This window comes from Homarus americanus, unplaced genomic scaffold (genome assembly GCF_018991925.1).
Source record: "Homarus americanus isolate GMGI-L3 unplaced genomic scaffold, GMGI_Hamer_2.0 scaffold15524, whole genome shotgun sequence".
NCBI classification, from domain to species: Eukaryota; Metazoa; Arthropoda; class Malacostraca; order Decapoda; family Nephropidae; genus Homarus; species Homarus americanus.
This window is the reverse complement of record NW_024718914.1, coordinates 18523-81574: the sequence shown is the minus strand read 5'-3', so window position 1 is coordinate 81574 and position 63052 is coordinate 18523. Positions and strand designations below refer to the sequence as shown.

Sequence of the window (63052 nt, the reverse complement as noted above, 5' to 3'; positions counted from 1 at the left end):
GTGCGTGGTCGCCATGCCTGATCAAACCGTATAAAATTTGTCCCAAAACACAATATCTGAGAGACATAAACAAAATAAAAGTCACCTAATTTCCTCACCGTGCTAAGATGTATATAAATACCAAATATAAAATCCTCGTAGCACTTAGTATTTCAGCTATTACAACACAAATTAGCAGAGCTGCATATTACAGAAACATTCGGCCAGGCAAGAAGATGACGGTGGCAGTGAGTGTGATGGAGGGTGGGGAAGGGTATTTTGAATTGCAATTAAATGCCAGGTAGGCGACGTGTCCTACTAATATTACTTATTAGTAATTATTAGATGTTTTAAATGCCTGTATGTTGGCCTGGCGAGTTATTGCTAGGCATTTATATACATAGGTATAAAGCTAGGCGTCGATTCTGGATTGAACAAAAATTACAGTATCTTTGTATCTTGTATACCTGGACTGTCTATATAAATGCTGAATCAATGTACAGTAAAGAAATGTGACATAATTTAATGAAATATCTATCTATTTATCTATCTATCTATCTAACATAACTCAGCTGCTACTGACAAAGTGATGCTCATAACTATCCAGGTAATGACAATAACATACAGTATTTTAACAACGCACGTAATCAATTCATTACAAATAAAACGTAATAAAATTAATTAAGTTTCTGCATTAAGACATGAAATACTATACTGTTATATATTTCATATGAGTCTTACTTATCATGGAGTGTTCAGCCAGGACCTCTAAAATCTCCGTACACTGTCTGGATAATCGCCAAGTTCTCTCATAGGTTGCAAGCTAAGATTCTGTTCAACCTGTAGTAAAATACCATGTGGTAGTAATAGTTCACTTTGTTATATACAGTACTGTACTGTCTTATTTATTACTCATGAACATTATAGTTAGAAAATATAAAACATTGGATAATGATTGGAAAATGGAATTTTCTCATGTTTAAATATATAGAAAACAAGCACAATATGTTTCCATCAAACATGTTATCTTCCTGCAAAGTTTTACCTGATACAATTCCATGTAACAAATCCTCTTTTCCCAGTAAAATCCATTACATAACTGGTGATGCTATTCTGAGAAACATCTTGCCTTCTTTAAGGAAATACTTTTACGCCCAAAAGTAATACCTGTACATATATACAATCTTACATATTTAATATGTACAGTATTAAAAAAATAGTACAGTACTTGTATAATATATATAGTACTGTATTTACAACATAATGCAGTACACCATTTCATAAATAGAAAATACTGTATACTTTAAAAGACAATGTATGAGATGTGACTGAAATATTGAGACTGATCTAACAAATACATCTGAAATTAAAACACCATAAAAAATATTGATCCCTGCATAATTAGCTGTGTTTATACAGTATGCATGCTTTTCATAAAACCAGCTCCCCAAATTTGTCAAGGCAGGAATATATAACATCTGGCAACTCTACGTGTTTCCCTGACGACTAGAAGTTGGAGAAAATGTACCCACTTGCTTATCGATCAGGGTGCGTTAATTTGCTCACCAAGCTCATAAGTGGAAATTAAGACACGCCCACAATTAGCCCAATTTTTTTTAAAAACCATATTCATGACTCCCAAAAAGATATCTGAGCAAAGAACGGTTGGATCCTTGCCCTGCCAGAGGAAAAGTCACTGTGAGAGAAATTTCAAGGAGAACAGGACGAGGAATGGCAACAATTAAGAGGCTCAAGCGATAGACATGCAACCTTCCCGCCAACATTATTTCACCAAGGAAATTATCACCAGGAAGACCTCCAAATGCACTGATTCACTACTGAGGCTTGAGATAATAAGAGATCCTAATATGAGTGCATCACAACTGAAGAATGCACACCCCATCCTCCTGCTAAACGTATCAGAATGAACACAACATTACCTTCAAAAGGAACTTCATCCGCCTTCCCGCTGTTGCACGAAAAACCACTTCTACAGGGCTGAATGGCTAGCGGCTTGCTTTTGCAAGAAAATACCAGCACTGGGACAAGAACAATGGAATTCTGTGATGTGGTCTGATGAAAGGCCATTTTGCATCCTGACTGCAGGAAACGAACAGTCAGAAAGCCCACCAACACCAGCGGTTTGATCCTCATTACACCATTAAAACCGTGGAAACATCCTGCAAGTGTGACGTGTGGGGAGCCGTTCAGTGGAAAACGGGTCGTGCTGGCCTCCATTTCCTCCCCAAAACACGACAATGAACTCTGATCGGACAAGACTGTCTTGGAAAAACATTTATTGGATTATTATCAACTTCACCGGGTCCACATTCTTCATGCAAGACGGTGCCCCCTATCTGAGTCAAACTGTGTGACAACTTGCTTCATGAAAGAGAGCTATCCCATTCCTGGAGGTTGGGAACTCACCAGATTTAAACCCATCGAGAATGTATGGCACGAGATGAAGCGAGAAGCTGTCAACACATGACACATCAACTGTACATCGGCTACAGGAGAAATCAAGCACATGGGAGTTTGAGATGGATGGAGAGTATTTTCAAATGTTAGCAGAATCCATGCCAAAAAGACTTCAACTGGTAATAAAATAAGGGAAATATGACTAAGTACTATATAGTAGTAGAATAAAACATTTTAGGCTGTAAACGATTATATTCATCCTTGAAACTATTTTTGTATGAACATCATGTGAAAATTTAAAGGATCAATATTTTTTTTTTGTAATGGTATATTATACAGTATATCCAACAGGGTGTTGTTTGCTGCAAATGAGTCACCTTGCAAGACTCTACACGAATTCCAAACAATGATGCCATAACTACTGATACTTCCTTCACTTTGGTAGTACAGCATCTGCCCCACATAACATAAATACAGTACTGTACATTGTACTCTTATACCCTACTCGGTGAAACTTGGTAACAGTGATAATATGACAATGATGATAATGACACCATTTATTAAAGCAACTTTGTATTCTCAAAGATGTCCTTCACTTCAGGGTGTTCACCGCCCTGCAGGAGCTGCAGGAGATTAATGGGTATGCATGTCTCTCTTGATAATTGTGATATCAATCTACTGAAATATTATACTGTACAGTATTCTAGAGATGTTTCTTACTATGACATATCACTGACTACTTACATCATTCTCCAGGAGGTTGTGCATGCCCATCTGTGCCAAGTGCAACGATTCAGCAAACTTGTCCTCTGCCATTTTAATTTCATCATCAGTAACATGAGCCTGCTGGAAGACAAACATCAGGTTCCTGTCAATTCACTTTGTGTGTGCTGCTGACTTCTAAGTCTTAATACCTCATTCAAAATATTTATAAAAGAGGAAAGCCAGAAAGAACATAATAAATTAAAATAAATTATAACTTCCCTTCAATGAATTGTGACAAACATTCTGAAACTTCAAATTATTGTACTATTAATCTGAAAGAAGTTTAAGTAAGTTTAATTTTCCTAACTTAATGCCATACAGAAATTAGAAGAGAAACTTCCCATCAAATAAAAACTTGTACTGTATAAAGCAGATGGTTGCCATCACCACATGAATCAGTACAACACACCTTGCCAGTAGCAGCCAAGAGAGATAATTGTTAAGTTGATGAGAGGAAAATGGACAAAGTTATCATCAATAACTTCAGCATTTCTACATAACTTTTCAATAAACTACAGCAACAAATAAATATTTATCATGAGGCAACAAGCAAAAGTAAATTATATCTACAAAAGCCTTTTCACTGAGCTACTAGAATAAAACAACTCCATTGTTTAGTTGGCTACTTGAGTATCCCCACTCATCCTCAACTCAACACACATAAGTCACAGTCATATCCAAAATAAATCCCCCAAAATAATTATCTTACAAATCAACACTGTAGACCCCAATCCTAATACCCTGTAGTTACATTAGGTTAGGTTAACAAACTCCACCTAATGCACCATGAATCTTTGACTTGTGCCTCACTCTATTCTGAAACATGAAACATCTCAAAAGCAGTTATCTTTCTCACCAGTTCCTACCATTGCCAAGTATCAACATGTGTCACCAGTAACTCCCATTACAAAGTACTGTACAGTAGTATTAAGATGTGCCACTAGTGTCTTGACATAGACTGTACCATAAAACACACATCTGAGTTGCATGTATTACTGAGAGAAATTATCTATTCTCTATGTATCCACAACTGTGCATCATTATTAGCAAGGGTTCAGAGTAACTTTCACAGATTATAGACCAATATGAGTAAAGAGGTTATGAGGTCCAGAGAAGAAGCAGAAAAAAAAATGCAGTTAAAATTAGCAACTTTGCTGCTTGTTTTTTCTTGCCCAGAGTCCCTCATAGAGTCCAATAAAAGAAGAACTATGAGGTAAGATGCTTCAATAAAAGAAATGTGAGGTAAGCCTGATTTAAGCTGCTTCAATGAAAGAAGAAATGTGAGGTAAGCTTGATGTAAGCTACTTCAATAAAAGCATCAATCTTGGCAGAGTGCAATACATTCATCACATGCTTAAATGGCAACTTCGATTCACACATAAAGCACACACTTTGATGCAGGCATCACAAACTGGAAGGAAGATCACCTTTACAAAAGTTGCCATAAATAATGAAATCTTGACTTTGAATATACAGTACATGCAGAGTATGTATCCACATGAAATATATACCAGTGTACAGTAAAGGAGGGTCATATCTGACAGTATAAGGAATACATGCATGATGTTCATATTTTATGTTGATGAAGTAGGAAAAAATTAAAATATTCTGACAAACAGCTGCTATGCTGTACTATAAAAAAAAATATTATTATGGGTCACCACCGATTCGCACCCTTGGTTCCAAAGCCTTGGATTATCCGTTTTGCGGACCAACCGAGGTCAGGTAATAAAAATTCAACAATATACCTCTGACCCACTAATGATACACCTACTGTGTCTGTAAAGCATCATGAACTGCTAGAAACTTAAATTAAACTATGTGATGTTTATACTCAAATTAATCACTATCTTACAAATGATTCCAGCAATGCAATTTATATTCTGCTAAATCTAGTCAGCTACATTTCATAAGATAAAAACTTTTAGCCTAAAACTAGCTTCACCCTGGCTGGGAGGCAGGGAAGGAGGGTTAAGTGCCTTCAATTTGTCCGACTAAAGGAGGTGCGGACCATCAGTTCCGGATAATCGTGGTGTGCCTGATATAAGAATTTCTTTCCTGACTAAATGATGACCACGGCAGGGTAATTCTTAAAGCTTGTTAATGTTACGGTCAAACTCACTTCATGAGTCAATACATCATTAATTTTATATTAATAAATAATATACACAACAGTAATTCTCCAGATATATTCAATCTCCATATATTGAAGAGGTTACTGAGCATATCTTGACAGCTCAGTACTCAGACAAATAATGAGGTTCAGATTAACTTCTACTTTATTTATGTTTAATCCACTTAAATTAACATTTGTGCTGCCAAATCCTTTCTTTGTCATCACCATCTTTGCTCTCTTCTTGTCTCTAATTCATTAATTTTTTTATCAAGTCTGTTTCAGAAACTTTGTCCAAATTCTATATTATCCATGTATGTCTGACATGCTCCTACTGCCTGCTCTTGTACCTCTATAACCTCAGTACCACAACACTAAGGCTTGGGGAACTGCATACAATATTCATATACATTGTACTGCACTGCTCCTCCCATCTCCTCCACTGCAGAAAATTTTGGATCGAGGAATCCGGATTGCACGCCTGAGCCAAGCTCAACCGGCTCAAACCACCATTCTGAATTCGCCTCAGTGTTCTTGAGTTTTCAGGTCATTTGATTCTGAATTTGTTTCTGGGATAAAGGGAATAATTAATTTTCAGTATAGTCTGCATTTACGCGATTTTGTTTACGCCGTATGGTCATTTACGCTGTGCTGCCAGAATGAAAATGTTTAATTACGCGATAAATTTGGTCATTTACGCGGAGAGCAGCTGGAGAGCCAGACCGCCGCGCCATTTTTACCCACGCGTCCATTCTTGACCATACGCGGAAGCGGGCAGTGAGTGGTACGCATTAGGCGCTTTACGTTATCGCTGATGTCATATGACGTTTCGACTGTGATTGCCACGATCCTTACCACCCGCATTCCTCTGCCGCTTACTGTGATTGGTCTAATGCAGGTCACCAAACTACGGCCGCGGGCAGATCCCAAGTCCTTCCCCGCCGTGGTAGCTCCGCCTACTCTCTGGCGTTACCAGAGCTTTCGTTCTGCTTGCAAGTATTGAACAGAATGATTGAATGCCCGCCATTCTTTCTTCAGTTATCCGCCCACTGTGAAAAATGTTTGGTGACCCCTGTCTAATGTAAATACACGGCCCTGCCACCAGAGGGTAGAAGTCGCTGACTACAGCAGGGCCTGTCTCATTGTTCTCAGCCGCAGATAAGTTCTCTCTTGTGCCCGCTATTCCGTCACAACTCACAATGGCTTCAGCAGGACCCCACCACCAGAAAAACATTGAATTACTTAAAGATGATAATGTGAAGGAAATCATCGCTTGGGGAAAACTTAAGCTCATCCTGACAACGACCCAGACAAGCATCGGTATGAAGGCCTAATAACCATCTGACGAAAGTTATGGAGTCGTATATCCAGATCTATCTCGACAACATCAATGCTAGTCGTCAGCGAGTATTGGGCGACTTCGCCTGCAACCCACCACAAACCACAGCCAGCCCAAGTCAGTGATAGTGAGGAGTGAGGATATGGAAGGGTTTGTCTGGGAGGCCCTGCAAACCTCTGGTAGTGAAAGTGATTCACCGGAGGGCAACTAATCTGCCCTCCGCCTCGGAACCAGCCGCCATCCACGTGTGCCGACCCATCTTTTCTACTAACTTAAGTGTTAAAAACCTAATATTATTGATATTTCTCTTAAATATTAATTGTGTGTGCATACCATCATAAAATTAAGATGTTATTTTTACTATACCGCATTTATTGTGCTCTGGAGCGGAGTTTGGGGTTGCCCAGTCTCTATTTCAATTAATCCCATATGTTCTGTTATTTCATTTACGCTTTCGCTTATGCGGTACTCCACGGTTCAATTGACCGCAAATGCAGACTATACTGTATTTGTCATATTCTTTTTTTTGGTGCTAATGAAGATACTATGTCAGCCATGTTATAAATTATCTAAACAAAAATTACCCTTTTTAATTTATTCTGCAAACTTTTTTAATAACAGTGAAGTGAGTGAAATGGAGTTGAGTACAGTATTAAAAGTACAGTAATATACAGTACTTTTAGCACTTGCCAATTTAGATCCAAAACAAGAGATAAATTCACTAGCTGGTATACTTAAAAATAATAAGATTTAATATGTCATTGCACAGTGTACTTACTACTGTGTTACCATTGTATTAGTACTAAAATAAAAGTTCCAATATCCTTTACCATTTTAAATACACAAAGAAGTGAACAAAGATCCCAAGTGTGTAAGGAAACTTGAATACAGCAATACACATTATACTTAATAAAGTTAAAGTATGTAAGGCTCATTATGAATCTGTATACAGTATGCCATTTCTCCTCTTGATGCCAGTCATTGTGTATGTCCTCACTCATATAAAGATGTTACATACTCTTCATAAGTGAGAAACATAACTTCATTTGTTCCAAAAGCTACTTTCATACAGTACAAAATTATCATAAGCAAATTATGCTGTACTGATATGGCCCACATGTATGAACTCAGTAAAGAGGACACGTGTGTAAGTCTACATGTACAGTACGTACTCCCCAGGCCAGGCTGGAGCTGGACTACCACTGGCGTGATGTTATATGCTAGAACAAACAGAAACCAATTAGCTTCTCCCTGGGATATAACACTTATCTGTAATACTGCACCTTCTGTCGGGTAACTAGTGTTAGTAACCATAATGCTGTAATGTACCTGTAATGTACTTATTACCAGGCATACATATTAATTCTAAACAACCATATTATTAGGTAGGGAGTGATTATTTTACAAGGGACTTTTCTTTCTTCAAAATAAAGCATTGATTAAACTTATAAATTCAAGATTTTGATTTTTTTCCATTCCAATGAAATCAATGAAAGCTTATTATGATTACATGAAATACTTGGAGAAAAAAAAGGGAGAAGTGTACTGTACATGTTTAACCAAGAATAATTTAAGAATCATGTTGGCAAAATCCATCACAATGCTAAAGCTGATTTTCACATCAGAATGTGCTTTTAAAATCAAGAGGAGTTTACTTTAATACATGAGTTTAACATAAATTATTTCCTTCTCATCTGGGTTTAAAAAAAATTAAGAAAAATATATTGTGATGATGTATCTTATACTTTTCTACTATAAAATGATACAAAGTAGAGACAGCCCATTCTTCTGCTTGAGTCACAAGACAATGACCAAGACAGAATTGACAACTGATAAGCATAAGTGTCGAATTCTGTTTAGCAAGTGTCTGTTCATGCTGTTGTGATGGGTTTAAATCATAACTGTGAGGTATACAGGTTCACTGAGCACCAGTGAGTGTACTGTACTGTATATATTAACCAAGTGCTGACAAACATGGCTCAGTAAGGCAGCAGTCTGGTGATGATCCCTACTACCTAACTATTGGAAGCTGCACCCAAAACACAGCAAAAATCATGCAAGATTCCAATGGAACAGCCTCTCATGCAACATTCCAAAGGACAGCCTCTCATGCAAGATTCCAAGGAAACACCTCATGCAAGATTCAATGAAACACCTCATGCAAGATTCCAATGAAACACCTCATGCAAGATTCCAATGAAACACCTCATGCAAGATTCCAATGGAACCACTTATCATGCAAGATTTCCCACATTCTTCAATATAGTAAGACACATCATGACGTTTAATAATTTTGTTTTTATTTTGAAATAAAAGGGTTCTAATTAATATAAACAGGAGCGCGTGCAGCAGGAAGACTGTGGGTAAAAGTGCACCAACTTAAATACTGTAATATCCATTATCACTTCTCAACAACAGAGAAAGAGTAAGAAAACAATATATCACAGTTCTAAACAAAATTATTACTGGACAAACAAATATTAATAAGCTGTGTCTCAGTTTTTACATTAAAGTAATGCATCTGAACTGGTCTTATACAGCAGCTCCTCAACAAGAACACTGTATACAGTACAACACTCAGTTCTTCAGCCACCCCACTCACTAAGACAACAGCTGCTCTCATATGACGGGTTAAGGATAACTATGACTGAAAATGAATCTCACTCTCTGTGCATGATCTCAAACTGTTTATAATTTTGGAATTTTTGCTTCTAGTAGTAACAAGATCTGGAATTCCAAATTTAAAAAATATCTAAAATTTGGATGACTTCAGGCCTCGACCTTAAAATCTATAACTCAGAAAACCTACAAACTTTCATGGAATAAATTAAATACTGTACAGTACAGTGCGTACAGTATACACTTTTTTCTTATGTTTGTATTATTTTATTTTTATTTCAGTCTTTCTGCCAGTTATAACATAGTACTGTATATTTATACTGCATACAGGCAGCCTCGAGATATGAACATTCGTGATAAAAAAATTACCTAAACGAATTTCCTAAATTGATATCACTATTTCGATAAACAAAAGTTTCTCCCGCTTATATGAATTTGGGTCTGGGCAAAAATCAAACAGTATGCCCCCGGAGCAGGCTGGGGTGGCCTCATTCCCTAGCACTCTCCCTACCAGGCAGAGGCAGGAATTATGTTTTGGTTATTTCTCAAATCACAATTTTGAGTATACTGTACTGTATAAACATAACTTTCTTCATGTATTTTTAATTCATTTAATGCACACAATAATCCTACATACAGAATGTGCCAAAAATAATAATAACAATAAAATTATCATAAGGTAAAAAATATAAAGGAATAAACATTTGATGTGTGTGGGACTTGTCACAGAGCGAGGTAGACACATAAATTTCTAATGTTTTTTTACTCTACATGCACACATAATCTTTCATACACAATGTGCAAAAAAAAATAAATGAAATGATTATAATAAGGTCAAAAACATAAGGGAATAAATATTTACGTCCCTGGGAATCGTGGGAGGAAGGAGGAATGGAGGGGGTGCAGTGTCTATTCCAGCCTCCCGCCAAGGTACGAGCTGCATTATTGTTATTTTTCAACTCGTATTTTGGGTCTATACAGTGTACAGTATATGTAATTTTCTTCTTTGTTTTACTTTTTACAGCACACACAATCTTCATACAGAATGTGCAAAAATACATTTTTAGCAATACCGTAATTATCATAAGGTCAAAAACATAAAAGGAATTAAACATCTATTATGTGTATGTAGGAGCTAGCACAAGTGAGGAGGAAGGAGGCGAGCTTTGTTCCTCACCCCAGCACAAGTGAGGAGGAAGGGAGGCTTGTTCCCTCACCTCCGAAGTGGGGAGAGGGGGTGTTCCCTCACCCTCACAAGTGGGGAGGAAGGGAGAGCTTTGTTCCCTCACCCTCACAGCACAAGTGAGGGAGGAAGGAGGCGCTGTCTCACCCTCACAGCACAAGTGAGGAGGAAGGAGCTTTGTTCCCTCACCCTCACAGCACAAGTGAGGGAGGAAGGGCGGTGTTCCCTCACCCTCACAGCACAAGTGAGGGAGGAAGGGCGACTTTGTTCCCACCCTCTGGCACAAGTGAGGGAGGAAGGGAGGCTTGTTCCTCACCCTCACAGCACAAGTGAGGGAAGGGAGGCTGTTCTCCGCACAAGGGAGGGCGAGCTTGTTCCCTCACCCTCACAGCACAAGTGAGGGAGGAAGGGCGAGCTTTGTTCCTCACCCTCACAGCACAAGTGAGGGGAGGGAAGCGACTTTGTTCCTCACCCTCAAGCACAAGTGAGGAGGAAGGGAGCGGCGTGTTCCCTCACCCTCACAGCACAAGTGAGGGAGGCGACTTGTTCTCCAGCACAGTGAGGAGGAGGGGGAGGAGGAGGGGAGCTTTGTCCTCACCCTCACAGCACAGTGAGGGAGGAAGGGAGGCCGGCTCCCTCACAGCACAAGTGAGGAGGAGGGGCGAGGCTTTGTTCCTCACCCTCACAGCACAAGTGAGGGAGGAGGCGAGCTTTGTTCCCTCACCCTCAGGCATAGAGTGAGGGGAGGAGGAGCGAGCTTTGTTCCTCACCCTCACAGCACAAGTGAGGGAGAGGAGGCCGAGCTTTGTTCCCTCACCCTCCCAGCACAAGTGAGGGAGGAAGGGAGGCAGAGGTGTTCCTCACCCTCACAGCACAAGTGGGGAGGAAGGGAGCGAGCTTGTTCCTCACCCGCACAAGTGAGGGAGGAAGGGGCGGCTGTTCCTCACCCTCACAGCACAAGTGGGGAGGAGAGGGCGAGCTTTGTTCCTCACCCTCACAGCACAAGTGAGGGAGGAAGGGAGCGAGGCTTGTTCCTCACCCTCACAGCACAAGTGAGGGAGGAAGGGAGGCAGCGTGTTCCTCCCTCACTACAGAGGAGGGTGCTCACCCCAGCACAAGTGAGGAGGAAGGGCGGCGTGTTCCCTCACCCTCACAGCACAAGTGAGGGAGGAAGGAGGCGTGTTCCTCACCTCCAGTGGGGTGTTCCTCACCCTCTGGCAAAGTGAGGGAGGAAGGGAGGCGGCTGTTCCTCACCCTCACAGCACAAGTGAGGGAGGAAGGGAGGCAGCTTTGTTCCCTCACCCTCACAGCACAAGTGAGGGAGGAAGGGCGCTTTGTTCCTCACCCTCCCGAGGGGAGGAGGGAGCGAGCTTTGTTCCCTCACCCTCCAAGCACAAGTGAGGAGGGAAGGGGCGAGCTTTGTTCCTCACCCTCACAGCACAAGTGAGGGAGGAAGGGAGCGGCGGTGTTCCTCACCCTCACAGCACAAGTGGGGAGGAAGGGGCGGCGGTGTTCCCTCACCCTCACAGCACAAGTGAGGGAGGAAGGGAGCGACGGTGTTCCCTCACCCTCACAGCACAAGTGAGGGAGGAAGGGGGAGCTTTGTTCCTCACCCTCACAGCACAAGTGAGGAGGAAGGAAGGCGGCGGTGTTCCCTCACCCTCACAGCACAAGTGAGGGAGAAGGGAGCGGCCTGTGTTCCCTCACCCTCACAGCACAAGTGAGGGAGGAAGGGAGGCGGCTGGTCCCTCACCCTCACAGCACAAGTGAGGGAGGAAGGAGGCGGGCGTGTTCCCTCACCCTCACAGCACAAGTGAGGGAGGAAGGGAGGCGGCTTTGTTCCCTCACCCTCACAGCACAAGTGAGGGAGGAAGGGCGAGCTTTGTTCCTCACCCTCACAGCACAAGTGAGGAGGAAGGGAGCGGCGTGTTCCTCACCCTCACAGCACAAGTGAGGGAGGAAGGGGGCGGCGGTGTTCCCTCACCCTCACAGCACAAGTGAGGAGGAAGGGGGCGGTGTTCCCTCACCCTCACAGCACAAGGTGAGGAGGAAGGGAGGCGAGCTTTGTTCCTCACCCTCACAGCACAAGTGAGGGAGGAAGGGAGACTTCTCACCCTCACAGCACAAGTGAGGGAGAAGGGAGGCGGCTTTGTTCCTCACCCTCACAGCACAAGTGAGGGAGGAAGGGCGGCGATTTCCCTCACCCTCACAGCACAAGTGAGGAGGAAGGGGCGGCGGTGTTCCTCACCCTCACAGCACAAGTGAGGGAGGAAGGGACGGTGTTCCCTCACCCTCCAGCACAGTGAGAGGAAGGGGGGCGGTGTTCCTCACCCTCTGGCCAAGTGAGGGAGAGAGGGGCGGCGGTGTTCCCTCACCCTCACAGCACAAGTGAGGAGGGAGAGGGAGCGGCGGTGTTCCCTCACCCTCCACAGCACAAGTGAGGGAGGAAGGGGCAGCTTGTTCCTCACCCTACAGCACAAGTGAGGGAGGAGGAGCTGAGCTTGTTCCTCACCCTCCCGGCACAAGTGAGGGAGGAGGAGGCGAGCTTTGTTCCTCACCCTCACAGCACAAGTGAGGGAGGAGAGGGGAGGCTTGTTCCCTCACCCTCACGGCACAAGTGAGGGAGGAAGGGGATGAGCTGTTCCCTCACCCTCCTGGCACAAGTGAGGGAGGAAGGGGCGAGCTTGTTCCCTCACCCCTCGCACAAGTGAGGGGAGGAAGGGAGGCGAGCTTTGTTCCTCACCCTCACAGCACAAGTGAGGGAGGAGGGGGCGATGGGTTCCTCACCCTCACAGCACAAGTGAGGGAGGAGGGGCCGGCTTTGTTCCCTCACCCTCACAGCACAAGTGAGAGGAGGAAGGGGAGCGAGCTTTGTTCCTCACCCTCACGCACAAGTGAGGGAGGAAGGGAGGCGGCGGTGTTCCTCACCCTCACAGCACAAGTGAGGAGGAAGGGAGGCGAGCTTGTTCCTCACCCTCAGCACAAGTGAGGAGAGAGGGAGAGCTTTGTTCCCTCACCCTCACAGCCAAGTGGGGAGGAAGGGAGGGGCGGTGCTCACCCACAGTGGGGGGAGGGGCTGTTCTCACCCTCACAGCACAAGTGAGGGAGGAAGGGAGCGAGCTTTGTTCCCTCACCCTCACAGCACAAGTGAGGGAGGAAGGGAGCGAGCTTTGTTCCCTCACCCTCACAGCAAAAGTGAGGGAGGAAGGGAGCGAGCTTTGTTCCCTCACCCTCACAGCACAAGTGAAGGAGGAAGGGAGCGAGCTTTGTTCCCTCACCCTCACAGCACAAGTGAGGGAGGAAGGGAGCGAGCTTTGTTCCCTCACCCTCACAGCACAAGTGAAGGAGGAAGGGAGCGAGCTTTGTTCCCTCACCCTCACAGCACAAGTGAAGGAGGAAGGGAGCGAGCTTTGTTCCCTCACCCTCACAGCACAAGTGAGGGAGGAAGGGAGCGAGCGGTGTTCCCTCACCCTCACAGCACAAGTGAGGGAGGAAGGGAGCGAGCGGTGTTCCCTCACCCTCACAGCACAAGTGAGGGAGGAAGGGAGCGAGCGGTGTTCCCTCACCCTCACATCACAAGTGAGAGAGGCAGGGAGCAGGCAGTGTTCCCTCACCCTCACAGCTCTACTGACAAGATTGCCAAATGGCAATGTAATACAGTATGTTTTTCTTTTCTTTTATTTATTATTACTAATTTTATTCATTCCTCACATTTACTGGTACAGTACTCGTATATATTATTTTATGTACAAAGACTAAGTTCTTTTACACGCAAATCATCCTCTCGGTGATGTGATACATTCAACTGCCTAATCTGGCAGTGACCGAGGATGGGCAGAAACTCCAACACATCCAGAGTGGATTACATGTGTTATGCCCTGCCATAAGGTAATGTACCAAAGTTAAACAGTACGTACTTATATTTTTCTTGCATTAGATAGTAAATGAGAGTAGTTGTGCACCATTTATCATTAGTTAGGTAGGTTTTGTTCTTGTTTGTGAACCGATTTTGTGTTTATCTATTCGTGATAAGTAAATTCACCTAACGAATGGTTTTTGGAAGCTAACCCATTCATATCTCGAGGGATACCTGTACAGTACTTCATTCAATACTATCTTCATTTTTTTGAAGTTGGTATATTTTCAGGTTATATTGTTCTCATACACTCTGTAAACATAATTTCTCTATGTTTATACAGTATTACAATTCAGAAAAATCCACATTTCAGAAAGGGCCCGGTCCTAATTGATCCAAATTTTAGAGGTTCCACTGTACTACTGAACTCTTTGTAGAAGCTTAACAAGGCACATCCAGGCTACAGTATTTATATACTGTACTCTGATCTATACAATCAATCTATTATTCAGCAGTTAAGTTGCAATAAAATTTAGTGCTTATCTGTTTAGACAAGGAGTTCACACAACACACAATAACAACATCCCAGAAACAACACACACAGATATTTACCCTTATCCTTTTTTCTCTTCTTGCAATCGAAGTCTAACCTCCTTCCTTGCAGCTTCTTGCGGTGGTGCTGTGAAAGATACACATAAAATTATATCACGTGCAAAAACATAATAAAATAATAAGTAAGGTATAGGGACAATACTGAAGAGTTCATAGAATGAAGATCATCATACAGTACAATAAGTTCTCGTTTAACGTTAACCCCGATAACGTTGTTTCTTTATAACGTCGCTATTCTTTAGATACAGTATTGTATTACACCACAATTACCAACATCCTTCATGTTGTGTTGGCTAGATGGCTACGAAAGAAATTCTGTAAGTTTTATCTACGTATTAACCCAGCTGGCGCTGGCATCGTAAGGCAACTCGACCAACTCAACTTTAAAAACAAAGCACGGAGTAGACTTGAGGGTAGACTAGAGGGTAGACTCGCATTTTTTCTACATTACACTTTGTTGTCGTGTTTCTTATTATTTGTGAGAGGATTTCCCCATTATTATTTGTTTGTATGTATTTTAATAATAATAATAATAATAATAATAATAATAATAATAATAATAATAATAATAATAATTATTATTATAACAGTTTATTGAAAGAGCATGGCAGCCAGAAGGCTGAAAACATAGTTACATAATTGGGGAATGGGTCACTTGATTGACAAGTAACATAAGTGATTCAAATGATATAGGAAGTCCTCGCTTAAAGTCGTGGTTATGTTCCTGTAAACCACAACGTTAACGGAAATTATTTTCCCCATAAGAAATAGATAAAACACGCTAGTTACGTTCCCCAGCCTCCACATAGCCAGCATCTTCTCCATCACAGAACTTCGAGCACGACCTGTCTTTGTTGCATTCATAGAAGTACCACTTCCAGCACTAGCCTTAATCTTGTCTGTGCTGGTCCTGACAGTACGCGCTGTTGTGGGGGTTAGACCTAGCGCAACACCAATGTCCACCGCACGTTCATCTCTCTCAAAACAGTTTAAAACCTCCATTTTCGTAGCAAGGCTAATGGTCTTGCGTTGCTTCTTCACAACACTAGCATCACTAACACTTGATGGGTGCTTGGTAGCCATTTCAAATGGTTACACTACAGTATTTATAGCAAGAACACTTAAGCACGCACGTATGGTGTGGAAGCTTAACAAAGACTGGGTAGAAAACGCTTGGGGACGCTGTGACGCTCCGTGAGAGAGCGTAGCGGGCCAAGATGAGCGAGGGTGGCGCGCCATACAAAGTAGTCCGTGTTGGGTGACAACGTTATAACGAATCGGTTGGGTCGTAAAACAATGTTGTCGGAATCATGGGTATCTAAAGAGTAGCAACGTTATAATGAAACAACATTATAGAGGGCAATGTTAAGCGAGGACTTATTGTAAATAATAACTAAGTGGGGAGAAGGTTGTAGTACAGGGCATTTCAACATAGTGACAGGGCAAAAAGGTAAGATTGGCTGGAAGTGAATATATACACTGGTTGATTAAGAGTTGTTGATAATTTTTATAATGGTTGGGGCTGGGCTGTTCTTATATTGTGTGTGTGTATGTGTGTGTGTCTAAACACACACATACTGTATACAATACAGGTAAAATAAATAATTGTCCTAAGGGCAAACACACAAAGGGAATATACATTTCTTTGCACACAAGTAAAAATGTACCCCCCCCCCTCCCCCCGGTCAGCAAATGTTATTCGCAGATTTGGCGATTCACGGCCATTTTGTGAACCTAGCCCCCACGAATTTGAAGGTCTTGCTGTACATAGTAGAAAATTTTTCAGTAACATGAGTGTTCAGTCTAAGAAAGATTTATCTGTGTCCACTATGTAACCATTCATCTGGCAACAATACAGGGGCATCAATAACCCTGTTATTGAAATATCCATTGTATATACAGTAAATACTTCACTTTAATGAGTTTCACATTAAAGATTCATCACAATAACATCAGTAATGATATTTGACACCAACACATTAACGATACATTTCAACACAATAACGATCAGTAGCACAAGTTGATAGTCACTCTGGACGGCCACCTTGATGACATCAGTGAGGGGGTGGTTTGTTTTGATCAGAGCGTGTGAACAGGAGTTGTGGTGTAACCTACTCACTTATCTGTGACTGTGTTACGTGAGGGAGATGACAGCACTGTTGATGATAATGTTCAAGATTTACCTGCGTGTGATCAGTTAGATGATTTACCGCTAGACTTCACTGGCTCTGGGACTGAAGGATTAGGTGGTGGTGGTGGGGAAGCAGTGCAGTGTGAGAGTGTGAGGGCAAGGGGGCACCAACACCACTCTCCTGCCCTGTATGACAGCAAACAGTCTCATTAAGCAGTTCAATGAGTGTCTAAAGATTAGTTATTATTAATTATTAACTCTACAAGCAGTATTAATGTGTGTCAATAAGTGGTTGTAATTTTTTGTGGGGGTTATAGGGGTGAAAGTGTCTGAGGGCTGGTACCAATTGACCCATTTAGCATGTAAACTATACTCACCACATAAACAATTTTCGCTTCAATGACCGTTTTCATGGTACCAATTTTATTAGTGGACTAACCAAAATTGTCTCTGAAGTTTTTCAAATTTCAACATTTTCTCAGGATAAGGGGGGGGGGGGGTTACAGCACCCCCTAGCCTCCCAACTGATGTCCCTGTCTGGTATAGTACCCCTTTCCCGCCTTCAGGGAAGTCAGCTTCCATGTCGAGGAAACTCTGGTGCCACCCATGCAGTTGAGTCCATCAACTAAGAATGCAAGTCAACACTCCCTGTCAAATCTGACTTGTCTAGCAACAAGTTGTACTCTTATGCCTCATTGTAATGTACTTCAGAGATGCACTGGCTGAATGGTTGCTTTCAAAGCCAGCAAGGTTTGAGGCTCAACATGATGAACACTACTGGAGGGCTCATCTGCATCTCAAAACCTTAAAGAGCCATAAACAGGGACTCCAAGCTTCGACCTGCACATTTTTTGCTGATGAGGAAGCCATCAAGGAAGGGAAGGCAGCATAGTCACATGTCCATGCTTATAAAATAATACTTCCAGCTTGAACCCATTGTTTATAGTCAGTGAGAGACTTGCGAATATGATCCTCTTCCTTAACAAGAACATGAATTAGAAGTACAGTAGAGTAGACACTCCTTGTGTTTTACAGTCATTTCTTATGGAAAGAGACACTGTTTTGTTAATTATCAATTCTAAATAATTAAGGGGTTCGACTGATAACAAATATCTTTGTTACGTACAGTTTTTTAGTTTCTTTGTGATTACACTGCTGTACGAATGTGTTTGAATAAAAAATGTATTACATTCCCAATATAGGCTTCAATTAATTATTATGATTGATCAACAATTGGCATTAGTGTATTGTATGTGTGAAGTTGTGAACTGTGACGGAGTAATGTTTATAATCATAATGATCAGAAGCATGTATTTATTTCCAAAATGATTGGCATTATTTTTATACGAGGGAATTTATATTTCTGTAATGTAAACAGATAAGAAGTACCTCGGTACATGTTTATTTCTAAATTATTGATATTATTTTTTAAAGAAAATTAGATTTTGGTAATTAAAAAAAAATATTATACCTACCAAAGAAGTAAGGAATAAACATCTTTCATTAGTTTCTTAAGTCTACTGTATTCCCCAAATAAAATAAAATGAAAATATTTAATGCATTTACATGCTGTCCTCCCAAGACAGGAGTGAGATTAGCAGTCCCGTGACTGTGAGGCATGGGGGAGGCCTTTTAGTTGCCCCCTATAACTATATGACAGTACAGTATTTGCTTTCTTTGAGGAATCGATTCTGGGATCGATTCCTCTATTGGCACTGAGAATCGGAACAGGTGATTCCAATTTTAACGATTCTTGCTCAGTCCTATAATCCATCAACGGGTCAGTGTTGCCAAACGTACGATAATTATCGTACATGTAAGATAATTTTACCCTTGACATGATAAACAATATCTTTTCCTATTATTGCATGATTTTAGGTTCAAATCTGAGAGCACAGTAATTGAGTATCAAAATTGCCCATGTCATCAATGGCTGTCTTAGTCTGCCTACAAAAGTACAAAGACTTTCAATGAGTGTCTTATTTTGCCTGCCAACATTAATGATAGCTCATTAATGCAGAAGTTAGATGACCAGTAAAGAATGTTGCCAATGTATCAGGATAATTTAACTGTTATTGAAACTGAGTCACCTGATGGGTTCTGGATTGTAATGTAACAAAAATAACCAGCTTTAGCAGACCTGGTAAATTTTGCACTGATTGCTCTTAGTCTGCCATATTACAATGATGAATGTGCGAGTGTTCAGCAAAGTGAATATCTTAAAACTAAACAAAGAAATAAGTTAAAAACTGAAATGGTAAATGGAGCTCTTCTCTCATACAGTGCCTCAAAAGTTCAGGGTCATGTGAACAATTTATTCCATCAAATGATATGCTGGCTCATATGGCTAATCATACAAAGATATATCAAAACTTGACAGCTGAGGATCTTGAATAATAATGTTCATATACTTGAGGAATTTCTTTTTTACAATATGGTATTATCATCTCAATTACTGATGTTTATGCTAATTTTCCCAGTTCTTTTATTTCTACAAATAATCTGTATAACTAACAGAAAGTGTCTGAAAAAATATTCAGTTTAATATGGCTGTACATGTCTTGTTCCTTATTATTGTTATAAGGATTTTATCTAGTTGAAAACAAAATCAGTTATGATTTCACTATTTTGAGTTTTGTGGGGAGTATTACTTCCCAAAAAATTTTCAAGATGTTGTACAGGTACAGTAACTACATCAATAAAAAGGTAATTTTCCAACAAATAAAGTTAATATACTAATAATATCTGGAAGTGTACGATAATTTTGACAAAGAAACGATAATTTTGAGGATCCAGCATGATAATCGACATCTGAAAATCTGGCAACACTGCATCAACACCCTCACCATAGGCTTATGTAGAAAATAGTTTATTCTCAACAAATGCCTCAAGAACATGTACAGTGTTGGCTTGCTAGGAAACAGAGCCCTCACGGAGGTGGCGAATCCGCGCCTGTTCAGGCTCAAGGAGAAAACCCTGCAGTTCCGGTTCACGGTCAAGTACTTGCCAGGGAAGCGGAACTGTGCCCTATCCCGCTTCCCCTCCCTCAGGGCGACGCCCAGCGCAGAGGACATGGACCAAGAGGAGGACCTGTGCGCTGCAGTGTGTGCGGTCACAATCGAAGCACTGGATCAGGATGGATGCATCACTATGGACGAAGACACCATGTGCAAAGCGGCTGCGGACGACCCAGTGTACAAGATTCTAGAGTTGAGATGATGGATTTCCTCAAGTCATGGGGGGTCGAGGTGCGGCTCTTGTCAGCCCACTTCCCCCAGTCCAATGGCAGGGCAGAGGCTGGGGTCAAGGCCGCCAAGAGGCTCCTCAGGGATAACACTGGGCCCGAGAGTAGCCTGGACTGCGATAGGACATCCCAGGCCCTCCTCCAGTACCTGAACACGCCTCTGCAGGGGGTGAACAAGTCGCCCACCCAACTTGCCACCGGCCGCCAGCTTCGTGACAGCGTTCCCGTGGCCAGACAGCACTATAAGGTGGACCAGCACTGGCGGCGCTTCATATGAGGGAGGAGCGCTTGGCCAAAGCCCAGGATGGGATCCTTCTGTCACGGGGGGAGGTATCCCGCTAGCTGGCTCCCCTAGCTGTGGGGGCGCAGGTGCGTGTGCAGGACGCCGCTACCAAGCTCTTTGACAGGACGGGCATAGTGGTGGAAGCCCGCCCTCACAGGCAGTATGCCGTCAGGTTGACTGGCAGTGGCAGGGTGTCCATCCGCAACAGACGCCACCTGCGATGCGGCACCACCCCTGTGCCTGCCACTCCTGTGGTGCATCACGCTATGCCTCCTGGCCTCCCTTCCGTGGTGCCCTCCGTACCCGCGCCCTCGCTCGCACCCCCGGCCCCTTCCCAGTCGGGCGTGGCCAGGCCCGGGAGAGGCCGCAGGCCCCCGGGTTGGTTGGCTGACTATGTGGTATAGTGTATGTGGTGTAAAATTAGTTTGAGGTTTTTTTTTGGTGTGCCTTTGTTTAATTGTTTTTTCTTGCATTATTTTTTTTATGACTGCATTGTTTTCCTTTTGTGAGTTCAAATGTGCATTGTCATTTCCTTTTAACTTGGGGGGAAAGATGTGAGATTGTGAGATGGAGTATCATCGTACGATATGTTTTCCCATGTGTGGAGGCGGGAATTTGTCTGTGGTAGCGCCGGGTTGCCAGTCACTGTCTGACGCTGCAAGAGTAAAGTCTCCAAAGAACCTGGTCTATTATTCAAACCTCTCACACTTTCACGTTTTTATCTGACAGAATGATTTAATAGCGAATGGTTGGAAATTAAGGCTGATCAAAATAATTATCTTAATCAAACCGTCACGGTGATGTGAATGATCAGAGTAAGAATCACGATCATATGGTGATCACAATATACAGTGAACCCTCAAAGATTCGGACCCAGTGAATACAGATTTCTGAAGATTCGGACAAAATTTGGGGGTTCCGGGGTCAAAGAAACCTCCCTAAGAAGCATTCCCAAAATAGAGCAAAGATCATCTTGGGCCCGTGTAACTAATAAGCTGTCAGTGCGCAGGAAACAGGTGCCCGAGGCAGAAACATAAAGAGTTGTCAATTGTTGTTTGTGGGAATATTATTTCATTCACTATAGTAATATGATAAGATGTTTCTTATAATGTTATCGCAGGTAAATTTGTTTATCACTGTGCCCATCACCGGCTTCCAATTAGACTACAAGATATGTATTTTTCCCAAATGTACGCCTTGCAACATGCTGTATGCCTGGCAACGGGAGCAGTAAGGGGAGTAAGTGAATGTATTTGCTAATTAGCACGTCAGCTGCTGTTGTAACTCGTCGCTCCTCCCTGCCATAGTTCACTGGATTTACTGTTATTATTAATGTTTACTGATATAATAGTGCTTAATAGTGATTAATAATGGCATTGTAGCAAGGTTAGACTTGTCACTGTAACCACCAGGCTACTGGGCCAAGCTGTGAGGTGTTATGTTTGTTTTCAACTCGTATTTTTGGGTTGATATACGTAACTTTCTTCATTTACTTTTACTCAGTTACAGGTACACTCCATCCTACATACATAGTGAAAAAAGTAAAAGAAATAATTGTCCTAGGGGCAAACACGTAAAGGAAATATACATTTCCATGCACACAAGTTTGCTGGCTCAGTGAGGGAGCGGGAGGACAGTGCAGAGTGGGGAGCGTTGCTAGGGAATCGGCATCCCAACTGGTCTCCATTGCTATGATGAAGCAGGGTGTGTATGCAAATGGCAACTGTGTTAAACTTTCATTTGGCTTTTAATTACTGATTTGGCAATACAGTATTTTTTGTTGTAACTTATTTATTGGTATTAATTTTACTTATTCCTCACATTTCCTGGTACTGTATATTACTTTAAGAAAACTCTGCCTACAGGAGGAAAATACACACAAAAGTTTTTTCCTAAATACACCCTGGTAAAATGGGGGATGCATCTTATATGCTGTTAAATACGGTACCATATTTTTTGTGTTTTTCATATCATTATTTATCGTTTTTATACATTTAGTACACTTGCCAGAAGATATGAACAATTGTTTTTTTCGGACACGTGGTCCCCCTTTTAGTCCGGATCTTCGAGGGTTCACCGTTTAATTCTCAATACAAACTGTATTTACACCATGTATTATACAAGTAGTACATTGCAGATATAAATTACTGAAACAATACTAGTGTAATGCAACACACACACACAGTTACTGCCACCGGTAGTCCCCCGGCTACCTCGCACAGTCCGCCACTACAACAAAATTCAGCCCATAAGAGCCCGCACTGATAGATATAAGAATAGCACCATCCCATCTATTGTTAAAATAATAAAAAGCTCCTGATTTATGTACTGTACAGCCCTGTAAATGTATTGAACGTATATTGTTATGTCGAAATCACATATAAGTTTGTATATTTTCAGCCACCGGCTGCAACTCTATTAATAAACCGTTTATTATTATTATTTATCAGAGAAAGAGAGAGAGAGAGTACAGTACTAGGGACACACCTGCACTTCCTTGATATCTTTGGTAGCTAACTGATGAAGTGGCTCCAACACATTTATCTTCATGTTGTCATCCAGGTTGTACTTGATGTCAGCGATCTGTTTCATACTCTCTCCCGTCTCCACCAGGGCCGCCGCTGCAAACAGTGAAACACACAGTGAGACAACCAACTTAATGCTGGTAAAAGATATACTGTACACATATACACCACTGTATACCTGCACTGCCTATAAACATACTGAATCACTAAAATATGAAGTTGTTCACAGTTATATTTCCCGCCTCGACTGAAGGCTGTTCGCTCGAGCGGCCAAGTCTGTCACACTCGTCCACCAATTTTCAGGAACTGTGCAAACTTTCAGTGTGATTCTGATCTATTAAAATGTTAGTTTTGCAAAATGTAGTTTTACCCATACGTAATTTGTCTTAGTATGCCTTATTGTGGGTGAAAATAAGTATAGTATATTAAATGCGTCCTCTGAAAGCGTAAATTTGTTACCAGAGTTTAACATTTAATTCATGTATAAGATTTCTGATAAACTTTCTACGCACTTACTGATGTTTGAAATAATGAATGTATGTATCTTTATATAATTTAGCTAAATATCTTTCTCGTTAGAAACGGTCATCCCAACGATTATGAATAAGCTCATTTAGAAATGCATCATTATTACAGGACGAAATCAAACAGATTTGCAACAGCCAATCAGATGTAACTCATGAGGAGGGGGCGGGGCATCTTTTCTCAGCTGAGAAAAAATGCACTTTTTTTATAGTCAAGGTCACAGGCAAGGAGGGAGATAACAAGCCCTTCTTCGACCACTTGTACAAAACTAATACAGAATAAACTTTAGAAGCTAGTAATCCTGCAAGTCACCAATAACAAAGGCAGCTTTTATCTCAGAGCCCAATACTGTACAGTACATCACCACTGTTCTTACACATGGGGGAGAATGTGTATATTAGCCCCTAGTTTATTTTACTTGATCATTAAACACCTTAATAACAAACACCAACATTTCTTGATATTGTTTTGAAGCAAGGATTCAAAGATTCAAAATTCAATGGTTGTAAAAGTTAAATGTAAATCTGCCTCATTACAGTATACTTCTTGATGGAATCTTCTCTTGATAGTTGTTCTAATATACAGAAAGTAAATCCAGAGGGTGAGAAACGAAAACACAAGTGTGAAAAGCATTTATGAAATCATACAACCCGATCTAAACTAACATTACCGAACATATAGTGTACAGTACGAGAATGGTTAAGTTAGGTTAGATATACTGTAATGAGTTTATGTAGTGAAGGTCATAAGAGATACCCCTGCTAGATTTCCATACTGCACATTAAAACGAACACATCTCTAATTATCCATTAAAAAAAAAAATAATAATAATTAGAGTAGGGGGCCTCAGCCCAACATTAACCATTCAGTCTAGTTTCGCCGTTTCATTTCGTCTTATTTTTGACAGCATCTTTATTGAAAGGTTTGTTGAAGAGCGTAGAATGTGAGAGAGGCGCACCCCAGCTTACTTCACCTGATGATTAAACACCCTGCCATAACCTAATTCTCCAGGTAGCATAAGTGTGTTTTATCATCAGGTGAAATAAATTGGGGTGTTTAATCTTCAGTTGATAATACAAATAGGTGATGCTTTAATGTTTTTGGTGAGCAGAATGAAATTTGATAACATTGGTGAGGTTGATCACCTTCCTGCAAAATTTATAAAACAAATGGGCATGAATGGGATAAAATGTTTGACTAAAATATTTAATTAAATATGCAAGTACAGTCTCTCCTCGACTTACGACATATTCGACTTACGACAACCCGGACATACGACGGCCATGGTCGTATAAAATATTTTTCACATTACGTATTTTCGAGTCCCGACGTTAGTGATCGCGCTGTGTACTGACAAAATTTTTGTTTATAATTCCCTTTAAAATGGCTGGCAAGCGTAAAAGTGAGAGTTCTCGTGGTGCTGAGAAGAAAAAGACACACATTTTAGAATTTCTATGTACAATCAACCCTCGCTTTATGCGGTCCCACATTCCGCGTTTCCACGTTTACGCGGTTCCCTGCCGAAACCGGAATGCTCACATTCCGCGGTGCGTGTACCCCTTTACGCAGAGAGCGTAGTATATTGTATATCTACACTGTTTACGTAGTATATTGTACTTGTATATCTGCACTGTTTACGTAGTATATTGTACTTGTATATCTGCACTGTTTACGTCTATTGTATATCTGCATTGTTTACGTAGTATATTGTATATCTGCACTGTTTATGTCTATTGTATATCTGCACTGTTTATGTAGTATATTATATATCTGCACTGCTTACGTAGTATATTGTATATCTGCACTGTTTACGTAGTATATTGTATATCTGCACTGTTTACGTAGTATATTGTATATCTGCACTGTTTACGTAGTATATTGTATATCTGCACTGTTTACGTCTATTGTATATCTGCACTGCTTACGTAGTATATTGTATATCTGCACTGCTTACGTAGTATATTGTATATCTGCACTGTTTACGTAGTATAGTGTATATCTGCACTGTTTACGTAGTATATTGTATATCTGCACTGTTTATGTAATATATTGTATATCTGCACTGTTTACGTAGTATAGTGTATATCTGCACTGTTTACGTAGTATATTGTATATCTGCACTGTTTACATAGTATATTGTATATCTGCACTGTTTACGTATATTGTATATCTGCACTGTTTACGTAGTATATTGTATATCTGCACTGTTTATGTAGTATATTGTATATCTGCACTGTTTACGTAGTATAGTGTATATCTGCACTGTTTACGTAGTATAGTGTATATCTGCACTGTTTACGTAGTATATTGTATATCTGCACTGTTTACATAGTATATTGTATATCTGCACTGTTTACGTAGTATATTGTACATCTGCACTGTTTACGTAGTATATTGTATGTAGTATATTGTACATCTGCACTGTTTAAGTAGTATATTGTATGTAGTATATTGTACATCTGCACTGTTTACGTAGTATATTGTATATCTGCACTGTTTACGTAGTATATTGTATTTCTGCACTGTTTATGTCTATTGTATATCTGCTGTTTCGTCTATTGTATATCTGCACACTGTTTATGTATATATTGTATATCTGCACGTTTCGTCTATTGTATATCATATTCGTAGTATATTGTATATCTCTGTTTATTCGTATATTGTATATCTACTGTTATATAGTTTATATCTGCACTGTTTCGTAGTATATTGTATATCTGCACTGTTTACGTCTATTGTATATCTGCAAATATATTGTATATCTGCACTATTTATGTAGTATATTGTATTTCTGCACTGTTTCGTTTGTATATCTGCACTGTTTACGTAGTATATTGTATATCTGCACTGTTTACGTAGTATATTGTATATCTGCACATTTTCGTAGTATATTGTACTCTCTGTTTACGTCTATTGTATATCTGCACAGTTTATGTAGTATATTGTATATCTGCACTGTTTCGTCTATTATATCTGCACTGTTTCGTAGTATATTGTATATCTACTGTTTACGTCCTATTGTATATCTGCTGTTTACGTAGTATATTGTATATCTGCACTTTCTTCGTATATTGTATATCTATATACGTATATTATTATATCTGCACTGTTTCGTCTATTTGTATATCTGCACTGTTTACGTAGTATATTGTATATCTGCACTGTTTCGTAGTATATTGTATATCTGCACTGCTTTACGTATATTGTATATCTGCACTGTTTCGTAGTATATTGTATATCTGCACTGTTTCGTCTTGTATATCTGCACTGTTTTACGTAGTATATTGTATATCTTGCTTTCGTAGTATATTGTATATCTGCACTGTTTATGTAGTATATTGTATATCTGCATGTTTACGTCTATTGTATATCTGCTTACATAGTATATTGTATATCTTTTTCGTCTATTGTATATCTGCACTGTTTCGTATATTGTATATCTGCTGCTTCGTAGTATTTGTATATCTGCACTGTTTAAGTAGTATATTGTATATCTGCACTGTTTACATAGTATATTGTATATCTGCACTGTTTATGTCTATTGTATATCTGCACTGTTTCGTAGTATATTGTATATCTGCACTGTTTCGTAGTATATTGTATATCTGCACTGCTTCAGTATATTGTATATCTGCACTGTTTCGTATATCTGCACTGTTCGTGTATTGTATATCTGCAGTTTACGTAGTATATTATATCTCTCACTGTTTAAATCATTGTATACCTGCACTGTTTATATAGTATATTGTATATCTGCACTCTTCGTAGTATATTGTATATCTGCACTGTTTCGTAGTATATTGTATTTCTGCACTGTTTACGTAGTATATTGTATATCTGCACTGTTTATATAGTATATTGTATATCTGCACTGTTTCGTAGTATATTGTATATCTGCACTGCTTCTAGTATATTGTATATCTGCTGTTCGTAGTATATTGTATATCTGCACTGTTTCGTAGTACATTGTATATCTGCAGTTTCGTGGTATATTATATATCTGCACTGTTTCGTCTATTGTATATCTGCACTGTTTATATAGTATATTGTATATCTGCACTGTTTACGTAGTATATTGTATATCTGCAATGTTTACGTAGTATATTGTATATCTGCACTGTTTATGTCTATTGTATATCTGCACTGTTTACGTAGTATATTGCTATATCTGCACTGTTTCGTCATTGTATATCTGCACTGTTCATAGTATATTGTATATCTGCACTGTTTGTAGTATATTGTATATCTGCACTGTTTACGTAGTATAGTGTATATCTGCACTGTTTCGTAGTATATTGTATATCTGCTGTTTATGTAGTATATTGTATATCTGCACTGTTTACATAGTATATTGTATATCTGCACTGTTTCGTGTATTGTACATCTCTGTTTCAGTATATTGTATGTGGTATATTGTACATCTACTTTTTCTCTTAGTATATTGTATATCTGCACTGTTTACGTAGTATATTGTATTTCTGCACTGTTTATGTCTTTGTATATCTGCACTGTTTCGTAGTATATTGTATATCTGCACTGTTTACGTAGTATATTGTATATCTGTACTGTTTCGTCTATTGTATATCTGCACTGTTTATGTAGTATATTGTATATCTGCACTGTTTCGTAGTATATTGTATATCTGCACTGTTTACTTAGTATATTGTATATCTGCACTGTTTCGTCCTATTGTATATCTGCACTGTTTATATAGTATATTGTATATCTGCTGTTTAAGTCAATGTATATCTGCTGTTTACGTAGTATATTGTATATCGCTGTTTACGTCTATTGTATATCTGCACTGTTTACGTATATAAGTATATTGTATATCTACTGTTTTCGATTATATTGTATATCTGCACTGACTGTATATTGTATATCTGCTGTTCGTAGTATATCTCCTTATATTGTATATCTGCACTGCTTCGTTATATTGTATATCTGCTGCTATTAGTATATTGTATATCTGCACTGTTTCGTCTATTGTATATCTGCACTGTTTTCTTTCATTACGGTATATTGTATATCTACTGCTTACGTATATTGTATATCTACTGTTTACGTAGTATATTGTATATCTGCACTGTTTACGTCTATTGTATATCTGCACTTTTAATATATATATCTGCACTGTTTCTTAGTATATTGTATATCTGCACTGTTTCGTCTATTGTATATCTGCACTGCTTCGTAGTATATTGTATATCTGCACTGTTTTTAGTCTATGGTATATCACTGTTTACGTAGTATATTGTATATCTGCACTGCTTCGTAGTATATTGTATATCTGCACTGTTTTAGTTTGTATATCTGCACTGTTTAGGTAGTATATTGTATATCTGCACTGTTTACGTAGTATATTGTATATCTGCAATGTTTCGTAGTATATTGTATATCTGCACTGTTTCGTGTATATTGTATATCTGCTGTTTATGTATATTGTATATCTGCACTGTTTACGTAGTATATTGTATATCTGCACTGTTTACGTAGTATATTGTATATCTGCACTGTTTCGTAGTATATTGTATATCTGCACTGTTTACGTAGTATATTGTATATCTGCACTGTTTACGTCTATTGTATATCTGCACTGTTTCGTAGTATATTGTATATCTGCACTGTTTATGTAGTATATTGTATATCTGCACTGTTGAAAGAGTATATTGTATATCTGCATAGTTTCTAGTATATTGTATATCTGCACTGTTTATATATTGTATATCTCACTGTTGTATTGTATATCTGAGTATATTGTATATCTGTTGTTTAATATCACCTTATGTATATTGTATATCTGCACTCTTCGAGTATATTGTATATGCACTGTTACGAATATTGTATATCTGCACTGTTTAATAGTATATTGTATATCTGCACTGATTACGTAGTATATTGTATATCTGCACTGCTTACGTAGTATATTGTATATCTGCACTGTTTCGTATATTGTATCTGCACTTTTCGTGTATTGTATATCTGCAGTTTACGAGTATTTGTATATCTGCACTGTTTCGTCTATTGTATATCTGCACTGTTTTAGTATATTGTATATCTGCTGTTTTGTAGTATATTGTATATCTGCAATGTTTACGTAGTATATTATATCTGCACTGTTTCGTAGTATATTGTATATCTGCACTGTTTCGTCTATTGTATATCTGCACTGTTTCGTAGTATATTGTATATCTGCACTGTTTAAGTAGTATATTGTATATCTGCACTGTTTTACGTAGTATATTGTATATCTGCACTGTTTATGTAGTATATTGTATATCTGCACTGCTACGTGTATATTGTATATCTGCACTGTTTCGTAGTATATTGTATATCTGCACTGTTTACGTAGTATATTGTATATCTGCACTGTTTACGTAGTATATTGTATATCTGCACTGTTTTCGTATATTGTATATCTGCACTGTTTACATAGTATATTGTATATCTGCACTGTTTACGTAGTATATTGTATATCTGCACTGTTTCGTAGTATATTGTATATCTGCACTGTTTACGTAGTATATTGTATATCTGCACTGTTCGTAGTATATTATATATCTGCACTGTTTCGTAGTATATTGTATACTCTGTTTCGTAGTATATTGTATATCTGCACTGTTTATGTAGTATATTGTATATCTGCACTGCTTACGTAGTATATTGTATATCTGCACTGTTTACGTAGTATATTGTATATCTACTGTTTCGTAGTATATTGTATATCTGCACTGTTCGTAGTATATTGTATATCTGCACTGTTTATTAGTATATTGTATATCTGCACTGTTTAGTGGTATATTGTATATCTGCACTGTTTCGTAGTATATTGTATATCTGCACTGTTTGCAGTAGTATATTGTATATCTGCACTGTTTCGTAGTATATTGTATATCTGCACTGTTTACATAGTATATTGTATATCTGCACTGTTTACGTAGTATATTGTATATCTGCACTGTTTAGTAGTATATTGTATATCTGCACTGTTTCGTGTATATTGTATATCTGCACTGTTCGTAGTATATTGTATATCTGCACTGTTTATGTAGTATATTGTATATCTGCACTGTTTATGTAGTATATTGTATATCTGCACTGTTTCGTAGTATATTGTATATCTGCACTGTTTATTAGTATATTGTATATCTGCACTGTTTATGTCTATTGTATATCTGCACTGTTTCGTAGTATATTGTATGTCTGCACTGTTTACGTAGTATATTATATATCTGCACTGTTTCGTAGTATATTGTATATCTGCATTGTTCATTAGTATTTATATATCTGCACTGTTTACGTAGTATATTGTATATCTGCACTGTTTCGTAGTATATTGTATATCTGCACTGTTTACGTAGTATATTGTATATCTGCACTGTTTCGTAGTATATTGTATATCACTGTTTACGTAGTATATTGTATATCTGCACTGTTTACGTAGTATGTATATCTGCACTGTTTCGTCTATTGTATATCTGCACTGTTTCGTAGTATATTGTATGTCTGCACTGTTTCGTAGTATATTATATATCTGCACTGTTTCGTAGTATATTGTATATCTGCATTGTTTACGTAGTATTTTATATATCTGCACTGTTTTAAATTTTGTATATCTGCACTGTTTACTTAGTATATTATATATCTGCACTGTTTCGTAGTATATTGTATATCTGCACTGTTTAGTATATTGTATATCTGCACTGTTTCGTAGTATATTATATATCTGCACTGTTCGTAGTATATTGTATATCTGCACTGTTTTACGTAGTATTTTGTATATCTGCACTGTTTCAGTAGTATATTGTATATCTGCACTGTTTACGTAGTATATTGTATATCTGCACTGTTTCGTAGTATATTGTATATCTGCACTGTTTCGAAAGTATTTTGTATATCTGCACTGTTTACGTAGTATTTGTATATCTGCACTGTTTCGTAGTATATTGTATATATCTGCACTGTTTACGTAGTATATTGTTTATCTGCAGTTTACGTAGTATATTGTATATCTGCACTGTTTACGTAGTATATTGTATATCTGCACTGTTTACGTAGTATATTGTATATCTGCACTGTTTACGTAGTATATTGTTTATCTGCAGTTTACGTAGTATATTGTATATCTGCATTGTTTACGTAGTATATTGTATATCTGCACTGTTTACGTAGTATATTGTATATCGGCACTGTTTACGTAGTATATTGTATATCTGCACTGCTTACGTAGTATATTGTATATCTGCACTGTTTACGTAGTATATTGTATATCTGCACTGTTTACATAGTATATTGTATATCTGCACTGTTTACGTAGTATATTGTATATCTGCACTGTTTACGTAGTATATTGTATATCTGCACTGTTTACGTAGTATATTGTATATCTGCACTGTTTACGTAGTATATTGTATATCTGCACTGTTTACATAGTATATTGTATATCTGCACTGTTTACGTAGTATATTGTATATCTGCACTGCTTACGTCTATTGTATATCTGCACTGTTTACGTAGTATATTGTATATCTGCACTGTTTACGTATATTGTATATCTGCACTGTTTGCATATATTGTATACCTGCATGCTGGACCACTGTAAAGTTCTATGACGATAATATTAAATATGAATCCATCACCAGGCGCTGTTTGTGTAGAGGACACTCAAGTTGCTGCCACATGGTCTAGGCCAGCACGTCTCCAGTGGTCGTCTGGGGAACTACTGTCTGAGAGCACCACGCTGCCTACCCATAATCACATTCACTCTCCCTCACTTACCACCACTCCCTCATTCACCACCACTCTCCTCATTCACCACCAATTTCCCTCACCACCACTCCTCCTCACTCACTACCACCCTCCCTCCCTCATTAACCCACACCTCTCCCACTCACTATCACCCTCCCTCACTAACCCACACCTCTCCCACTCACTACCACCCTCCCTCCCTCATTAACCCACACCTCTCCCACTCACTACCACCCTCCCTCACTAACCCACACCTCTTCCACATGGCTTACAAGAAATTAATAAACTGTGATCTCATATTTCTAGAGAAATGTCAAAACCTTCAATATCTTTGAAAATCTTAAAACAAGACACCAATAGTGAAGATACAAAGGAGAGAAGGGTAGGGGGCGCAGGGAGGTAGGGGGAAAGGGGGTGGGTGGTAGGGGGCAGCGAGATATAGGGGGCAGAGAGGCAGAGGGAAGGAAGGGAGGTAGAGGTGTGGTAAGGGGAGTAGAGGTTAGCAAGGCCCCGCCACATCTCAGGTCAGGTGTTGGCAACTGTGGCCGTGACGTCACCAGAGTTGGCACACTGCCTGGCCTGACGTCATCCTGGGTCAAGGCTGAGTTACCTGGGGTCATTATGAACACCTGTGAATTACCCGAGGGTCATATGAGCACCTGTAGGAATGAGAAGGAAAAGATGAAAACAAAGACGAAGATATAGAAGACAAAAGAGGAGGGAAGAAAGAAAATATGAATATTATGGAAACAACAAAGAACGAAAATAGAAATAGACGAAGGAAAAGAGGAAGATTAAGATGGTAAGTGTGGAGGAAACAGTAAACAAAGAACTAGTTACTAAGGCGCAGTAAACATGGTGGTAATGAGGCCAAGGTAATGTGTTTTGGGCGGGAAAATGGCCACACTAGAGAGGGTTCCCGCTCATTACACCATTAAAAATAAAATAACATAAAATAGGAAGAAAAACGAGTAAGAGTAAAACCAGCACACAAATAACATTGGTATTGAAATAAATTTTCAATAGTAGTGATGATAATGATGATTATGTGCGAAGGGAGAGTATATGTAATCGTGAAATCACGCAAAAAGGAAATAAAACCAAATACAGTGTATTATACTAAACACTAAAATTTATGCTACGAACTCAATATCAAAGATATTTTTATCTTTTATTTAAAATTTTACAATTTACATCGATTTAATACATAATCTTCTTTTCAAAATCTGTACTAAAACTATCATAATTAGTTTAGTTAGATATATTTAAGTGATAGCACAAGTCAAACGCGGGTGGGAGACGCCGTAGAGTTAAAAATGGTCCCCTGTTGTCACACACAGGTCACTGACCCACATCAGGGCCTGGAGGGCGAAAATATAATGATAATGATAATAATAATAATAATAATAATAATAATAATAATAATAATAACAATAATAATGATAATAATAATAACAATAATAATAATAAACTATTATTATTATAATAATTTAAAAATTAAAAATCAAATACTAAACATAATAATAATAACCATAAATAAATACACAAACGATAAAAATAAACCAAGAATGAGAAACGATATACATTATGTATGTTGTGTTGTCAAAGTAAGAGAAACAATTGAGACCCAGCAATTGTGTGTAAAGGAGGCAGAAAGTCAGATCAGCAACCTGGGACTTGGTCACATATGGCAGCAGGGTCTACCATAATACAACACATTATCTGACGTCGGTGTACAGTACTGTATATGTGTAAATGGACACATTCCCTGGAAACACTATTTTCCATCCACTTACCTGATGGCGGACGGAGACTTACTTCCCTCAGTAAATTAAGTGGTGCGGAAGTGGTAGCAGTGGCACACGACCTCGCATTTAAGAAGGTAAGAATAAAGAAAAAAGAAAACAACAAAGGAAGAACAAAGAAGAGAAAAAGAGGAGGAATAGTCATAGCGCATACTGATATAAGAATAGATTATTTTTGCTGTGTTGGATCTATCTCGGGCTCTCGTAAAACTCTTTCAACATTTATCAGAGTACATCCACACATGTACACCACACACATTAAAATTACACACTGTAGCAAGGGGTCACCCCGTTTCTGGCCAGCCACTAGCGTGACGGACGTCCACCAATGGTAATCACGTTAAGGAGGAAGCAGAGTCATGATTGGGTGATCCGTGACCAGGGCCACTCTTACCCACGTAATGTACCCCAAGATGCTCTCTTGTAACAGCCTGAGGGATATTCTATAATGATATATTCCTCGGTGAGACATTCTTAGCAGGTACAGATAGACTCAGCAGCTGGCTACACCTGGCGCGCGCACACACACACACACTTAACACCCAGGTGACAACCCCCAGGTAACAGTAACACCCAGGTAACAGCAACATCCATCCAGGTAATAGGAAAATCCAGGTAACAGCAAAACCCAGGTAACTGCAACACCCAGGTAACAGTAACACCCGGGTAGCAGCAACACCCGGGTAGCAGCAACACCCGGGTAGCAGCAACACCCAGGTAGCAGCAACACCCGGGAAGCAGCAACACCCAGGTAGCAGCAACACCCAAGTAACAGTCACACCCAGTTAGCAGCAACACCCAAGTAACAGTAGGTAGCTACCAAACAGGGAGGTACTACCACTTGGGAAGATATTGGAAGCATAATGTGTTGTCTATGGTAGACCCTGCTGCCATATGTGACCAAGTCCCAGGTTGATGATCTGACTTTCTGCCTCATTTACACACAATTGCTGGGTCTCAATTGTTTCTCTTCCAAGTTTCTCACTATTGATTTTTTTTCATTCTTGTATTTCTTTGTATTTATTATTATTATCACAGTGTTGTTATTATTATTATTATTACCATTAATATTTTATTTAACTTTTTATTATAAACTTTATTTACTATGAATTATTATTATTACATTTTCGCCCCCCGGACCCCGATGTGGGTCAGTGACCTGATGCCGGGTGGGCTAATACCCATAAAAAAACACCCAGGTAGCAGCAACACCCAGGTGACAGCAACTCAGGTGACAGCAACTCAGGTAACAGCAACACCCAAGTAGCAGCAACAACCAGGTAACCGCAACACCTAGGTAGAAGCAACACCCAGACAGTAACACCCAGGTAGCAGCAGCAGTAACAGTAACACCCTGGTAATAGTAACACCCAGGTAACAGTAACACCCTGGTAATAGTAACACCCAGGTAACAGCAACACCCAGGTAACAGCAACCCCAGTTAACAGCAACATCCAGGTAACAGCAACACCCAGGTAACAGCAACACCCAGGTAACAGCAACACCAGGTAACAGCACCAGGTAACAGCAACACCTAGGTAATAAGTAACACACCCAGGTAACAGCAAGCGCAGGTAACAGCAACATCCAGGTAACAGTAACACCCAGGTAACAGCAACACGTGCGGTAACACCCAGGTAACAGCACGATTAACAGCAACACCCAGGTGCAACATCCAGGTAACAGCAACTCCAAGGTAACAGCAACACCTGGGTAACAGCAAAACCCAGGTAACAGCAACACACAGGTAACAGTTACAACCAGGAAACAGCAACACCCAGGTAACAGTAATACCTAGATAACAGTAACAGACAGGTAACAGCAACATCCAGGCAACAGTAACACCTACGTAACAGTAACACTCAGGGTACAGAAACACTCAGGTAACAGAAACACCCAGGTAACAGCAACACTCAAGTAACAATAACACCCAGGTAATAGCGGTAACAGCATCACCCGTGTGACAGCAACTCAGGTAACAGTAACACCGAGGTAGCAGCAACACCCAGGTAGAAGCAACACCCAAGTAACAGTAACACAGGTAACAGCAACACCCAGGTAACAGCAACATCCAGGTAACAGCAACATCCAGGTAACAGGGACACCCAGGTAACAGCAACACCCAGGTAACAGCAACACCCGGAGGTAACAGCAACACCGTAACAGCAACGAGTAACAGCAACACCCAGGTAACAGCAACACCCAGGTAACAGCAACACCCAGGTAACAGCAACACCCAGGTAACAGCAACACCCAGGTAAACAGCAACACCCAGGTAACAGCAACACCCAGGTAACATCAACACCCAGGTAACATCAACACCCAGGTAACAGCAACACCCAGGTAACATCAACACCCAGGTAACATCAACACCCAGGTAACATCAACACCCAAGTAACAGCAACACCCAGGTAACAGCAACACCCAGGTAACATCAACACCCAGGTAACAGCAACACCCAGGTAACATCAACACCCAGGTATCAGCAGGTAACATCAACACCCAGGTAACAGCAACGCAGGTAACAGCAACACCCAGGTAACATCAACACCCAGGTAACATCAACACCAGGTAACATCAACACCCAAGTAACAGCAACACCCAGGTAACAGCAACACCCGTAACACACAGGTAACATCAACACCCAGGTAACATCAACACCCAAGTAACAGCAACACCCAGGTAACAGCAACACCCAGGTAACATCAACACCCAGGTAACATCAACACCCAGGTAACATCAACACCAAGGTAACATCAACACCCAGGTAACAGCAACACCCAGGTAACAGCAACACCCAGGTAACATCAACACCCAGGTAACATCAACACCCAGGTAACATCAACGCAGGTAACAGCAACACGCCAGGTAACATCAACACCCAGGTAACAGCACCCAGGTAACATCAACACCAGGTAACATCAACACCCAGGTAACATCAACACCCAGGTAACAGCAACACCCAGGTAACATCAACGCAGGTGGCAGCAACACCCAGGTAACATCAACACCCAGGTAACATCAACACCCAGGTAACATCAACACCCAGGTAACAGCAACACCCAGGTAACATCAACACCCAGGTAACAGCAACACCAGGTAACATGAACACCAGGTAACAGCAACACCCAGGTAACATCAACGCAGGTAACTCAACACCCAGGTAACATCAACACCCAGGTAACAGCAACACCCAGGTAACATCAACACCCAGGTAACAGCAACACCCAGGTAACATCAACACCCAGGTAACATCAACACCCAGGTAACATCAACACCCGGTAACATCAACACCCAGGTAACATCAACACCCAGGTAACATCAACACCCAGGTAACAGCAACACCCAGGTAACAGCAACACAGGTAACATCAACACCCAGGTAACATCAACGCAGGTAACATCAACACCCAGGTAACAGCAACACCCAGGTAACATCAACACCCAGGTAACAGCAACACCCAGGTAACATCAACACCCAGGCAGCAACACCCAGGTAACATCAACCCAGGTAACATCAACACCCAGGTAACAGCAACACCCAGGTAACATCAACGCAGGTAACAGCAACACCCAGGTAACAGCAACACCCAGGTAACATCAACACCCAGGTAACAGCAACACCAGGTAACATCAACACCCAGGTAACAGCAACACCCAGGTAACATCAACACCCAGGTAACATCAACACCCAGGTAACAGCAACACCCAGGTAACATCAACACCCAGGTAACCCACCAGGTAACATCAACACCCAGGTAACATCAACACCCGGGTAGAACATCAACACCCAGGTAACATCAACACAGGTAACAGCAACACCCAGGTAACATCAACACCCAGGTAACATCAACACCCAGGTAACATCAACACCCAGGTAACATCAACACCCAGGTAACATCAACACCCAGGTAACATCAACACCCAGGTAACATCAACACCCAGGTAACATCAACACCCAGGTAACATAACAACATAAGAAAATAAGGAGTCTGCAATAGGCCGGTTGACCTGTGCATGGCAGCTCCTGTCGAGGATTACTACCACTCTCTATCATCCATGAATCTATCCAGCCTCCTTTTGAAACTTTCCAGGGTTCCAGCACTTACTACAAAGTTGCTAAGCTTGTTCCACTCGTCCACCACCCTATTTGTGACAGTTCCTTCCTATCTCCCTCCTAAACCTAAACTTATCCAACTTAAATCCGTTGCTCCGAGACCTATCCTGCTCAGATATTATAAGAACTTTATCTATATCCCCTTTATTGATTCCTTTCACCCACTTAAATAATTCTATCATATCTCCCCACACTCTTCGTCTTTTTGTAGGGAATGCAAGTTAAGTTTCTTTAATCTATCTTGATATGGAAGGTTTTTAAGTCCAGGAATCATTTTCGTCATTCTTCGCTGCACTGACTCTAGTGAATTGATATCCATTCTATAATAGGGGCACCAGAACTGAACCGTATAATCGAGGTGCGGCCTGACTAGCGCAAGATATAGTTGCAACATAATCTCCGCATTATTATTACTTAGGTAGTAATAAAATAACACCCAGGTAACAGCAACACTCAGGTAGCAGTAACGACAGCAACACTCAGGTAGCAACAACAAGTACTCACCATACGGGTTGTCCTCGCCGAGCCTCTTGCCGTAGCCAGCCATGGCCTCACCCAAAACACCCTCAGGCTGGGGGTAGGTGGACGCCTTGGCCTGCCCGGACAACTTGCCGATACCCTTGACTGCGGACATCTTGGCCCTGGAGGCTGGGTTAGGGTGGAGGAACTCCTTCGTCTTGAGCTGAAGGTCCTCCACCAGCTCGCACATGATGTCCGTTTTCTGTAATGGATATATAGGGTGTAAGATGATACTTCACTAAGTAGCATTTAACTGAACGTATCATAACCTGACCTAACCTAACGTAAGCCAACCTAACCCAACCTAATCTAACCTGACTTGACCAGACCTACCTAAATTGACCTGACCTACCTAAATTAACCTAACCTGACCTAACCTAACATAAGCCAACCTAACCCAACCTAATCTAACCTGACGACCTGACCTACCTAAATTGACCTGACCTGACCTAAGCCAACCTAATCTAACCTGACTTGACTTGACCTACCTAAATTAACCTGATCTGACCTGACCTGACCTGATTCAAATATACTAAAATGAATACAAAAATAGGTCCGACTATTCACAGGCAAAAAACAGAACCTAAATTTAGTAAATGACGTTCGTTTATGCAATGTTATAACCACACACCTGTTATAGCAGACAACCACACACACCTGCCTGTTATAACAGACAACCCTACACACCTGTCATAACATAGCCCTTCACATTTATCAAACAGACAACCATACAGACTTGTTATTAATGAGGTTTTGTAGAACTTTTCCAATTAATGAGGGTTTTAAGATCTCTTCCCATTAACGAGTTATTCCAGGACTCTTCCCATTAACGAGTTATTCAGGACTCTTCCATTAACGAGTTATTCCAGAACTCTTCACATTAACGAGTTATTCAGGACTCTTCCATTAACGAGTTATTCCAGGACTCTTCCCATTAACGAGTTATTCAGGACTCTTCCCATTAACGAGTTATTCAGGACTCTTCCATTAACGAGTTATTCAGGACTCTTCCATTAACGAGTTATTCAGGACTCTTCATTAACGAGTTATTCCAGGACTCTTCCATTAACAGGTTATTCAGGACTCTTCCCATTAACGAGATTCAGGACTCTTCCATTAACGATTTATTCCAGGACTCTTCACATTAACAAGTTATTCCAGGACTCTTCCATTAACGAGTTATTCGGAACTCTTCCATTAACGAGGTTACCAGGACTCTTCCCATTAACGAGTTATTCGGACTCTTCACATTAACAGAGTTATTCCAGGACTCTTCCCATTAACGAGTTATTCAGGACTCTTCCCATTAACGAGTTATTCAGGACTCTTCCATTAACGAGTTTCAGGACTCTTCCATTAACGAGTTATTCAGGACTCTTCCATTAACGAGTTATTCCAGGACTCTTCCATTAACGAGTTATTCAGGACTCTTCCATTAACGAGTTATTCAGGATCTTCCATTAACGAGTTATTCAGGACTCTTCCCATTAAAGTTATTCAGGACTCTTCCATTAACGAGTTATTCCAGGACTCTTCCCATTAACGAGTTATTCAGGACTCTTCCATTAACGAGTTATTCCAGGACTCTTCCCATTAACAGTTATTCCCGGACTCTTCCATTAACGAGTTATTCCAGGACTCTTCCCATTAACGAGTTATTCAGGACTCTTCCCATTTACGAGTTATTCAGGACTCTTCCAATTAACGAGTTATTCAGGACTCTTCAATTAACGAGTTATTCAGGACTCTTCCCATTAACGAGTTATTCAGGACTCTTTTCCCATTAACGAGTTATTCTAGGACTCTTCCATTAACGAGTTATTCCAGGACTCTTCCCATTAACGAGTTATTCAGGAATCTTCCCTTAACGGTTATTCAGGACTCTTCCATTAACGAGTTATTCAGGACTCTTCCATTAACGAGTTATTCAGGGACTCTTCCATTAACGAGTTATTCCAGGACTCTTCCCATTAACGAGTTATTCAGGACTCTTCACATACGAGTTATTCAGGACTCTTCCCTTAACAGAGTTATTCAGGACTCTTCATTAAAGTCACCCAAGAGTCATACCAACCAAAGAGCTCACCGCAGAACATTCCATTAAAGTGTTCAAAACAAGAACACACACACACACACACACACACACACACACACACCACACACACACACACACACCACACACACACCACACACACACACACACACACACACACACACACACACACACACACACACACACACACACACACACACACACACACACACACACACACACACACACACACACACACACACACACACACACACACACACACACACACACACACACACACACACACACACACACACACACACACACACACACACACACACACACACACACACACACACACACACACACACACACACACACACACACACACACACACACACACACACACACACACACACACACACACACACACACACACACACACACACACACACACACACACACACACACACACACACACACACACACACACACACACACACACACACACACACACACACACACACCAGGGATGGGGCGGTAGTGGGCGACAAAAGATACAGTTGATTCGACAATAAAGTGACATTAAAGTTGATCTGAATCCCTTCACCATCCTCATGCTCTGCCGTCACACCACCCACTCTGGCGCCCACACCACCCACCCCGCCGCCCACATCACCCACCCCGGCGCCCACACCTACAATACTCGTCATAACGCCACGGTTTACACTCGAACCCTCACGTTTCCCCTCAGCCGGTGTTTTTTCTCTTATGAATCAGAGGAAAAAGGTGAGGTGAGGGGAGGTGAGGAGAGGTCTCGTATTCTCAAAAGGGAGAACTGAGGAAACTAGGTCACGTGGGGGTGGAGGGTGACTGACTGGCAGGGGGTCCTTAGATCGATGTAGGTACTAGAACACGGGAGAGAGGGGAGGAAGCAGGCTGGTAGTAGTGACACAATCAGCTACCATGTACCAGGAGGTGTGACCTAACAGCGTCAATATGAGATATGACCTGACCTGACCTGACCTGACCTGACCCTATTACATCTTCTGTTGCGATATCCTCTTAGCGACTTTCTGATATCTAACATCATCATCAATACTCACACCACACCATACATCACATTACACCACATCATACCAATCACCATACCTTCCATCATATCACACCATACCCCTCACAATACAACACACCCTCACATCACACCATACCCTCATATCACATCACACCATACCCCCTCACACCACATAACCTCATACTCCCTCACACCACCATACCACCCTCCCTCACACCACAACACACGTTCCCTCACACCACACCACACCCTCCCTCACACCACACCCTCCCTCACACTACACTACACCATACCCTCCCTCACATCACACCATACAGACAGCAGTAGGCAAGGCCCTCAGGGAAGACTCAATTTAAAATTCCTTACCATTAAAACGAGAGCAAAAGGGGCTGATGGGGGTCTTAGAGTGTGGAGAGAGAGAGAGAGAGAGAGAGAGAGAGAGAGAGAGAGAGAGAGAGAGAGAGAGAGTCTTGATAGGGTCTTAGCGTGTGGAGAGAGAGAAGAGAGAGAGAGAGAGGGGTCTTTGATGGGGTCTTAGCGTGTGTGGAGAGGGAAGAGAGAGAGAGAGAGAGAGAGAGAGAGAGAGAGAGAGAGAGAGAGAGAGAGAGAGAGAGAGAGAGTCTTTGATGGGGTCTTAGCGTGTGTGTGAGAGAGAGAGAGAGAGAGAGAGAGAGAGAGAGAGAGAGAGAGAGAGAGAGAGAGAGAGAGAGAGAGAGAGAGAGAGAGAGAGAGAGAGATATAAGCAGATGCATATTACATGAGATAAACTGAAAGAGAAAGAGCTGCTGGAAGATGAGGTGTGAGGGTCTGGAAGATGAAGAGGAGAGGTCTGGAAGATGAAGAGTGAGGGTCTGGAAGATGAAGAGTGAGGGTCTGGAAGATGAAGAGTGAGGGTCTGGAAGATGAAGAGTGAGGGTCTGGAAGATGTGTGCGAGGGTCTGGAAAATATGGAGTGGGTAGTCTGGAAGATGAGGGGTGAGGGTCTGGGAAAATGTGGAGTGGGTGGTCTGGAAGATGAAGAGTGGGGGTCTGGAAGATGAAGAGTGAGGGTCTGGAAGATGATGTGCGAGTTTCTGGAAAATATGGAGTGGGTAGTCTGGAAGATGAGGGTGAGGGTCTGGAAAATATGGATGGGTAGTCTGGAAGATGAGGGTGAGGGTCTGGAAAATGTGGAGTGGGTGGTCTGGAAGATGAGGGTGAGGGTCTGGAAAATGGGTGGGTAGTCTGGAAGATGAGGGGTGAGGGTCTGGAAAATGTGGAGTGGGTGGTCTGGAAGATGAGGGGTGAGGGTCTGGAAAATATGGGTGGGTAGTCTGGAAGATGAGGGTGAGGGTCTGGAAAATGTGGAGTGGGTGGTCTGGAAGATGAGGGTGAGGTCTGGAAAATATGGAGTGGGTAATCTGGAAGATGAGGGGTGAGGGTCTGGAAAATGTGGAGTGGGTGGTCTGGAAGATGATAAAATAGACGGTATGGGGGAAGTCCTGGAAAAATCATCCAACACACACACACACAGTGCGACGTTCTCATGGGGTGCTACCTAGACAATCTTCCCACTCAAGATGGCGACGAATTCCCAGTTTGCTCACACAACAGAGGGTTCACAGCGGGATTCGGTCTCAGAGGTTCACTGGGGGGTTCAGACTGAAGGGATACGGAACGGATCAAGGAGAAAATGAACCTATTCTTTGAGGTTTCTTGTGTTTTGCCTCGGACAAAGACGACAAGCGGATTGACACACACACACACTGGAGATCCATCATGACAATACCTGTGAACGAGCTACTGCACCTCAACACACCTGACCTACGTGACCTCAATCACAAGGGCATAGGACCAACCCCCTGCCATCCACTGTAAAAATAAACTTGTATGTTCACCTCAAGTTCCTTTTAATTTTTGTAATGAAAGCTTTTGTTAAACGGCCCAACCCTCACGTTACTGTATGTAATAAGGCATTTCAATCCATTGTATATTTTTTTTGTCTTTTAGCTGCAGAAGATATCAATAAACCCTTAACTCTAACTCTTATTATTATTATTATTATTATTATTATTATTTTATTACTATTATTTCCTAACATTATTATAAAAATACAGAGATTTAGCATAGTGTGATGAGGTATAGCTCTGTTTGTTAAATTAAAATTTATATATCATGCGTGTGGGTGGTGCGGGCGTGTGGGTGGTGCGGGCGTGTGGGTGGTGCGGGCGTGGCAGAGTGTAACCAGTGAGGGACGAGAGTAAAAAGTGAGAAAAAGTAAGAGGTTAGAAGTGAGAAAGGCGAAGCAGTGAGAGGTGAGAGAAAGTGAGGTGAAGGGACAGTGAGAGGTGAGAGAAAGTGAGGTGAAGGGACAGTGAGAGTGAGAGAAGTGAGGTGAAGGGACAGTGAGAAGTGAGAGAAAGTGAGGTGAAGGGACAGTGAGAGGTGAGAAAGTGAGGTGGAAGGGACAGTGAGAGGTGAGAGAAAGTGAGGTGAAGGGACAGTGAGAAGTGAGAGAAAGTGAGGTGAAGGGACAGTGAGAGGAGAGAGAAGTGAGGTGAAGGGACAGTGAGAGGTGAGAGAAAGTGAGGTGAAGGGACAGTGAGAGAGGTGAGAGAGAAAGTGGTGAAGGGACAGGTGAGAGAAAGTGAGGTGAAGGGACAGTGAGAGAGGTGAGAGAAAGGAGGTGAAGGGACAGTGAGGTGAAGTGAGGTGAAGGGACAGTGAGAAGTGAGAGAAAGTGAGGTGAAGGGACAGTGAGAGGTGAGAGAAGTGAGGTGAAGGACAGTGAGAAGTGAGAGAAGGTGAGGTGAAGGGACAGTGAGAGGTGAGAAAGTGAGGTGAAGGACAGTGAAGGTGAGGAAAGTGAGGTGAAGGAAGGGACAGTGAGAGGTGAGAGAAAGTGAGGTGAAGGGACAGTGAGAGGTGAGAGAAAGTGAGGTGAAGGGACAGTGAAGTGAGGTGAAGGGACAGTGAGAGGTGAGAAGTGAGGTGGAAGGGACAGTGAGAGGTGAGAGAAAAGGTGAAGGGACAGTGAGAGGGTGAGAAAGTGAGGTGGGGACAGTGAGAGGTGAGGAAAGTGAGGTGAAGGGACAGTGAGAGATGAGAGAAAGTGAGGTGAAGGGACAGTGAGAGGTGAGAGAAAGTGAGGTGAAGGGACAGTGAGAGGTGAGAGAAAGTGAGGTGAAGGGACAGTGAGAGGTGAGAGAAAGTGAGGTGAAGGGACAGTGAGAGGTGAGAGAAAGTGAGGTGAAGGGACAGTGAAGTGAGAGAAAGTGAGGTGAAGGGACAGTGAGAGTGAGAGAAAGTGAGGTGAAGGGACAGTGAGAAGTGAGGAGAAAAGAATGAGATTTGAGGAGAGAGAGGGGAGGAGACCTCTCTCTCACAACAGTTTCTCAGTGAGTGGTTCGATCCTGTGATACACCTCACTCAAGTCCCACTCGAGTGGTAATACCTCCTCCTCCAGACTGACTTAACCCCTTGAGCACGAGGCCAACCTCCAGAGTACAATAACTCAGTCCCGTGAGTAAGTTATTTTAAACCCTTGAGTACAATGAATTAATCCCGAGTACAATGAATTAACCCTTGAATATAATGTGAGCACTCAGGGGTAAATACATAATGAGAGAGAGAGAGAGAGAGAGAGAGAGAGAGAGAGAGAGAGAGAGAGAGAGAGAGAGAGAGAGAGAGAGAGAGAGAGAGAGACCATTACTTCACACCACCAAACATGCTATAAAATATCCATCAGCTAATGCTTGTTTCATAGTCCCCACGATTCGTTTATCCTCCCTGGGGGAAGACTGGGAAGGAGAGGATGGGGCGGGGAAGGGAGAGGAGATTTAAAGGGAGGAAGGTGGTACAAGGTGGTCGTGTGTGTGATGAAATAAACAAGTAATGGTGCTTGATGAGAGAGAGAGAGAGAGAGAGAGAGAGATATTACACACACACACAGATAATCGGAGGTCACATACTGGGTAACACAGATGGTCAGAGGTCACATACTGGGTCATACAGAGGTCAGAGGTCACATACTGGGTCATACAGAGGTCAGAGGTCACCCACCCCATCCCTCCCACTCACGCCCCCACACATCAGAGCAGCGGACAAATACGTACAATGACTCCACCAGTGGCGAGTCAGTCTGCCTGCCTCCCTCCCTCTCACCACTCTCCTCCCTCCCTCTCACCACTCTCCCTCCCTCTCTCACAAGTCTTTATCACTGAGCTGCTTCTCTTGCCACGCCACCCACGCCTGCTACACCAATACTAAACCCACGCCTTCATGTCCGCGGTCATCACACTTTATTTACACTCGTCTAGGTGATAGTAGTAGTGGTGGAGGAGGTATTAGCAATAGTAGTGGTGGTGGTGATATTATTGGTAGTACAGTAAAAGTAGTAGTAGTAGAGGTGGTGGTGGTGATAGTAGTAAGTGATACGAGTGGTGGTGATTGGGATACCGGTAGTAGTAGTAGTAGTGATAGTGGTAATGGTGGTAGACAGTAACACACACACACACACACACACACACACACACACACACACACACACACACACACACACACACACACACACACACACACACACACACACACACACACACACACACACAATGATCCTACACGATATATTATGCAAACAATTTCGACGACAATTTAACCGTTCTATTGTACCGTAGCTAAAGTGAGTGCAGTTTAATATGAAGCCAAACTCGTACGATCATTCAAAATATTAAATGATGAACGTACGAACATTTGCACCACACGTCCTCAGTAGCCATCCAGACCTCATACCAATATCTTCACTTCTTCCTATCTCCTTCACCCTCATCCACCAAAACTTTCACATATTCTTTACAAATCCTCAACTCATAACTATCGCGAGAAAAAAAAATGGAATTATTTTTTTTATCGTATGGGAAGTCTCCCCACCTCCTTCAATCATCGATTTTTTTCTCTTCCAAACTTCAAAATTTTACCATAGTTTTTGGCTCTTGAAGTTAAGAGGCATTCCAAGAAGGTGACATGACATATGAGAAGTCCGGCCCCGTAAATTTAATAAGAGATTTTCACCCTTACGTCCCACGAGGCCTGATGGTACGTAGAAGATGACAACCCAGGTCCAATTAACAGATTTATTATTATTATTTTTTAATCTGGTGAAGGATTGAGAGGGAAACTAATCTAAAGGAAAAATCAACGTGTTAATGTCGCAGGAGCGCTGGGCAGTGAACAGAGAGGGTGTGGAGGAAAGAGAGGGTGTAATGAAAGGGAAATATGTATGTGTGTGTGTGTGTGTGTGTGTATGTGTGTGACGGACCACTTAGCTCGTGCAGTAAACAGGACCGCAAAACTCTAAGGACGGCACCACCCAGGTTACACTGCTGCACGTCGACACCGCCATGGTTTTCATTTCTTCGTCCCATTTCCCAGCCTTTTCCCCAATTTTATATTTCCTTCCTCTCTCTCCCCCGCTGAAACACAAACCACTTAACGTAAACAATTTAAATATATAGTTTTTGTAATAGTAAGGGAGAAAGGACACACACACACACACACACACACACACACACACACGGCGAGTGCGTGTAGCTGATGGCATGGTTATACCACTTGAGGAGGTATTACTACTAGCAGCATGAGTATATCAGATTATACAACTAGCAACAAGAGTATATCAGATTATACAACTAGCAACAAGAGTATATCAGATTATACTACTAGCAACAAGAGTATCTCAGATTATACTACTAGCCACAAGAGTATCTCAGATTATACTACTAGCAACAAGAGTATATCAGATTATACTACTAGCAGCATGAGTATATCAGATTATACTACTAGCAACAAGAGTATATCAGATTATACTACTAGCCACAAGAGTATCTCAGATTATTCTACTAGCAACATGAGTATATCAGATTATACTATTACTAGCAACATGAGTATACTACTAGCCACAAGAGTATATCAGAATATTCTACTAGCAACATGAGTATACTACTAGACACAAGAGTATATCAGAAAATTCTACTAGCAACATGAGTATACTACTAGCCACAAGAGTATATCAGAATATTCTATAACATGAGTATACTACTAGCAACAGGAGTATATCAAAATATTCTACTAGCAACATGAGTATACTACTAGCAACATGAGTATATCAGAATATTCTACTAGGAACACTCACCCTTTCCATTTCGAAGAAGTCTTCATCTAGTTTGGTTCCTTCAACTCCGCCAATCTTTTCATTCATAAACTGAAATACAGAGAAAATACAACATAACTGCACGGCCTATAGCAACATACACTATACACATTATAATTATAGGGGTTAGTGTATAGTAACATACACTATACACATTATATGGGGGTTAGTGTATAGTAACATACACTATACACATTATATGGGGGTTAGTGTATAGTAACATACACTATACACATTATATGGGGGTTAGTGTATAGTAACATACACTATACACATTATATGGGGGTTAGTGTATAGTAACATTATAACACATTATATGGGGGTTAGTGTATAGTAACACACATTATACACATTATATGGAGAAAATGTATGCCAACAATTAAGATATGGAGAGAGAGAGAGAGAGAGAGAGAGAGAGAGAGAGAGAGAGAGAGAAGAAAAGAAAGAAAGAGAGAGAGAGAGAGAGAGAGAGAGAGAGAGAGAGAGAGAGAGAGAGAGAGAGAGAGAGAGAGAGAGAGAGAGAGAGAGAGAGAGAGAGAGAGAGAGAGAGAGAGAGAGAGAGAGAGAGAGAGCAGTGTGTGTGTGTGTGTGTGTGTGTGTGTGTGTGTGTTACAACAGTAATGTCACGTACACGTTGTCATTCATTTCTCCCTCTCCTCCCTCTCCCCCCTCTTCCCCATTCACCTCTCACTTCCCCTTATTCTTCTCCTCCTCTTCTCTGTTTCCCTCTTCCCTCTTCACTGTCAAACACTCTCTCTCTCTCTCTCTCTCTCTCTCTCCTCTTCACCTGTTTCCCTCACTAATCCTCGTTCCATTCCCCTCCCTCCCTGAAAGAGAAGCAACAGGGGAAGGGGGTAGAGGAGCGAGAAGAGGAGGTGATGAGGGAGAGGGAGGGCGAGAGGAGGTGAGGAGGGGGGGCAAGAAGAGGTGGGGGAGAGGATGAAGGGAAGGGGAAGGGAAGGGAAGGGAAGAAGCCTCTCACCATATATAGGTTGGTATGTCTCCAGCCTCTTAATATCAGATACCAAGAGGTCATGACGTAGCCCAAGAGGTGTATCATATATAATCAAAATGCCCCCCAAAATGTCCCCATATGCCTCAAGAATGCACAAAAAATACCACCAGCTGTCCTTCATATGTCCTAAAATGCCCCCCAAAATCCCCCTACTACATATAGCATCCATCGTAAATCTGCGTCGGGATTTTCCCCTCACTGGACCCTTACAAATCTGGGGGATTTTTTCCCTTACCGCGCCGGGCTGTGGTGAGCGTCGCTGCCTGAATACTGAAGTAAGTGTGTGTGTGTGTGTGTGTGTGTGTGTGTGTGTGTGTGTGTGTGTGTGTGTGTGTGTGTGTGTGTGTGTGTGTGCTCTCTCTGTCTCTCTCACTCTCTCTCTAATGTATGTTTCTTTTCTCTATCCTCCTTTGTCTCTCTCACTCTCTCTAATGTATGCGTTGCTTTCTCTTTCCCACACTCCCTTTCTCTCTAGTGTGTGTGTGTATGTAGAGGTTCATAACTCATGTGTTAAAGCTGAGTGATCCTTCAATCTCCTCCTGCCTCTTACCTCGCCCTCCACCTGTCTCGCCCTCCACCTGTCTCGCCCTCCACCTGTCTCCCCCTCCACCTGCCTCCCCTCCACCTGTCTCGCCCTCCACCTCCATCAGAGAGAGTGTGTCATTTCAACAGTCATTATTCCTTGAGACAGTCATTCCTAGTTATTATTCTTAGAGGCGGTCATTCCCAGTCACTATTCCCAGAGCCATTTTTCTCATCTGAAAGTCATTGCAAGAGGCACTCATTCCAGGGAGCGCTCAGGCACTATGGAGAGGTGAAAAGGCCGCCTTTGCATACTAAAACTCACCCCCCACACACCTCAAGTGCAGGAATGGTGCCACAAAGGTCAGACTGGAGATGCCACATAGACACCGGCAGAATAACACGATACTATATAATAATATACTAACCTAACCCAACCAAATATAAACTAACCCAACCAAATATAACCTAAACCAGGGGTTCTCAACCAGGGGGGAATTCAGGTTTTCAGGGGGGGGGGGAACTGATTCGGGAGCAAGAGATGTGTTCGATGAGAAATCAATCACAGAATTTTGGCCCTTGATGGCGATTCCTACCCAAAAGTGGCAGAAAAGGTATCCGTGCATTGCTTCCGTTTGTGTCGACATATCTTTGTGAGTCAGGCTTTTAAACTCTGTTGCAAATTAAAACGAAGCAACGGGTAGATTAGAGGTAGAAAATGACCTGCGTTGTGCCTTTCAAGCACTCCTCGCGTATCCAGAATTGGCGAAGAAAAAACAATCACAGGTTTCTCTTGACTGCAATCTTCATCTGAATAAAATTAATTACAAATTTACAATATCCTGGTATTCTATTGAACTTTTGTTTGCATTATGCTTCAGTTTGGTCTGTTAAGTAATTCATTATAAATATAAAAAACTATTTTGCTTTTATTCAAGTTTTATAAATCATCAACATTTTCAATTGGGATTTAATTTGTAAAACTCCACTATAAAATAATCCATGTAAAATTGTAAATGTATATGTACTAATATGGAAAAATAAAGGTTTTCAGTATTATATGCATATTATTTGGAATGCACTTTTGAGGCAGACAATCTTGGAGGAGGGGTGAATGACATTCTGATATATGAAGGGGCATGGGGCAAACAAGGTTGAGAACCACTGGTCTAGTGAGTGCCGGGATAGTCAAGAGTAGTGCCGGGATAGTCTAGTGAATGCCGGGATAGTCTAGTGAGTGCCGGGATAGTCTAGTGAGTGCCGGGATAGTCAAGTGAGTGCCGGGATAGTCTAGTGAGTGCCGGGATAGTCAAGTGAGTGCCGGGATAGTCTAGTGAATGCCGGGATAGTCTAGTGAGTGCCGGGATAGTCAAGTGAGTGCCGGGATAGTCTAGTGAGTGCCAGGATAGTCTAGTTAGTGCCAGGATAGTCTAGTGAGTGCCAGGATAGTCTAGTGAGTGCCAGGATAGTCTAGTGAGTGCCAGGATAGTCTAGTGGTGCCGGGATAGTCTAGTGAGTACCAGGATAGTCTAGTGAGTGCCAGAATAGTCTAGTTAGTGTCAGGATAGTCTAGTGAGTGCCAGAATAGTCTAGCGAGTGCCGGGATAGTCTAGTACTCCAGTCAGTGCCAGGATAGTCTAGTGAGTGCCGGGATGGTCTACACAACACCTGCGTCATGGACAAAAATTACTGTGGCAAAATATATGTGTGTGTGTGTGTGTGTGTGTGTGTGTGTGTGTGTGTGTGTGTGTGTGTGTGTGTGTGTGTGTGTTTTAAGGCGCTGCACCGCTAATGAATGTGACACCACACCTCCAAATTTATGGCGTCGACCCTCTCTCAAAGACGACATCTGGCAACCCCTCCCATATCCCGTATATATAAAGAGACCTCTGTCCATTTAACAGACAGACAGACAGACAGATACAGACAGACAGACACACCCACAGACAGACAGACAGAGTCCCTATCAACACCTGTCCCAAATTTTCTGCCCAACGTACCTGCAAATTTAGCGTTTAATTAAGCTGTACCTCATTGTATGGACACAGTTGAGGCAGCAGTTGGGTAGGAAACAACAAGTGGGCGGTGTGAGTTTGGTGGGCGGTGGGCGGGTGGACGGGCGGTGGGTGGGTGGCAACTGATATACACACATGGCTGCTCCTGACCTCTATAACGAATGAAGGAAAGAAGGAAAAAAGGAAGGGGTAGAGGAAGAGGAGGGAAGATAAGGAGGAGGGAAGAGGGAAGATAAGGAGGAGGGTGGAGGGAAGATAGGAGGAGGGAGTGGAGGGAAGGAAACTCCTATCTCATCCCTCCACCAGTAACCATCACCGACACCCATTTGAATTTTACCTTCACTACCGCCCGCCGGATCATTTCCTTCAGCACACAAACCTCCTGAAGCCAACGTGTCAACCCGCTATCTTTCCCTTGGTGAAGTCAAAATGAGTCCCCTCCCCTAGTGAAGTCAAAATGATTCTCCCCTAGTGAAGTCAAAATGATTCTCCCCTAGTGAAGTCAAAATAGGCCCCCTCCCCTAGTGAAGTCAAAATGATTCTCCCCTAGTGAAGTCAAAATGAGCCTTCTCCCTCTAGTGAAGTCAAAATGAGTCTTCTCCCCTAGTGAAGTCAAAATGAGTAGCGCTGTTGACGTCACCTGCAGGCTGTTAGGGCGCCGTACATGATGAACTTACAGGTCAGGTAAACAGGTGGTGGATAACAGATCAACAGGTGGTGGATAACAGGTCAACAAGTGGTGGATAACAAGTCAACAGGTGGTGGATAACAAGTCAACAGGTGGTGGATAACAAGTCAACAGGTGGTGGATAACAGGTCAACAGGTGGTGGATAACAGGTCAACAGGTGGTGGATAACAGGTCAACAGGTGGTGGATAACAGGTCAACAGGTGGTGAATAACAAGTCAACAGGTGGTGGATAACAAGTCAACAGGTGGTGGATAACAGGTCAACAGGTGATGGATAACAGGTCAACAGGTGGTGGATAACAGGTCAGGTTCTTGGAGTGACCTGTAATTCCAGTAACTTATAAGAATATTACAGTGTGTTATAAGGTAATACACTAACCCAGGGGTACGGTAATTAGTCACCAAGAGAAGATACAGTCAACACACGGTTCATGGCGGTGCTTGATACAGTCAACACACGGTTCATGGCGGTGCTTGATACAGTCAACACACGGTTCATGGCGGTGCTTGATACAGTCAACACACGGTTCATGGCGGTGCTTGATACAGTCAACACACGGTTCATGGCGGTGCTTGATACAGTCAACACACGGTTCATGGCGATTGCTTGATACAGTCAACACACGGTTCATGGCGGTGCTTGATACAGTCACATACCAGCAACACCAGCAACACACAATATAAAACTTAACACAAATTTTAGAACAATAATTATAGGTGAATATTAAAATGTGATATATAATGGATGTTTGGGGCTCATTAGTGTAGGTAATTGATGCAGTTTTTTCATTAATTAAAGTTGTTATACAATTCTACTAGTCGGAGGAGACGAACACACATACATAACAATAATTTAATAATGGTTTATGCTCGTGTTCGAGAATTCCGGGCATTAAGCCCACCTGGGCGTGTATTTGTTTAAGGTGCAAGCTGTTGCCAACCCAACAACCACACCCTCAGTTAACGAGTTGTATGACCCAGGGTCAAGGAATAATGAGAGGAGACCGGACAACTCGCCAACTGCGATGGTTAACCATTATCCCGGAACACAATCCACAAATAGATTAACATCCAGGTTCCCAATTACTGCTGGGTAGACAGAGGCAAATGGCGTAAAGAAACTTGCTCAGAATTTCATCCTGCCCGGGATCGATCCTGGGACCACTCAAATGCGAAACAAGCATATTTACCATTACACCACGGGTCGCCATAGCGTGCACGCACGCACACACGTGTTGAACAGTGCTTAAGCCAGTGAATTCAGCACTAGACAGTACCAGCGAGAGCCGTGACCCACCAGTAAGGTTCACAGAAATAAACATCTTTGCAAATCGACCACCAACTTCTAACCAGGCGGTGTTAATCAGTTATCCTGGGAACAACACCGCTTAGGTTGAGTGAGGTACTGAGACACCACCCCACATCACCCAGTATCTCCATGACCGCGTCAAGTCCTCATGTCAACACCAGAACGAGTCACTGCACCACAAAGGTCAAGGACAAAGTTGGACCTTTAAAGTCGGGGAGAAGGGAAGTGATCGATGACAGTGAAGAAATAAGCAAAGCATTGAACAGCTACTTTTTATCAGATTTCACAGAAGAAATTCACGAGGAAATTCTTAAGAAGGAAAATAAATTAAAAAAGACAAAATCCCCAGGGCCGGATGAAATTTTCCCTCGAGTTTTGAAAGAGTGTAAGGAACAGATTAGCGGACCCCTCGTAAATTTATTTACAGAATCATTAGACACTGGAGTTGTGCCAGACTTGTGGAAACAGGCAAATGTAGTACCCATATTCAAAAAGGGGCAGAGCATCAGCGTCAAATTACCGGCCGATCAGTTTGACGTCAGTAGTGGGGAAATTTCCTGAATCAATAATAGCAAATAGCATTCGATCGCATTTTAGAAAAGCAAATTAGTCTACGACTCTCAACAAGGGTTTACAAGGAAAAATGTCTAACAAATCTGCTGACGTTTTTAGGAAAGTCTTCGAGGTAGTAGATAATGACGATAATTACGATATTATACTTGGACTTTAGCAGCGTTTGACGATACCGCATCAGAGGCTTCTGAGAAAAGTTAAGGCTCATGGTATCGAGGGAAAGTTGTAAATTGGATAAAATCATGATCACCGATAGAACACAGAGGGTCAGCGTAGGTAGTGTTAAATCTGAGTGGGGCTGTGTAACCAGTGGGGTTCAGGGGTCAGTACTGGGCCCACTCTTGTTCATAATCTATATAAACGATCTAGATACTGGGATCAGCAGTGACATAAGCAAGTTTGCGGATGACACCAAAATAGGGCGGCAGATTAATTCAGGGCAGGATGCAAATGCACTACAGGAGGATTTAAATAAACTACAGGAGTGGTCAGAGAAATGGCGAAAAGTGTTCCCTTACCTTTCTCTAGTGAAGGTTTTTGTTAAACCACCAATGTATGTAATAAGTCATTTATGTCCAATGTATATTTTCAGCCTTCGGGTTGCAGATTTTTTTTCAATAAACCGTTAATTATAATTATTATTATTATTATTATCATTATTATTATTAAGTGATACAAAAATATATTTAAAATTTAACAAGAACTATATGATTGTTATTTCCGAAAGAAACTCTAAATTAGGTGATAAAATGCTTTGGGCTCTGTAGCGGCATATGATCGGTTTTGCGGGATATACATAAACATCTTTCAATTTCCCGCCAAACTTTGATAATGGCGAGAAATACGACACAACGGGAAATTTTTCAGGATTAAAACTGGCTAAACTTGGCGGGAAAATGCAAAGAATTACCCCACATTAGGAGGTCAAAAAATAACAGACTGACCATCTAAAATCTAAATGATACCTTGATTACACACACACACACACACACACACACACACACACACACACACACACACACACACACATCCCTCCTACACCCACGAAGCTTTAAACAGAGGGTCAAAAACATAAAACTCATCCCCAGGTAGAAAATAGACAAAGCTAATATGGCTCCGGGTTATACAGCCAGCCAGCCCCACCCCCAGGCATAAAGAGTTACCATCTCTCATAATAACGTCCAGTCCTCCACGCTCTGGGCTACAATTCTTAAAGGTTTCTAAGGTTAAAGTTTTCCCTTCTAACACAAGAGTATGGAATCCAAGTGAGATATATGTGTGAGAGAGAGAGGAGAGAGAGAGAGAGGTGGAGAGATGTACATTATGTCCTGAGAGTCATAAAGGAAGACGAACATCATGACATTAACACGACGGCAACAAAACAACCGTAAGACAATAACAACAACAACAGTATTAACAAAACAACAACTTAGTAACAACAACAACAACAGTATTAACAAAAACAACAACATTAGTAACAACAACAACAGTATTAACAAAAACAACAACATTAGTAACAACAACAGTAATAATGATTCACAGACATATCTGAGGGACCCATAAGGTCCCCCACCCCCTCCACTACCTCCTCACCCCCCCTCTACACCTCCCCCACCCCCCTCCACTACCTCCTCCACCCCCCCTCTACTACCTCCTCACCCCCCCTCTACTACCTCCTCACCCCTCTACTACCTCCTCACCCCCCCCTCTACTACCTCCCTCACCCCTCTCTACCTCCTCACCCCCCCTCTACTACCTCCTCACCCCCTCTACTACCTCCTCCCCCCCCTCTACTGCCTCCCTCACCCCTCTTTACCTCCCTCACCCCTCTACTACCTCCTCATTCCCTCTACTACCTCCTCACCCCCCCTCTACTACCTCCTCACCCCTCTACTACCTCCCTCACCCCCTCTACTCCCTCACCCCTCTACTACCTCCTCACCCCTCTACTACCTCCTCACCCCCCTCTACTACCTCCTCACCCCCTCTACTACCTCCCCCCCCCCTCTACTACCTCCTCTACCTACCTCCTCACCCCCCTCTACTACCTCCCTCACCCCCCTCTACTACCTCCTCACCCCCCCCTCTACTACCTCCTCAACACCCTCTATTACCTCATCACCCCCTCTACTACCTCCCTCACCCCTCTACTACCTCCTCATCCCTCTACTACCTCCTCACCCCCCCCCTCTACCTCCTCACCCCCTCTACCACCTCCTCACCCCTTCTACTACCTCCTCACCCCCTCTACCACCTCCTCACCCCCCCTCTACTACCTCCTCACCCCCTCACCTACCTCCTCATCCCTCTACCCTCCTCACCCCCCCTCTACTACCTCCCTCACCCCCCCTCTCTACCTCCTCCCCCCCCCTCTACCACTCCTCCTCCCACCCCTCTACTACCTCCTCATCCCTCTACTACCCCTCCTCACCCCCTCACCCCCCCCCCCTCTACCACCTCCTCATCCCCCCTCTATTACCTCATCACCCCCTCTACTACCTCCTCACCCCCTCTACCTCATCACCCCCCTCTACTACCTCCTCACCCCCTCTACTACCTCCTCACCCCCCTCTACTACCTCCTCACCCACCCTCTACTACCTCCCTCACCCCCCTCTCCTCCTCATCCCCTCTATTACCTCATCACCCCCTCTACTACCTCTCACCCCCCCTCTACTACCTCCTCACCCCCTCTACTACCTCCTCCACCCCCCCTCTACTACCTCTCACCCCCCCCTCCTATTACCTCCACTCCCCCCCTCTACTACCTCCTCACCCCCCTCTACTACCTCCTCACCCCCTCTACTACCTCCTCACCCCCCTCTATTACCTCCTCACCCCTCTACTACCTCCTCACCCCCTCTACTACCTCCTCACCCCTCTCTACTACCTCCTCCACCCCCCTCTACTACCTCCCCTCCCCCCCTCTACTACCTCCCTCACCCCCTCTACTACCTCCTCACCCCCCCCTCTACCTCCTCACCCCCCTCCTACTACCTCCCTCCCACCCCCCCTCTACTACCTCCTCACCCCCTCTACTACCTCATCACCCCCCCCTCTACTACCTCCCACCCCTACTACCTCCCCTCACCCCCCCTCTACTACCTCCCTCACCCCCCTCTACTACCTCTCACCCCCTCCACTACCCTCCCTCACCCCCCCTCTACTACCTCCCCTCACCCCTCTACTACCTCCTCACCCCCCTCTCACTACCTCCTCCACCCCTCTACTACCTCCCTCACCCCCTCTACCTCCTCACCCCCCTCTACTACCTCCTCCCCCACCCCCTCTACTACCTCCTCACCCCCCCTCTACTACCTCCTCACCCCCCTCTACCCCTCCCTCACCCCCTCTACTACCTCCCTCACCCCCTCTACTACCTCTCCTCACCCCCCTCTACTACCTCCTCACCCCCTCTACTACCTCCTCCCCCCCCTCTACTACCTCCTCACCCCCCCTCTACTACCTCCCTCACCCCCCTCTACTACCTCCTCACCCCCTCTACTACCTCCTCACCCCCCCCCTCTACTACCTCCCTCACCCCCCTCTACTACCTCCTTACCCCCCCTCTACTACCTCTCCCCTCACCCCCCCCCTCTACTACCTCCTCACCCCCCTCCACTACCTCCCTCACCCCCCTCTACTACCTCCTCACCCCCCTCCACTACCTCCCTCACCCCCCCCTCTACTACCTCCCTCACCCCCTCTACTACCTCCCTCATCCCTCTACTACCTCCTCACCCTACTCCCTCACCCCCCCTCTACCCTCCTCCTCACCCCCTCTACTACCTCCCTCACCCCCTCTACACCCCTCCTCACCCCCCTCTACCTCCTCACCCCTCTACTACCTCCTCCCCCCCTCTACTACCTCCTCACCCCCTCTACTACCTCCTCACCCCCCTCTACTACCTCCTCACCCCTCTACTACCTCCTCACCCCCCTCTACTACCTCCTCACCCCTCTACTACCTCCTCACCCCCCTCTACTACCTCCTCACCCCCCTCTACTACCTCCTCCCCCCCTCTATTTCCTCCTCACCCCAAGTTTTATCACGAAAACACCAAAAGATATACATATTTTCCCCCACTTTCACGTAAACAAAATTCTCAATGGAGTTATTGTTGTAGGAATCTGTGTAACCTAACCACCCAGCCGGCCACCCACGTATCCAGCCAATAGTTAGGCATCCATCTATCCGGCCAGTCAGGGAACGAACCAGTCACTCATCTATGGCCAGCCAGCCACCCATCCATGTATCCGGCCAGCTCGCCTCCCCTGACATTGCTATCAGTTTACTGTGCTTGTGGCAGCTGACAGTTCCCCCACAAATAGCGTTAAATACTTAAATGAGAAGGTTAGGAAGGATGACGATGATATATGATAAATATTGATATATTATGACAATATAACTTATACCATAATAATTGAAATTTGAGAAAACAAAGAGAAGAGAGAGAGAGGAGGAGACTTTGTTAAAACGAGATTATGCCCGTCACTTCCTGTTAGATACAATTAGCTTCCGGGTGTCGCGTTATACACACACACACACACACACACACACACACACACACACACACACACACACACACACACACACACACACACACACACACACACACACACACACACACACACACACACACACACACACACACACACACACACACACACACACACACACACACACACACACACACACACACACACACACACACAACACAACACACCATCTACTTGGGAATGTCATAGCCGCCGTGGAACACAGCTACACCTTCAGTAATAGCCCGCCACTCACTATTGACTATCGATAGTGAGGGAGAATATCTGGTTATAAGGCAGCATTTAAGCACTGTGGGGGAGGGAGGAGGAAGGGAGGGTAGGGGAGTGAAGAGATGGGAGGAGGAGAAGAGAATGAGGGTGGAGGGAGGAAGGGGAAGGAGAAGAGGGAGGAGAGAGGGGTGGATGGATGGAGGTTGAGAGGAAGAGAATGTGAAGAGAGAGAAGAGGGAGGGAGAGGAAGAATGAGGAGGAAAGGAGTAGGGGAAGAGAGAGGAGGGAGGGAGAGGATGAGAGAAGGGGGAGACAGGAGGAGAAGAGAGGAGGACAGTAAAGATAATCACCTTAATAAAACATCAAGGACGAGACCTAACACTCCAAGCTCCTCCTTTAAGTATGTCCAAGACAGTGTGACCTTGTAAGACCTCTCCCTCCCCACTCCCTCATCTACCATCCTCCCACTCCTCCCTCCCCAACCCACCCAGGTCAAACATAGTAAAACAAGGGAAGCAGCCGGGTAGAAAGTAATAAAAACGAAAATACTCCTTACTTATAACACGGAAGGGCGGCATACCACAATCATCCTCAGGTCAGTAACAGTTCCAGCTGCATCCTCCCTTCACCACGTCACCATTACTGACACACAATGGAGTGCACGTTAAGTCCTGACTGCACACACACTTACACTTGCAGTCAGTTCTAGGCGGGCCTCGGACGTTGAGGCGGTGTCCAGGGCGGCCACTATCCACTGACACGCTCCCGTCTCATTCACAGGGGTTTGAGAGCACAGGTGCAGATAAGGACTGTCCCTAAGCATGCTGCTTTTGGGAGCTGCATTGGTAAGCGGAATGTTTTTTTAATCTGGCGTCGTGTCTTTCTGAAGGACTCACTCTGGCACTGTTCGTCGTTTACTGCTTCGTCGCACAGTAACACCATAAACCCTTCAATGACTGACATGTCAATATCAGTGAGGTGAGATGGGGCAGTGGACAGTCGTTATAAGCCACTGTGGTGTCTTCATACACCCATCATCCTTCTTTCTAATGTTGTTGAAACTGGCTACCGGTAACAGTCAGTGGGACTGCAACAGGGCCACGCATTTGGGATTTTGCGGATCCAAGAGTTGAAGAGATTTTTGTGTGCTGGGATGTACAGTTGGCTCCACTTAGAGTTGCCAATCCTCTCTCTCCCTGAGTTATGAACCCAAAACTCTGAAGTATGAATTCGAAGTATTTAAGCTAGTGAGTAGAGAAGGGAGAGGGGAGGCGTGTGTTGGGGTAGGTGTCTTGCTGTGAGGCTACTGGGGAGTGAGGACAGGTCTGAAGGGATTAATTGGCGATCAAATCCAACCAAAGTGGGTATTGTCAAGCGTTACCCTGCATTATAATCTCTTCCATCCGATATACACTTTCCGTCCTCACCCCCAGTATCCCCCAAGAAGTCAACAATTCCTTCTTGGACAGATAAGGTAATAATGGTTGGGTGTAAACAGAGCTACATAATTAAGAACCAATAGATAAATTTCCTTTATTAGTAAGTTACTGTATCATCAACAACATCTCCGACAGTGCAGGTTCCCACATTATAACTCTCTTTAAAGAAAGCTATTATGACTTTCTCTGGGTAATGTTGTCCTTATATCACTGCCAAACACTTTCTCCCCAAGTTGTAGATCACGTCATTCTGCACAATGGTGGCCAACATACTAATTTAATGGCATTCATATTGCTTTCTTTATGCTTTCCTTTGTTATGTTGTTTTCCTTCTTTCTTCGTGTTCAGTTTATTGGCACTTTCCATCATTCTTCCTTCATCTTCACTATTTGCTCCATCATTCCATCTACCACCATCACGACACTACCACCATCACCTTCCTAACTACCACCATCACCTGCCTAACTACCACCATCACCTTCCCTACTACCACCATCTGCCTAACTACCACCATCACCTGCCTACTACTACCATCACCTGCTAACTTCACCGCATGTTTCTTTACCACCATCACCTTCCTACTACCACCATCACGTTCCTAACTACCACCATCACCTTCCTAACTACCACCATCACCTTCCTAACTACCACCATCACCTGCCTAACTACCACCATCACCTTCCTAATTGCAAACCATCACCCCCATCCTCTAACTCCCACCACTCTTTAATTAGTACCACTAACACGTCCTAATAACCAACACTAACACTCTATAACTGCCACCACTACACTCTGTAACAATCACCACTACACCACTCTAAAATCACCCACTACCATTCAACAATCCCATACACTCTAACAATCACCACTACCACTCTCTAACTACCACCACTACCACTCAACAATCACCACTACCACTCAACAATCACCACTACCACTCAACAATCACCACTACCACTCTAACAATCACCACTACCACTCAACAATCACCACTACCACTCTAACAATCACCACTACCACTCTAACAATCACCACCACACCTCTGTAACAATCACCACTACCACTCAACAATCACCACTACCACTCTAACAATCACCACTACCACTCTCTAACTACCACCACTATCACGCCCCTCATCACTACCTAACAACCACCCACCCCGTCACCTAGGTAGCGTCAACAAGGTGTGAAGCTCTGGAAAAACTCACTCATGACTGTGATATTAATTTACCGTTCCACTCATCTATGCTCTCTCCAGGGGCTTCCGGGAGGGACTTGGAGGCTGGGAGGACTTGAGGCTTCAGGAGGGACTTGGAGGTTTCAGGAGGACTTGAAATCTAATCTTGGGGGCTTAGAAGGGCTTTGGGGCTTCCAGGAGGTTTTGCGGCTTCCAGGAGGCTTAGGGGGCTTCAGGAGGTTTTGGGGTCTTTCCAGGAGGGCTTTGGGGGCTTCCAGGAGGGTTTTGGGGCGTCAAGAAAGGTTTTGAGGCTCCAGGAAGGCAGAGGTTTCTGCGGCCAATTATCTTGAACCTCTTGTTAACTGAAATCTTTAGGTGGCATGTAAGGAACACCTCGGCAGTTGTAGGATAACCTCCATACACGCTAGGTATACTGTATACAGCATACATGTATATATGCCATTTATATGTATAATACTGTACTATGCATATGCTAATTGTATATATGTTACGTTTTGTGCGAAATCGGTTATTTTGAAAATGACCAGCATGCATATTGGTAATTTGCAAAATAACTTAAACGGATAACCTAAACTAACCTAACCTTATGGTTGAATGAGATCAGGTTAGGATGTTATCATTGTAACGATACAATTAAGTGATCCGTTATGTTTTTAACCTTGGCCTACAGTATGTGCTGTCCTAGCCATAAGGTTAGGTTAGGTTGTCTGTTTGTAAGTTATTTTGCAAAATTCCAATTCAGGAAAAAACCCGTAACATATATATAATATATAGATAATATATGTACAGTATGTGTATGTATCTGGTTTGCACGCAGTATTCATATGCTAAGTAAATATTTTCTCTGTATGTATATATGCTATATACGTATATTTTGTATATGGTCTCTAACTGAAGAAAGAAAAAGAAAGAAAAGAAAGAAAGAAAAGAAGCCAGGACCCACAATCAGTAATAACAACACAACAACTAACTCACCTGATTGGCTGCTTCTTGAGGCCAGCGAACGCCATGGTAGGTGGTGGTGGTGGTGGTGGGAGGTAGACCCCTCCCTGCTCCACGGACACAGCACTAGCCCCCAGCACTTAGCCCCACTGTGGGTCTATCCCAGGCTGGGGGCTACCTTGGGTCGCTACTATCCCAGGGTGACTTTATCCCAGGGTGTTAGGGGCGTCACACACACACACACGTTTCAACACGACATAGACTACGCGCGCGCGGCACACACGTCACCACCTGGGGAAGAGAAATATATAAATAAGTAATAGATAAATAACCGGTAAAATAATATAATTTATTTTTACTATTCCATCTTGAATGTAAAAGAACCTAACCTATTTAACCTAACTTAATCTAAAACTGGAAAATACATATTTATTGCGTACAATGACTTAACCCCTTTGTGTACGATGTAATAATAATAATAATATATATATATATAATAATAATAAT

The 63052-nt window shown here is 42.6% G+C and overlaps 1 protein-coding gene and 1 long non-coding RNA gene across 2 annotated transcripts in view; both read right to left on the bottom strand.

Annotated features, from left to right (window-relative positions):
- Positions 1-3139: 3139 nt before the first annotated feature.
- On the bottom strand, positions 3140-48123 carry LOC121859877 (endophilin-A-like). The gene is made up of 5 exons (XM_042356835.1): positions 48057-48123; positions 38766-38982; positions 23030-23163; positions 14885-14951; positions 3140-3243 (listed from the first exon to the last, which is right to left on the bottom strand). Exons 1-5 carry the CDS (start codon positions 48120-48122, stop codon positions 3227-3229), a joined length of 501 nt encoding a protein of 166 aa, XP_042212769.1. The 5' UTR covers position 48123; the 3' UTR covers positions 3140-3226.
- Positions 48124-62728: 14605 nt separating this feature from the next.
- The window catches only part of LOC121859876, a 16853-nt gene continuing 16529 nt past the window's right edge, over positions 62729-63052 (bottom strand). Inside the window, exon 3 of the long non-coding RNA XR_006087747.1 lies at positions 62729-62836. This is a non-coding gene — a long non-coding RNA (uncharacterized LOC121859876). The remainder of the gene's footprint in view (positions 62837-63052) is intronic.

Excerpts from the sequence above, each read along its gene's own strand:
- LOC121859877 (XM_042356835.1), bottom strand. The coding sequence starts at position 48,122 with ATGAATGAAAAGATTGGCGGAGTTGAAGGAACCAAACTAGATGAAGAC. Across the intron at positions 23,164-38,765 it reads CGGCGAGGACAACCCGTATG|CGGCGGCCCTGGTGGAGACG; the intron begins GTGAGTACTTGT and ends CACTGTTTGCAG. Across the intron at positions 14,952-23,029 it reads AAGATATCAAGGAAGTGCAG|CACCACCGCAAGAAGCTGCA; the intron begins GTGTGTCCCTAG and ends TATCTTTCACAG.